The sequence below is a fragment of the Musca autumnalis genome, unplaced genomic scaffold (assembly GCF_047663935.1).
Source record: "Musca autumnalis isolate F117 unplaced genomic scaffold, ASM4766393v1 scaffold_2, whole genome shotgun sequence".
Taxonomy (NCBI): domain Eukaryota; kingdom Metazoa; phylum Arthropoda; class Insecta; order Diptera; family Muscidae; genus Musca; species Musca autumnalis.
In genome coordinates, this window is record NW_027411755.1 from 211,096,847 (window position 1) to 211,168,935 (window position 72,089).

General features: G+C 35.2%; 3 protein-coding genes, 4 long non-coding RNA genes and 4 pseudogenes across 10 annotated transcripts; 5 read left to right on the forward strand and 6 right to left on the reverse strand.

Moving 5' to 3' along the window:
- Positions 1-10,183: 10,183 nt before the first annotated feature.
- LOC141395217 (inosine triphosphate pyrophosphatase) lies at positions 10,184-10,965 on the reverse strand. The gene is made up of 2 exons (XM_073970765.1): positions 10,684-10,965; positions 10,184-10,619 (listed from the first exon to the last, which is right to left on the reverse strand). Exons 1-2 carry the CDS (start codon positions 10,922-10,924, stop codon positions 10,288-10,290), a joined length of 573 nt encoding a protein of 190 aa, XP_073826866.1. The 5' UTR covers positions 10,925-10,965; the 3' UTR covers positions 10,184-10,287.
- Positions 10,966-12,799: 1,834 nt separating this feature from the next.
- Positions 12,800-18,615, forward strand: LOC141395216 (transmembrane protein 104 homolog). 2 transcript variants are annotated; one of them, XM_073970763.1, is made up of 5 exons: positions 12,800-13,509; positions 13,581-13,796; positions 13,910-14,235; positions 16,556-16,824; positions 16,913-18,615. In XM_073970763.1, exons 1-5 carry the CDS (start codon positions 13,426-13,428, stop codon positions 17,692-17,694), a joined length of 1,677 nt encoding a protein of 558 aa, XP_073826864.1. In that variant the 5' UTR covers positions 12,800-13,425; the 3' UTR covers positions 17,695-18,615. The 2 variants fall into 2 exon arrangements, with proteins under 2 accessions (XP_073826864.1, XP_073826865.1); XM_073970764.1 differs by having other exon boundaries at positions 12,840-13,509; positions 13,581-13,775.
- Positions 18,616-21,849: 3,234 nt separating this feature from the next.
- LOC141395223 (protein sly1 homolog) lies at positions 21,850-24,123 on the reverse strand (annotated as a pseudogene).
- A 407-nt stretch (positions 24,124-24,530) lies between these two features.
- Positions 24,531-26,557, forward strand: LOC141395224 (uncharacterized). 2 transcript variants are annotated; one of them, XR_012410572.1, is made up of 4 exons: positions 24,531-24,694; positions 24,961-25,099; positions 25,497-25,536; positions 25,838-26,557. It is a non-coding gene; the product is annotated as an uncharacterized lncRNA (long non-coding RNA). The 2 variants fall into 2 exon arrangements; XR_012410571.1 differs by having other exon boundaries at positions 24,531-25,099.
- A 47-nt stretch (positions 26,558-26,604) lies between these two features.
- Positions 26,605-29,285, reverse strand: LOC141395219 (protein sly1 homolog; annotated as a pseudogene).
- Positions 29,286-29,875: 590 nt separating this feature from the next.
- On the forward strand, positions 29,876-31,855 carry LOC141395227 (uncharacterized). The gene is made up of 4 exons (XR_012410576.1): positions 29,876-29,992; positions 30,259-30,397; positions 30,795-30,834; positions 31,136-31,855. It is a non-coding gene; the product is annotated as an uncharacterized lncRNA (long non-coding RNA).
- Positions 31,856-31,902: 47 nt separating this feature from the next.
- On the reverse strand, positions 31,903-35,424 carry LOC141395218 (protein sly1 homolog; annotated as a pseudogene).
- A 122-nt stretch (positions 35,425-35,546) lies between these two features.
- LOC141395225 (uncharacterized) lies at positions 35,547-37,555 on the forward strand. Of its 2 annotated transcripts, XR_012410574.1 has the most exons (4): positions 35,547-35,692; positions 35,959-36,097; positions 36,495-36,534; positions 36,836-37,555. It is a non-coding gene; the product is annotated as an uncharacterized lncRNA (long non-coding RNA). The 2 variants fall into 2 exon arrangements; XR_012410573.1 differs by lacking the exon at positions 35,547-35,692 and having other exon boundaries at positions 35,920-36,097.
- Positions 37,556-37,602: 47 nt separating this feature from the next.
- Positions 37,603-41,179, reverse strand: LOC141395221 (protein sly1 homolog; annotated as a pseudogene).
- Positions 41,180-41,331: 152 nt separating this feature from the next.
- On the forward strand, positions 41,332-44,434 carry LOC141395226 (uncharacterized). The gene is made up of 3 exons (XR_012410575.1): positions 41,332-41,601; positions 41,999-42,038; positions 42,340-44,434. It is a non-coding gene; the product is annotated as an uncharacterized lncRNA (long non-coding RNA).
- On the reverse strand, positions 44,419-45,823 carry LOC141395222 (mannose-P-dolichol utilization defect 1 protein homolog). Its single transcript, XM_073970766.1, has 2 exons — positions 45,341-45,823; positions 44,419-45,275 (listed from the first exon to the last, which is right to left on the reverse strand). The coding sequence occupies exons 1-2, from the start codon at positions 45,423-45,425 to the stop codon at positions 44,575-44,577; spliced, it is 786 nt and encodes a 261-aa protein (XP_073826867.1). The 5' UTR covers positions 45,426-45,823; the 3' UTR covers positions 44,419-44,574.
- Between the last annotated feature and the right edge of the window lie 26,266 nt (positions 45,824-72,089).

Here is a 72,089-nt window from a genome sequence, read left to right on the forward strand (position 1 = left end):
GCGAATAAATTAAATTTATTTTTTTCATATTCGTGGTGAAAAGGACAATGGTAGAAAGTGTATTTGTTTCGCATATTTTGGCGAACTTTTGTAAAGCTTTATGAAATGGTCTGCTGGGTACGAACCATAGATGGGCATGGTACAATAATTCTTAGGTAGGCCACAGCTAACAGCTGATTACAATTTTTTTTTTTTTGTTATGGCTTAATCTGTAAAAACCGTGTTGACATGCAGAGTTGATATTTATTATTGATCAAAAAATTCAACTCTGTTTTGTTTTCATTTCAACATTTCGTTCTTCTTCTTCTTTGTTTACTCATCCGTTATCATTCATCAAAACAATTTTGACGTTTTAAGCCATAGCGACAGGGTTGTATTTTTTTGGCGATTCTCATACCTGGCCTACCTATGAATTATTGTACCATGTAGATGGGCTTTCTTGCACGCCAGCGTTGCTATGTTTTGTTTCTCTTTTTCGTTGTTACAACATATGGCCTGTTCCCGTACTTTATAAAGTGGTAAAAGTCGTAAAAGTTGTAAAAGTCGTAAACGATTTTCATACAAATTTTGTGTACGGGAACGCAAAATGTGTAAAAGTGGTAAAAATTGTAAAAACTTTTTAGTTCTGGAACAGAGCTATAAATAAACACTTACGGGTAATTTTGCAAATTTGTTTTTAATATAATAGTTTTTTGGACTTGTTAAGATACCGTCTGTGTTTAAAAAATATTAAAAAAGCAAACAAATTTGAACAAAAACCCCGTTCTAATTTTCCCTTAAATTCTATTTAAGAGAAATTTTGCCCATCTATGGTACGAACAAACAACGCAAACAGCTGTTTCATAAATGCAGAAACTATCGTCTGAAATTTAATTCAAATTAGGAAATTTTTAATGCAAATTAACTCTGCCGTCTGTCTAGGGTATAAAATTGAATTGAATTTTACGTCAATACATTTCGTGGTAGAGGGTATACAAGTTTGGCCCGGCCGAACTTAACGCCGTTCTTAAGCCCTCGGCACATACGGTGCGTTGAGCATCGCGCTACAACAACCACATGGAAAATGTGTAAGTGATGCCAAGTTTTTTGAAAAACAACAACATGGCGGACGCATTAAAGTTAAACATAATTTAACTTTTTTGGGACAACGCATGTCCCAACGTGTCACTAAACGGACCTTATGTGCCGAGCGCTTTAAAGTTAAACATAATTTAACTTTTTTTGGGACAACGTGTGTCCCAACCTGTCACTAAACGGACCGTATGTGCCGAGGGCTTTACTTGTTCTTTTTATTGCGCTATTCAAAGCGCCACAACTCACAATATGATCCTACCTTTGTAAATGGACAACATAAAACAGCGCTTTACTAGGCGTTTACACCAGACAATTTGTCTTCAAATACAACTCTGATTTACTAACACATACATACATTTGTCTGTCTCCTAGCTGTCCATCATTTTTTCACAGACAGTCGGGTCAACAAATTTTTGACATTTTTGAAATGTGTTGAAAACAAAAGAACATGAACAAAAACTAAATATGTATGTGAAAGGAAAACAAAAAGAAATCGACGATTTTCATTCATAATGTTACAACTTTCTTTGCGATTGTCTGGACGCCTACGTCACACAGACAAGTTTTGGATTTTTGACAATCAATACATGAACTCAACTGTCCTGTCATATACATATAAACGCAGGGTTAGCTTATGTTGCTACACCACAGTAATATATAGATGCACTCTTCCTTAGATTACAGCCAAGTTCCTGTCCACTTCAAATCCATAAATTCGAGATATTCTGTATATTACCTTGATGATATATTGCGTTGATGCTAATGACATGTTAATTCATAGCCTGGAATAAAACCACCGAAATCTATGATACGAACTGGACATTTACCTCGTTGAAATACATACAGTGACACAGAAAAGTATACATACACCGTACAAAAATGCAGTTTTGGCTAAATCGTTTGGGTTTTTACAGCAACAACTGCACAGTGTGACTCCTTGGTGACAAAATAACCATAATTACACAAATTTATTTTAATCTAACTCGTATATTTAAAACAATTGAAAAAATTCAATTTTCACAACAAAGAAAAGTATACATACACCCCAAGGAAATACGAGTATTATCGTAAAAATTATGGAATTAGTAGCAAAATTTATACATTTTTTAGTTTTGGCGAATGTCTCTGGGTGTCTGAGATATATTTTAGAGAAAAGAAAATAGTTTTTGGGGGTCAAATGCCGTTATTTAGGGTCAAATTTCTTATATATGTACCTCGTTAAAGCTGTCCCTTGCTTAATTTTTTGCGTTTTTAGGTATTGTACTTTATAAAAAAATACATTTATAAAAATATTGAAATATAATATTTGACAATTTGTCTTTCCATCGATATTCGTCGGTATGTGCTAACGATTTCTACAATCGGTAACACAAAGTTGCAGAATAGCACATTCGTTAACTCAACCGAATATTTTTGTTAACTACCGATGTCGGCTCGTTATTAAAAAAATTACAGAATCGAACTACAGGGGCTCAATTCTGTTTCTATGAAAACGTGAAATGAATCAGGCATGTTCTGGCATTCACCTCTGCACCTCACGTGTATCGAACACACCTAAAGCTGTTCTGCAACACACTTTACACCTAGTTGGGGTGTATTCCTCACACTGTAATTTTGATGGCGAGAGCTGAGTGAATCCTTATTTTTTAAAGAAACTAATTAAAATTTTCTACAAAAAACAGCATTGGCATTTAAAAACGTATTTAATTTTCTTAACAAAATATTTAAAAATGTATTTTTTCCTAACACTATGTTTACATTTACGAAATCCACTCGATTTCAACTGTCAATTCCATTGCTCAAACGTCAAATGAAATCCACTCGATTTCAAATGAGTTTTCATTTGACGTATACGCAAAGGAGTTGACAGTTGAAATCGAGTGGATTTCGTAAATGTAAACATAGTCTTAAGTACCAAATTCAACATGTACGCGCTCTTGTAGAAGTTCGTTTCTTTGTTTACGTCTGTTTCGTAAACAATCAAACGAACAAAGCGTACATACCCAGCAAACCAATCGTACCGACATCTTAACGAAATCGGAACAAAATTCGGACGATACGTTCGATGTCTGATCCGAAATCGTAACGATATCTTAACGAAAGTTGTATGAAGTGGTTGACATAATGTCGGAACGAAATGTCGGAATGACATCGTATCGATTTCGGTCCGATTTCTTAACGAAATCTGAAGAAAATCCTTGGGAAATTCGGAAAGGAAATTTCTTTCCGACATTAGTTCCGAAATCGAAACGAAATCAGTACAAAATCTGAACTATTTCCGCTCCGAAAAATCGCTTAGAAATCGGAACGAAATCTGAACGACGTTGCTTCCGAAATTGTTCAGACGTGTCGGACATCCGACATTTGGTTTGCTGGGTACCCACACACGCATGTGTATTCGTTGATGCGCCAACGTAGACTGATATTTTTTCATTGTTAATGATAAAGCTTGAAAGCTGTAATAAAGCTTTCCAAAGTTCTTTCGTGAAATATGAAAGCTCTTTTCACGTGAAATACAGAACATCAATTGCTTTCACAGGTGAAGTGCATGTGTGATGTGAAATGGATACACGGTGAATTCCAGAACATGCCCGAATACTTTTATAAAGGAAATAAATGACAAATAAAAAATAATAAAGAAAATATTTTTCATTTCAAACTTTTAAGGCCATACCTACCCAGTTGTTCGGGTAACTAGGGAATAACTAACAATTTTGCTGGCTACTGGTAAACACCCCTAGTTACCACCCAATCTTCTCGCAATGTTATAGACTGGTGAATTCGATAGTCCTGAGAAACCCAATAAATAAATATTCTTCTTAAATTGTTCATCCTTTCTATGATTTAGATCGTAACACGTCCTTTTTTGGCATCTTAAATTTTTGCACAACAAACATCAAAATGGGGGTTATCATGAATGAAATTTCCCCGTGAGTTTCGTCTTTCCGCCGTTGCAACTTAAGGGAGAAAGTGAAAAAATTCACGGGGAATTGCCGTTCATGATAACCCCCAATACGTTTTTAATTGTGAACAAACAATATGACAGAACATTTTTATATTTTGTTTAAAAAAAAAAGAAATAATGTTGAAAAGAGCTTAGAAGAGAGAAACATTGTCGATTACACTATCCATCGGTAGTCTATAAAATAGTCAATATACAGTGAATTACAGTCAAATGTATCCTCTTCAGTTTCTTTCATTAAAACTGGGATTGCTAAGAATTGGTTAATGATAGCGATTTCATTCCTTTTTATATTTTTACATTAGTGTCTTATCTTAAATATAATAAAATAAAATTAACGAAGTTCAGGTAAATTTAGATAAAAAAATAAAAATGGTTAAACAACATCGATTTCTACCTCACAGTGAAAAGTATGCACTATAAAAGTTTCATGAAACAAAAAAGATTTTTTAGGGTCTCAGCCCTTGGTATGACAGCCTTTGTTATCCTTTACAGCTTTTAGCCTTTTTGGTAAAGATTTAACTAAGTTTTCGGGGCAAGATATCGGAATTTTTTCCCCATTCTTCTTGCATGGCATATTTCAGGGTTCCTATACTTTAGAGTGATTCAAACACCTCCCAGATCCCCGGATTTGAATCCTATAGGCAATTTATGGAGTATTTTTGCAGACAAATATAAGAAGTCATAACATCTAAAGTATAGGAACCCTGAAAAATGCCTTGCAAGGTGAATGGGGGAAAAATTCAGATATCTTGCACCGAAAATTTATTTAAATCTTTGCCAAAAAGGCTAAAAGCTATAAAGGACAACAAAGGATGTCATACCAAGTGCTAAAACCCTAAGAAATCTTTTTTGCTTCGTAAAACTTTTAGAGTGGATAATTTTCACTGTGAGGTAGAAATCGATGTTTAACAATTTTTATTTTTTATCTAAATTTACCCGAATTTCGTTAATTTTATTTTATTATATTTAAGTTAAGACCCTAATGTAAAAATATAAAAAAGAATGAAATCGCTATCATTTATTAACTCTTAGCAATCGCAGTTTTAATAAAAGAAACTGAAGTGGATACTTTTGACTGTGATTCACTGTATATGAAATCCCAAATTGTCCGTAGTTGAGAATATAAAATTTCGCGGCCTCTTCCATGGATGTATTTTCGACTTCAATATCTGACATTTCTTCCGCAAGTTTTGTAGTACTTGTGGTACTAACATTATCTAAATGAAATAAAATATAAATAAGAACTATTTAAATATAATTCGCCATTTCCTTGACCCTCGTTTGCAAAGCGTTTACTGGGACATCGTATAGGTTGGCCATTTGAAATAATTTTTTTTGGCATGTACAATCATTTCAGCTGCTCTTTGCATTTACGATGGTGGTATCAGCTTAGCGCAACAGAAAGGTTACTTTCTCTTACTTTCCCTTTTTTGGGCATCGCGGCTTGTGCATGGTGGACTTTTGTAGCCAGCATCACCATTATCAGTACTGGTGTAAAAATCGCTACCAACAGCCCCATTACTGTCGTTATTGATGTCATAAGGAACAGCACTGCCACTGTTGTTGTTATTGATGTCATGAGGAACAAAAGCACTGCCACTGCTGTTTTTGTCGGTGCCATGAGGAACAGCACTGCCACTGCTGTTGTTGTTGATGTAATGAGGAACAAAAGCACTGCCACTGCTGTTGTTGGTGCCATGAGGAAGAAAAGAACTGCCACTGCTGTTGTTTATGTCATGAGGAACAGCACTGCCACTGCTGTTGTTGTTTATGTCATGAGGAAGAAAAGAACTGCCACTGCTGTTGTTGGTTCCATGAGGAACAGCACTGCTGTTGATGTTAGTGCCATGAGGAAGAAAAGAACTGCAACTGCTGTTGTTTATGTCATGAGGAACAGCACTGCCACTGCTGTTGTTGTTTTTGTCATGAGGAAGAAAAGAACTGCCACTGTTGTTGTTGGTTCCATGAGGCACAGCACTGCCATTGCTGTTGTTGTTGGTTCCACGAGGAACAGCACTGCCACTGCTGTTGTTGTTGATGTCATGAGGAAGAAAAGAACTGCCACTGCTGTTGTTGGTGCCATGAGGAACAGCAGTGCCACTGCTGTTTTTGTTATTGCCAACAATATGTGTTTGTGCGTTAAGGGTTAGAGTGCAACATATTTCCAAGTGTTTTAAAACATCTACCAACTCATGATAAAATCTTATTTCATTAAGGTTAAGGTTACATTGCCCATGAAGTATGATATTGTACAAGGGTGCCAAAATTTGAAATGGTACGTTTTCCAGGAAAATAGAATACACATTTTCTTGAGGGATATCTTGTACAAATTTTTTGAAAAAAGGGCTAACGGCGTATAACATTACGGCGTTTAGTTCTAACATGTAACCACCAGCAATAATTTTACATATTCTGGCGTGATTTGTTTTTGTTGCAATGGCTTTTTGAAAACAGTTGAAATACATTGGATTTGTGAATGTTGCTATACTGAAATTAACAAAATTATATTAATTATTATCTACATATATGTACAGTCAACCAAAAAAGTCTACATACACCCTATAAATCTCGAGGTTTAAGGGTAAGGAAACACTTTTATGAAAATCCAAGTACATAGTTCTATTTCATATCCCTAATAAACAATATTATATACAACAAAAATATATTCCATAATACGAATAACGGTAAATTCTATAAAAATTAAAAAAATGATAGGGAAAAAGTGTACATACACCCAATGAAATATTAATATTACCGTAAAATTTATGGAATAAGCAATACAAATTTTACATTTTATTGCTTTATCGAATGTATCTGGTTGTCGATGATATATTTTAGACAAAATAGGAACATATTTGTACTTTAATTGACATTATTTAAGGTCAGACTTCGCGTATAGCTCGTTAAGGTGGACCCTTGCAGATTTCTTTGAGTTTTTCAGTCTGGTAGTTTACGAAACCCCAGGAAATACAATGGGACTAATTATTTCGAGATCCTAGAGCGCTTTGAAATTGTTCTTATGGATAATATATGCTCCTGAGCATCGCTAAATATGCAAACTCCTGAGTTTTTCATAAATTTTATAGTTTTCACAGCATTCCAATGGTCAAATTACAAGCAAGAACCTTGGAATTACCTTAGAATACATTTTTGGACCTTAACTCAATCAGAAATGTACAACATTATTCTACAAACCCGCTCCTATTGTTTCCAAAGCATCAAAATAAAAGCAACACTAAAGAATGCATGAAATTTGTATGAAATTTACACTGTAAACTAGTATGCCCTCGTATTATGATCGTTAGGGTCACTTGAAGCGCTTTAAATGTCGGATACTTTTACATTGCTGATTCAAGGGATGCTCGAAGATTGCACCAGACCTTATTACAAGGTAATTCGAAGGCTTCTGCATGTAATTTGTCCCTTGGAATGCTGTGAAAACTATACAATTTATGAATAACTCAGGAATTAGCATAATTAGCGATGCTCAGGAGCATATATTATCCATAAAAACAACTTCAAAGCTCTCTAGGAGCTCAAAATAATTACTCCCACTGTATTTTCTGGGGTTTCATAAACTACCAGACTGAAAAACTCAAAGAAATTGGCAAGGGTCCGCGTTAACGAGCTATACGCGAAGTCTGACCTTAAATAACGCCAATTAAAGCACAAATATGTTCCTATTTTGTCTAAAATATATCATAGACGACCAGAGATATTCGATAAAGCAATAAAATGTAAAATTTTTATTGCTTATTCCATAAATTTTACGGTAATCTTAATATTTCATTGGGTGTATGTACACTTTTTCCCTATTAATTATTTAGTTTTTATAGAATTTACCGTTATTCGTATTATGGAATATATTTTTGTTGTATGTAATATTGTTTATTAGGGATATGAAATAGAACTATGTACTTGGATTTTCATAAAAATGCTTCCTTACCCTTAAAACTTGAGAATTATAGGGTGTATGTAGACTTTTTTGGTTGACTGTATAAAATAGGCAAATGCACGTTTGTTTGTTTTTTTTTTGCAGTTTATGTACCCAGAATATTGCCAAAGTACTTCTCTACGGTAGCATGCGTTGTTAACTTCATTAGACTAATGTTGTCATGTCTCACCAATAGCATACACCTCGTTTAGTGGGATGTTTGTACTATGGAAAAATTCCTTCAGATGACTTACTCGGGCCAGCTTCACACGAAAAGAGCTGCGGTCATCTTCAATGAGGAGTTTGGAAAGCTCCATCATATATTCTATGAATTTTCGTGTTGCCCTCAATGTCTCGTCAGGCTCTCCTCCCGAGTCTGCCAAATCTCTCAAGTTGGCATCAAAGGTTTCGTAGAAATAATTTTCTAAAAATGAAGTTTCCTTGATAATGGCGGCTATGTGATCGAATTTCACCAAAACGTTATCACCCAAAGTGGTCTTTAATGCGCGAGAAGCAGAACATAGAATGTGGGCCAGGTCCACGCACCATTTCTCGGTCTATATATATATCTCACCAAACTGTACTACAGACAGCAACTGCAAATGTGGTATGGCAGCATCGCAGACAACATTGACTATTCGCAGACCGATGTGTTCGGCTGCTTCATATATGACAGGAAAGCATTGCTGCAAATCCTCAATTCTGTGGTTAGGCAAATTTCCAGCAACAAAATACCACTCTCCCATCAAACCAGTAAGCATAAAGGTATATAACGTTTCGATCTCTTCATCCTCCACTTTAAGAGCGTCGAAACTAAGCACACAATATTTATAGTCGTCCGGTTTTTCGTCAAACCATTCCACCAACTTTCTTATTGTGGAGTGCTGCAGATCCATTTGTTGATGTGGGAAAAGTGTTTTCTCCACTAATTCAAGTGGTGGGAAGTTTGAACCTAGATGTTGCTGCTTTTTTCTATAGCCATCTCGGGAACTTAAGGCTTCTATCACCAATTTCTTTCTTTCCTCATATCCAAGTAACTCCATGACGTGGCGTTTAGTTGTATGTGTGTGTCTGTATGAAACCTCGAAATTTGGGGATAGATGACGATCCGAAGATGCACTTGAAACTTTTGTGTGAAAATTGGTAAAATTTTTGATATACAGTCAACCAAAAAAGTCTACATACACCCCATAAATCTCGAATTTTAAGGGTAAGGAAGCATTTTTATGAAAATCCAAGTACATACATAGATCTATTTCATATCCCTAATAAACAATATTACATACAACAAAAATATATTCCATAATACGAATAACGGTAAATTCTATAAAAATTAAAAAATTAATAGGGAAAAAGTGTACATACACCCAATGAAATATTAAGATTACCGTAAAATTTATGGAATAGCAATACGAATTTTACATTTTATTGCTTTATCGAATGTCTCTGGTTGTCTATGATATATTTTACCCTTAAAACCCGAGATGTATAGGGTGTATGTAGACTTTTTTGGTTGACTGTATGTAAATGGGTTCCTTTATTGTTTTTTCTTGTTTGTAAGGAAATACATTTACCTTGCATGTTACAAAATGTCGCAATCATGATAGACAATTTTTAAGTCAAGATAGAGAAATTCCCATTTTTTAAATTGAGGTAAATTAAAATGCTATACCGGGTCTTTAAATTTGTGTGCCCCTTTGGGCAAACTTAATATAATAGCACGAAATAACAAAAATTCCGATATCTGGCCCCGAAAACTTAGTTAAATCTTTGCCAAAAAGGCTAAAAGCTGTAAAGGATAACAAAGGATGTCATACCAAATGCTAAACTCCTAAGAAATCCTTTTGGTTTCATGAAACTTTTAGAGTGCATACTTTTCACTGTGAGGTAGAAATCTATGTTGTTTAACCATTTTTATTTTTTATCTAAATTTACCTGAATTTCGTTAATTTTATTTTATTATATTTATAAGTTAAGACACTAATCTAAAAATATAAAAAGGAATGAAATCGAAATCATTAACCAATTCTTAGCAATCGCAGTTTTAATGAAAGAAACTGAAGTGGATACTTTTGACTGTGATTCATTGTTTAATACCCTACTCCACGTAGTGGTGTAGGGTATACAAATGTTAGCTTATTTCTGTTTCTGGAACATCCAGTGTATTTTTGATGGAAGGCGGCCAATTGTATCGACCTTGAAAAATACAGTTTAATTAGTTTTTCAACATGTCCATTTTATTTTCTATTTTTTTTTAATTTACAGCGTCTTACAGCAAACTTTTGTAATTTACTCTTATGTGAAAACAAGCCTATCACTTTCCACTGCCCTCTACAAAATGCCTTTGTAAAGCATCTAAAGCTCGAAAACGATGTGATATTTTATTTTTCTCTTCTTTTGGCATTTCAGCATATGTTAAATTATAGCCCGTCGGTTGGAATATGGGATCCCAACCAAAATCTCTTGGACCTCGTGGTTCAACAATCGTTCCCTCAGTTATACCCTGAAACAGAATTGGTTCACTATCTTGTCCCTCGGAAAAGGCCAAGGTACAAACTGCCTTTGCTGATTTATCTTCCCAACCGGTGAGGAGTTTATGTAAACCTTCCGGCTGCAGTTTTTCCAAAAACCATTTTATATATGGACCTGGGGGATAATGATCAGAAACTTAGAATATTTTATAGACATTAATGTAGAATATGCAAATTACCTGGCAAATTCTTGAGGGCATTAAAACACAAGCATGTATCCTCAACAAGTACCGGACCATCTACTTGTCGTGCAGCTTCTTTACATTTTTTAATGGCAATCTCATCAATTTCTCCTTGCAATTCGGGCAAATCGATTTTCTTTGATATCACCTGTCTGGGGAAACTGGGACCCAATATCGCTACTAATTCTTCTAATTTTTTGGCATTGCCGGTTACGAACGTTATCGGTCGGGACGACATGTTGCTGGGAAAATGTGGTTTCGAAGTGTTGTTTACGTATGCTAAGTGAAAAGAAAATAAAAAGGTTATGCGGCTGTCACACGCACAAAGTTTCATCGTAAGAAAACAACATTTATTGGACCATTTAAACATATTTATAGTTATGAAATGCAATGATTTCAACCATGGTACAATAAAGTAGAGGTAAGCCAGGTATGAAAACCGCTGAAAAATACAACCCTGCAACCATGGCTTAAAACGTCAAATGACATGGTACAATAAGAAAGGTAAATGTATCTGCATTGCTACAAAAACATATGGAGTTTAGAACAACACTGTTTATACCTTTAAAGTGCCAAATAGAGTAAAAAATAAAAATTACTTTAGCTATGCTCCAGAATATTGTTGCTAGAAAAGTGTTCCAAAAATAGTAAAAGTTGTTCCCAAATATATGACAGTGAAGAAATATCATTTTCTACTCAACAAGTGATTATTGGCATACGATTTGCAGTTACATTTCAGCTCATCCCGGTTCACACTAGATGAAAAAATTCATTAAATTGTACGTTTCTAGATCGAGTTCCATAGTCCCGGTCCACACTAGCGTGAATTTCATTAAAAAATTTCATGAAATTTAGGCTTTCTAAAATCGAATTCCCCACTACAGAATTTTATGATTTTATTCTACTATGGAAGTCGATCTAGAGACGCATACTTTCATGCAATTTTTTTAAAGAAATCACTCTAGTGCGGACCGGGATATACCAGAGTAAAATCATGAAATTGCTGTAGTGAGGAATTCGAACTAAGAACGCCTAATTTCATGAAATTTTTAATGAAATTCACTCTAGTGTAGACCGGGACTATGGAACTCGATCTAGAAACGCACAATTTAATGAATTTTTTTCAATTTTAATTTTTACATTCCCGTATTTTTTGAAACAAATTTCAATTAATATCAATATTTGACAAACCGTTCTTTCGCAAGTATTACTATTAAAAAATAATTTAATTTTGCCACGTTTGAACTAGTTTTTAATTTTAAGATATAGCGTTGCAGCAGAAGTTTTTGGTTGAAACAATTCACCGATGCATTTACATTTATTAGCTCTGTTCCAGAACTAAAAAGTTTTTACAATGTTTACCACTTTTACACATTTTGCGTTCCCGTACACAAAATTTATATGAAAATCGTTTACGACTTTTACAATTTTTATGACTTACCACTTTATAAAGTACGGGAACAGGCCAATTATTGCATAATGAAAAGAAATAATTGGTCTGTTCCAGTACTGCAAGAATCTACAAATTTTTAGCATTTTTTTTCGATAACATAAAGGAACAAATGTTATCGTAGTAAAAAGTAGTAACTTCTTGCAGTATGGAAATCGAGCTAGGAACCCTGGATTTCATGAAATTGTTTCAATGAAACCATCTAGTGTGACCAAGGACATACTAATCGTTGAACCGTTTAATTTTCATTCATGTTTTGCAGTTTTTTCTAAAAAAGCCAATTTGTTAGATATGGAACATATTTTATTTTATCGTTGTTTGGAGAGTATTTCTACTTGAGCAACGTAGAAAAATCGTCGTTCTTTCTCAGAATTTTGTATGGGGAATCAAGTAATTTATTCATATTTGAGGGTCGAACAGCGAATAGAGAACGAAGTACCGTGGAAACGGGCTATTACCATTTTTTGCCACTGTTACCATTTGTAAAAATAAAGGAACAGACCACTTATTAACAACATCAAGAGCTCCACTACCCCAATTTCACAAATACTCAATTTCTAAACATGAAAATTTGTACGTGGGACTACTGACAAATGCAATAAATTTTTGCCAAAGAGCGTGCGTCACTATTAAAGATTCCACCTAAATTTGCATATTCTCTTCCACACACTGAGAATTCTCTCTTCCAACTACCTGTATTAGTGCACTCTTTCTTTTCTTTTGGAAGAAAGTAGAAAACGTACACAACAAAAAACATAAACGTCATTTGAAAACTAGAAACGAAAGGAAAGGAGACCAACACAAAGCAACATGCAAAAAATAATATTTGTGTGTAATCTTAAATAAATACACAAAGCAAAACAATAATCACTAAGCACAACAACGCTGTATTAACTAATACTGCAAATGATCGGAGATATTTAGCACAGAGAACAATCAAGTTACAGCGGTCAAAAAGTTGATAAGGAACACCGACAGACAGTTTTCAGAAATGCAAAACCCGCAGAATTACTAACAGTTGCAGTGGTCATGAGAACACAAAAGACTTGTATACGATACGAGCCACTAAGGCAGTGAAACAACCGAACGCAATATTTATTTCTTTTATCTACTTTTGAAGTCGTCCCAGAACAAAAAACATTGAATAATCAAAGACAAAACAAAACATTGGCCTCTTTAAACTGGGAAAGCAACAGTGGCTGTAGTTGCATTCGTTCAGCAGGGGCAGTGAGTAACAAGTGTAACAACCAGCCTGCAGTGAAAAGATTTTTGAATTTTCTTACAATAAAATGCCCGAAAGAGGAAGACCTGGCGGTAATGCTGGTACCCCAACAGTTGGTGTTAACAGCCAAGCAGCTTCATATCCAACATGGGTAAGTTTGGTTTGCAATGCAATATGTGCTCCATTACGATAATCATAATATAATGCACAATTTCTTTTCAGATGGGTTTCATATTCATTTTCAATTTAATTGTGGGCACTGGTGCTCTTACCCTTCCGGGAGTTTTTGCCAAAGCAGGATGGCTATTATCTCTGATAGTTATTATACTATTGGCTGTTATCTCCTACATAACAGTGACATTTATCATTGAGGCAATGGCATCGGCGAATGCGGTTAAAACGTGGCAAAATTTACAGGTTCTTAAACGTAGTTATGATGTAGGCATCCCCCGATTATTTGTATATATTTTCCCTAATCCTTAGTTAATAGGGAGAATCAACAGAATTCCCATGAAACTAATTTGTGGCTTTTGTTTCATGTTTCTTTACAGTTTGATTCACGTGAAGATTTACGACCAAGTTTGGTGGCAGTTGAAAGTGAAACTGACATTGAAACAGATGATCCAGCGGCTGCCCTATTGTCTCATCAACAACAAGTGGATGCATCGGCACGTCTGGAACGTATGCCCATATATGCACAACATTCGACATTGTTGTATTATAAATTAGATGACAAATTTGAGCTGGGTGAAATGGCAACGATATTCTTCAATGATATTGGTCGTGTTCTATTTTATTTGTGCATTTCAATTTATTTATACGGTGATTTGAGTATTTATTCAGCTGCTGTTGCCAAAAGTTTACGTGATCTGTTTTGGTAAGTGGAGTACTTTGTATGTTTTCACGAATTTAAATTTTCAATTTGGTTTCATTTGAATATAACTTTAGCGTTAAGTTACATCTACTTTATTTAGCTCGACGACATAGTTCTCAGCTACCAACACGACAATGTTTTTACTTAAATTTCATTTACGCCGCCCTTGTAATAAACCTATTAAAGACAGGCAACGAATTTCATATATAAAATTTGCGTTTAACTATGCAACTATGCAACAGGTAGACATTTATAACAGTTGTCAACAGAAGCCATAAAACATCCATAATCCATATGAAAAGAAAGGAAAATCCGAACACCTTTCCAACCATTGTAGTCCATTTAATCACTCCTTTAATTCTTGTGAGGAAAACGTCAAGGCTACAAAAGGTAATAAATTAAAGACAAATTTGCTTAAGACTTTCACAAAAGGACAGATGAAAATCTGAATCTCTGAAATTTGTTGAGTTTTCTGAAATTCCAATGTGTCTCTTTCTCAAAGTGTTGACTTCCCACACAAAGTAGTCAACACCAATGCAGTTTGTGTAGATTTCCTGTCATATTCTTGGAATGGTGAAAGGAGTCTTTACAGGCGAGCAGAAGGCAGTCTTTATAGACGAGCTGAAGGCAGTCTTTATAGACGAGCTGAATGCTGTCTTTATAGACGAGCTGAAGGCAGTCTTTATAGACGAGCTGAAGGCAGTCTTTATAGACGAGCTGAAGGCAGTCTTTATAGACGAGCTGAAGGCAGTCTTTATAGACGAGCTGAAGGGAGGTTTATAGACGAGCTGAAGGGCGTCTTTATATACGAGCTGAAGGGAGTCTTTATAGACGAGCTGAGGGGAATCTTTATAGACGACCTGAAGGCAGTCTTTATAGACGAGCTGAAGGCAGTCTTTATAGACGACCTGAAGGGAGGTTTATAGACGAGCTGAAGGGCGTCTTTACATACGAGCTTAAGGGAGTCTTTATAGGCGAGCTGAAGGGAGTCTTTATAGACGAGCTGAAGGCAGTCTTTATAGACGTGCTGAGAGGAGTCTTTATAGCAATGTCGTGCTTTGGTATTGTTAAAGTTACGAAGTTTTTCGGCAATTCACACACACACGACCCGAACGCCAGGAAAGAGCACACAAATGTTTTGATTTGTTTTTGTTTTGCAGCATGCGTGCATACAACGTTACTAACACACTGTCAAAAGTTGCAAATATTGAGAATTTTGTGTGTCCTCTTCTTGGTCGGCTGTGCTTTATAGACGAGCTGAGGGGTGTCTTTATAGCCGAGCTGAGGGGAGTCTTTATAGACGAGCTGAAGGCAGTCTTTATAGACGAGCTGAAGGGAGGTTTATAGACGAGCTGAAGGGAGTATTTATAGACGAGCTGAGGGTAGTCTTTATAGACGAGCTGAAGGGAGTATTTATAGACGAGCTGAATGCAGTCTTTATATACGAGCTGAAGACAGTCTTTATAGACGAGCTGAAGGCAGTCTTTATAGACGAGCTGAAGGCAGTCTTTATAGACGAGCTGATGGGAGGTTTATAGACGAGCTGAAGGGCGTCTTTATATACGAGCTGAAGGGAGTCTTTATAGGCGAGCTGAAGGGAGTCTTTATAGCCGAGCTGAAGGCAGTCTTTATAGACGTTTTGAGGGGAGTCTTTATAGACGAGCTGAGTGGAGTCTTTATTGACGAGCTGAAGGCAGTCTTTATAGACGAGCTGAGGGGAGTCTTTATAGACGAATTGATCTGATGACAGTATTGATAGGACGAGTTCAAGCGAGTCTTTATAAACCAGCTGAAGGGAGTCGTTATGGATGAGCTTAAGGGAGTCTTTATGGACGACCGAAAGGGAGCCTTTATGGACGACCGAAACGGAGTCTTTATAGACGAGCTGAGGGGGTCTTTATAGACGAGCTAAAGGGAGTCTTAACAGACGAGCTGAGGAGGTCTTTATAGACGAGCTAAAGGCAGTCTTTATAGACAATCTAAAGGGAGTCTTTATAGACGAGCTAAAGGGAGTCTTTATAGATAATCTAAATGAAGCCCTGTCGACGATATAAGGGGAGTATTTGTAAACAAGCTGAGGGGAGTCTAAATGGAAATCTATGTAGACAAGCGACAGAGGAAGTCTTTATAGACAAGCGTTGGGGAGTCTTTTAAGATGAGCGATGTGGAGTATTTATAGAAGATCCATGCGGAGTGTTTGTAGACCTATTCAGGATTTTTTGAAGATTATAAAGCTATATGAGATATTTTGTTTAAGTATTGTTAAGTCCATCTTGGTTCCCCCTTTATTTGCTTTAAAATTTTAATATTCTTATCATTGCAGTGATCATCCCAATGCCACAACTCCTTCCAATTATACAACAACAACCATTGATTTTGAGGTTGAATCATCCACATGGAATTTATCAGCGGCCAACAATGAAACTGACGAAGATGCCATTAAGTTGTGTTGGCAAAATCACACACTGACACGCTTAAATGTTTATCGTCTGTTTCTGGTGGGTTTCATTTGTATCTTTGGACCATTTGCTGCATTTAGTGTACAAAAAACAAAATATTTGCAAATCATTACGGTGATATTTCGTTGGTGTGGTAAGTATGTCATCCATCGATAATAATAAATCTTAAAATAACCTCAAACTTATCTTCATCATTTTCTTGTTTTTTGTTATTTTTTCAGCTTTTCTTTTCATGATCTCAATTGCACTGAAACTGCTCATAACGGATGGTGCTAAAGGTCATCCAGTGTCAATGAATATCTATGGTATACCGGCTCTTTTTGGAGCCTGCGTTTATTCATTTATGTGTCATCATTCGTTGCCAAGTCTATTGGCTCCAATACGTGATAAGTTGTCGGTGCGTCGTATATTATGTGCTGATTATTTGGTAATTTGTTTATTTTATTTACTTTTGGCCATGACTGGCATTTTTGCTTTCGATCGTTTGGAAGATTTGTACACATTGAATTTTATCCCCGATCAAACAGATGATCATAGCTTTTCAGCTGATCTCTTATTGGGAATTGATTATTTTTTGGCTTTGTTTCCCGTGTTCACATTATCGGCCAGTTTTCCCATCATCGCCATAACATTGAGAAATAATTTACAAACTTTATGTTTGGATATGGGTCGTTTTGAATCGTATAATTATTTTGTTCGACGCATTCTCTTTCCCATGTTGGCAGTTGTACCGCCATTTGCCATCACCTATTTTACGGAGAGTTTGACAAGTTTGGTGGCATTTACAGGCAGTTATGCCGGTGCTGCTATACAATATATTATACCAATTGCTTTGGTATATTATGCACGCAATACCTGTCGCGAATTGTTAGGTAGTGGTGTGGTGAACGATTTCCAAAGTCCATTCCGCAGTCCATATTGGTTAGTTTTTGTATTACTATGGTCTCTTGGTTGCATTTCTTTGGTAACATTGAATTTCTTTTTGGATGTTTCATCCGTATGAAATGTCCTGCTTAGAAATGACAGCAAACACAAAGCAACAATAACAAATGCTTTATTCACAAAGAGATTTTACTGCAAATGAAATTGGAATATTTTCGTCAAAAATGTAGGTGTATAGCCGAATTTGTTATAAACAAATTTTGTTATATACCAAATGACCAAAAAATCCTTAAAACTTATGACCTTTTATGTTATTATGGGTTCATAGGTAAATGATCTTTGAAAAAAAAAAAATACTTTATTTAATTTCCCTAGTAGAAATTCTTGGCCTCTGTGGTGAAATTTCAAAAAAAATGTTTAAAAGACTCCTGTTTTGCTCTCTATCCCTCAAAGGAAACTCAAATTTATTGAATACCAAAAACAAACAAAATACGTCTTCCGTTTTATGGCAACCAAATCGAAATCTTGCAAGGCTTCGTTTTGGGGTACCAAAAAACGTTTACAAGTCCATGTGCTCAATCTGAAAAGAAAAAACAAACTGAAATTTTAACTCTTATACACATATATATACAATACACAAATATACCCTCCAATGATCTGAACTACATATTAACCAGTAACTTCCTAAAAAGTACATTTTACTAAAAAACGAAAAAAAAATGAAAATTTTACTATTGGTACTTAGTCGTGTAAGCAAAAAAACAAGAAATTGCAATAGTTTTATGTACATTAACTATTAGTTTTAAGTATTATAGATGTTAACATATATACAGAATATAATATACATATGTATATGTTAAGCCGAACTGAATTAGTTATTTGGGTGAATCCATGAGAACCAATGTTATATTTAGAAATATTTTTATTTTATTCAATACTTTTTTATTTTCATTATGGCAACACCCATATTTGTAGAGAAGTATATTTAAAAAAAAAAGAAGTTGAATATATTAAAACTTTAAATATATATTTTAAATATAAACCGTTTAATGTTGTTTTATTGAGTATGTGGTTTATGTGACTATTTCTTTAATATATCTGGATTTTTTAAGAAAATTTTCTTAAAAAAGTGGATTTTGTTATATAATGTCTCTTCAATAAACGTATTTTTTTTTTAAAGAAAGATTCGACGAATGTTGATTTTTTAAAGAATATTTATTCAATAAGCGTTGATTAAAAAAATATTTCTTAATTAAATTTGAATTTCTTCTAATATTTTCCAATAAAAGAGAATTTCTTTTTTTTTTGTTTTCGAATTCGAATATACAAATTTCGAATGATTTGTGATATAAATGCTAGTCTCCAAGCTTAGCCTTCGTCCAACCACTAAAAACACCATTCAATATGCCTGATGATCGGTCTAACCACCCGTGAAACGTAGCATAGTGGTTGAATGTGTGGGACTTCGGTGGATTCCTAATTTTTCATTGTACCTATTAGGTCTAAATAGCTCAACTCGAAAGATAATTAATTCAAATATCACTCTAAAAATGACCTTCGCCTTAATAAGGCAAAAAAAAAAAAAAAAATGATATCAGCATGAGCCAGGCTGGGATTCGAACCTGGGACCCCAACAACCAAGTGACACGGTTGCAGGCGTCTTAGCGTTCTAAGCCACCATCAACTTGTCAAAGATTCCGATGACAAATATTGATGATCAAAAATCTTCTGATACAGAAGAACAAATAAAATAAAGGTGGAAAAAGCTGCCTTAGTATTTGTAATAAAGCATTGAAAAATAGGGTTACCAGCCAAGTCGGACTATATGAAAGGTTTGGAATTAAATGACTAACATTAAAATAAATAAATAATTCGAATATACAAATTTCGAATGATTTGTGATATAAATGCTAGTCTCCAAGCTTAGCCTTCGTCCACCCACTAAAAACACCATTCAATATGCCTGATGATCGGTCTAACCACCCGTGAAACGTAGCATAGTGGTTGAATGTGTGGGACTTCCGTGGATTCCTAATTTTTCAATGTACCTATTAGGTCTAAATAGCTCAACTTGAAAGAGAATTAATTCAAAAAAAAAAGAGAATTTCTTTTGTAGTTTTCAATGAAAGTGGATTATTAAAAAAACATTCTTTTAACAAAAATTTGTGATTTTTTTAAAATATTTTTTTCAAAAATGTTTTGTATTTGGAGTTCCCAGTGGAACTGAAATAAACTTCCCCATCAAAAATGTTGGACATAGGTCCTGGTTTTGGTAAAGCACCAACATAGCGGTACCAACCGATTTCAGGCATTTTAAAGTGTTTATCTACATTTTCGCTTTAAATTTAGTAATGGGGTTCTAAGTGTTCAAAAATTTATTTACTAAAAAGATAAACATAAAAATATTAAAAAAGTCCCGGTCCACACTAGAGCATTTTCATTGAAAAGTCCTCTGCACATACGGCGAGTTGAGCGTCGCGTTACAACAACCACATGCAAACTTCTAGAACAAACTTGGCATCACTTACACATTTTTCATATCGTTGTTGTTTTCAACGCGCAGCGTATCATACAACGGATACTATGTGCCGGGGCCTTTATTACAGTGAAGAATAATATACATACATACTTATTATTTTTAGTTTTTCCGAAAAACGACGATTTTTTTTAAATATTTAAAAAAACGTGAATTTGATAAAAAAAGACCATAAAAATTAATTTTTCGTTTTTTGTTAATAAACGTGTATATTTTAAAAATGTTTTTTTTTAATATGTTTTATTTTAAAAAATTGTTTTTTTTTTGAAAATTGTTTTTTCGAAGAAATCCTGACGTTTTTCAAAACAATTTGTTCAAAAAGTGCTTTATTAAAGATATCATTTTTTAAAATTGGATATTTTTAAAGAAATATTTTTTTTTGTCAAAAAGTGGATTTTTTTAACAATATTTTTTCTTTTTAAAAATATTTTTTGTGAAAAATGAATTTTTTTAAATATTCCTTTCCAAAAAAATATATTTTCTTTATAGTTTCCAAAATAACGTAGATTTTTTAAAAATATATTTTTTCAAACACACATTTTTTTATTTTTTTTCCAAAAAACGTGTTTTAAATTCTTTTTTCAAAAAAAAAAAAAAAAAAAAAAAAACGTGTTTTTTAATATTTGTTTCCAAAAAACGTTTTTTAATATTTTTTTTTTTTTTCTAAAAAAGTGTATTTTTAAATATTTTTGTTTTGCAAAAATTAAATTCTTTGAGAACTTGTTAACGAGAACTTTTTAAAACTGTTAAAAAGATGGATTTGCAAAATTATTATTTTTTTTTTCAAAAATATGGATTTTTAAGATTTGTTCTTCCAAAGAATCCGGGAATTTTTTCAAATATTTTTTTCAAAAACGCGCTTTATTCAAAATATTTTTTCCAAAATTGGAGATTTCTAAAAAAATACTTTTTAAAAAAGTGGATTTTTTATACTTTCAAAAAATATTAAAAAACGTGGATTTTTTAAAATATTTTGCCCAAAAACGTGGGGATTTTTAAAACAACATTTTTTTTTGTAAAAAATGGATTTTTTACAAGTCCATTTCTTAAATACTGTTCTTCCGAAGAGTCGTGACGTTTTTTAAATAATTTTATTCAAAAATGTGCTGTGTGAAAAATATTTTTTTCAAGGTCGCGGATTTTAAAACAATATTTTTTTCTCAAAAAAAGGATTTTTTAAAAGTATTTTTTTCAAAAAACGGACTTTTTAAAAATATTTTTTTTTCTTTTAAAAAATTAAATTTTTGAGAAATATTTTTTTCTAAAGACATGGATTTTTTTAAAATATTCCTTCCAAAAAACATTTTAATTTTAATTTCCTAAAAACGTGAATTTTTAAAAAAATATTTTTTTTCAAAAAACTTTATTTTTTCTTTTTGAAAAAAAAACCTGTTTTTTATTATATATATATATATATATATATATATATATGTATGTATATTTGTTTCCTAAAAACGATTTTTTTTGTTGGACTTTCAATTCGTTGTTAATAAAAGAGGATTTTTTAAAAATGTTAAATATTTGATTTTTAATAATTGTTCCTCCAAAGAAACTGGGAATTTTTAAAATGATTTTTCCAAAAACGTGCTTTATTCCAAAATCGGGGTTTTCTAAAAAATCATTTTTTAAAAGTGGATTTTTATTGCTAAACCTAAATAACGTCTGGACTTACAACGCTCTCTGAGCGTCCGTATAACCCAAATACGTTGACTACAAAATCACATTTAAAACACCAAATCCGCGACCAAAACTTATTTAAATGTTTTTATTTGTAAAATAAATAATTTTCCTTTGCAATTAATTGGATTTCAGGTTTTGTTGGGATTTTGTTTTCAAAATACAAAACACACACATACATGCATACAATAACGTTCTGTCAAAGTTAAACTTTTTCAACATACAAAAAGTATACGCTCGACGTGGATGATAATTGATCAGACTTTTAATTTTTCAGAATATAGAAAACATCCTCTAAACTGATGAAATTAACATATTGATCATATATCAACACAACCGGCCTGCAATGCACTGGCAGCTAAATTATAAAGGCCATTTTGAAAATCGTTTTGTATACGATCGAGATTCTCTTCAGTTGGCATACAGAAGTAGATTGCGGCCACATCGGCTATGGAATCACGATCAGAATGTAATTGTCTGAAATAAAAAGGGATAATGAGAATATTTAAAAATCATTCGTTGTTGTTAATATTGAAGTTCTTACACATGCACACACATTGAAGTTCATTACACACCCAACTCTCTTAGGTCCTTTATTGAAATTATGGGAGAAATAATACCCTGACCCACACGATCATAAATCAAGATTTTCCATACCGGTTCAGCAGCCAACACCTTAGGGTACTGTGCATGAGTATTAGATAAAAGTCCTGCGCAGAACTCGGTGCATCCCACAAAAATGGGTGCGTAACGGTGTTGCCAGATCCATATTACGATCAATTAACAGCAGTACTGGTCGTTGAAAACTAAATACACCACCACCAGCCTGGGTAGCATCCACGTGAAAGAGATTTGAACGATTTCTTTTCTAGATTTCGTGCAACCATTTCAGCGGCAGTATTACGTGGACAACGAACAATTGGTACATTTCCCAATGTTACAAAAACGGCAAAAAGTGAATCTACAATTCCATTTCATCATCACGGGTATTGACACGATTGATGGAATAATGTGATAATTGATCAGACTTTTGATGTTTCAGAATAAAGAAATCATCCTCTAAACTGATGAAATTTAAATATTGGTCATAGACACGATTATGTTCGCAACACAGCCGGGCCGGCCTGCAATGCACTGGCAGCTAAATCTTCAATTTTTTGCCTTGAAATTGGTGCCAAAAAGTTCAAATGATAAATATCATAAAGGCCATTTTGAAAATCTCGATGTATACGATCGAGATTCTCTTCAGTTGGCATACAGAAGTAGATTGCGGGCACATCGGCTATGGAATCACGATCAGAATGTAATTGTCTGAAATAAAAAGGAATAATTAGAATATTTAAAAATCCTTCGTTGTTGTTTATATTGGAGTTACTTACACATGCAGCGTAACACCCAACTCTCTTAGGTCCTTTATTGAAATTATGGGAGAAATAATACCCTGACCCACACGATCATAAATGAAGATTTTCCATACCTTCTCAGCAACCAACACCTTAGGGTACTGTGCATGTGTATTAGATAAAAGTCCTGCGCAGAACTCGGTGCATCCCACAAAAATGGGTGCGTTTTTTGAAACACAGTACCAACACATACATAGCTCATTGATAAAAGCTCAATACAATAGAAGTTTCTTTGAGACCACTTTCCACAATGTTCTACATGAATGTACTATTAGCAGTACGATATGGACATGCATGTATTCGCCTTAAATTAGATGGGATGATGAATATAGAACTCGGCACATCCAACAAAATTGTATGACATTGACAAGTACATGTACATATGTATTTATGTAGCTAATTGACTCGTTTCTCCGTTTCTCAGCATCATAAATGATAAATAGATCTTGTTCATCATATTGTTTATTGTACCGCGTCGCGTTTTGGTGACTTTTAATTAAAAAAATGACAAGAAGTTTTTTACCAATATCATACACAATTATATATTTATTTATTTATTAAAAGCAAGATCCGAAGAAGATCCGAACATTTAACGCATCTGTCCATTCACTTTCACGCATGGTCCATCTACAATTTATCCGATATCTGCCAAAATGATGAAATATTCAATTTTCAATCAAAACAATTGTCAATCTAACATTTTGAAAATTGTATGACAATCATTCGAACAATAGGGATTGCAGCAACGACACATTTTACAAATGAAATGAAAAAAGACACATATTTAGCACAATCACATGTTCTCACTATACGCGACATGTTTTTCCTCTGATTGCCAGTTCGAATTAATAAATATTTCTCTAATTTTATACAATTTTACAAATTAACCAATATTATATTTCTACATTGAAAACCCTATTTTCTATAGTCACAAAGATGTCAATATTACAAGATAGGAAAAGTCAATTGTGAAAAATTAACTGTAGAGGGGGTTAACCTCTGTTGCTACGACATCATAGCAACATTCTGTTAAACGAAAACTGTTACTCATTGGAATATTGACAAGAAAAACATTAAAACTCAAATTTTACGGCGTTGACTTTTGTTTTTTTATTAAATAAAAATAAGAAATAGTGAAGAAATAAATTTCAGACACAAAACACGTCGTTAATGTTTTCTGCCGCGAGGAATGGGAATCAAAAACGATTGGCATTGCTGTTATCAATTCCAGTGTGTTGTGTAGCCATCTGTAACCAAAATGTGGAACTATTAGCATATGTTTTTGGAAAATGCATTTGTTCGGGTCTTTATTGCTATACGTCTTTGATAGTCACAAAGACGTATAGCAATAAAGACCCGAACAAATGCATTTTCCAAAAACATATGCTAATAGTTCCACATTTTGGTTACAGATGGCTACACAACACACTGGAATTGATAACAGCAATGCCAATCGTTTTTGATTCCCATTCCTCGCGGCAGAAAACATTAACGACGTGTTTTGTGTCTGAAATTTATTTCTTCACTATTTCTTATTTTTATTTAATAAAAAAACAAAAGTCAACGCCGTAAAATTTGAGTTTTAATGTTTTTCTTGTCAATATTCCAATGAGTAACAGTTTTCGTTTAACAGAATGTTGCTATGATGTCGTAGCAACAGAGGTTAACCCCCTCTACAGTTAATTTTTCACAATTGACTTTTCCTATCTTGTAATATTGACATCTTTGATAGTCAATGACAAATTGTCATAACACAATATCAAAATAATAGTTACAGAAAAAATAACAAACAAACCAGAAGGAAATATATTTTTCAAGAAAAACAAACTAGAAAATCAATACGATATAATGCCGGAAACGCTAAATACCAATAGCGAGGGAGTAGGAAATCGTGCAAAAACTAGCCACGGGTAAGTATGATGTGAATTTGCAAATATTAACGTTTTTAAATAAATGTTAACATTTGTGCATATATATGTATGTATGTATTTATAGATTTCTGTTTTTGCTTGGGCGAATCGGAATCTTTGCCTTTCGGATTGCAAAAATATTGCTGATTTTGATAATTGCAGCAATTGCAACATGCCTCTGGTGTGGAGGAAAAAAACTTTCAGCAATTCTTTGGCAAATTTTTCGCAAAGCCCAATCAAAAATAGAACAAAGAGCTGTTGAACTTATGGAATTGGAATTAAATGAATTTCCATATTGGTTCAACATTATTGTTCTATGGATTAGGAATATTATGAATTTCATCGAATTATTGGTGAGATTAATATTGTTTTTGTTTTTTCTTTTTTATTTTGACAGGATAATTATAAATGAAGTTTTGAAGAGCTTAATTTTTTGGGTAATAATCAAAATTCTTTGTGTATATGTTATTGTTTAAATAATTAAATGTAGTTTTATAATTGTTATAATATGTTGTTGATATTGTTTTCTTATTATATGTTGTTATCATTGTTTATTTGTTCTTTTTTAGAATATTAGTTAACCCTCCGTTGGGCTCCTGGGTCTGACCAGACGCTTTTGAATATTATAAAAAAGGCCTGGCCAGACCCAGGTATCCAACGGAGGGTTAAATAAAAAATAACAATTATTTAACGTTAATTAACATGTATTCTCTTCTCAATCTATCTATATTTGCGTAGTGCCAGTGACAGAAGATTCAAGCCTGCCCGAATGCCGTCCTGAGGACTGCCACAGGGTGTCTCCTCATGACATCAGTGAACCATCTTCATGAGGAGACTCCATCCACTTCCAATTCATCGCAGCAGAAGAACGCCAGCTGCCAAAGCAAAGACTAGTGGTATTAGCCGTGTTAAGATACGGACGATGCAGCCGCCTCAATTTGTATTGGTCCCAAATGGACGCCACGATACCCAACACATTCCCAGCATGTGGATTGGGACCACACCATACGCTGCATTTGTTTAGCTGTCCAGCTAATCACACTCACCTGTCCCCTGATTCCTTATGGACGCAACCAGTTCAAGTTGCAGAATTCTTGAGTTTGGACTCAGAGGAACCAGAACCTGATAACTGAAATAATACACGAAAGAACATACTATTTGCGTTGCTACAACAACAACCATCTATCTGCAACAACGATGAACACGAAGAGATCATTTTGTTGGCGAATCGTATGAAAATGTAAAGGCGATTGCTCATCTTGTTCATCTATGATCTACATTATATAGCTGTTGGAAAGAGAGAGAGCAAAAACATATTTACCAATCGTTTCAGTCTCTTATTGTACCGTTTCAATATTCCAAGCAAAAAATTTTACATAAAATAATCGCAATTTTATTTTTTGTTTATAAATTATCAGTTATAAATATCAACCATAAATAGAAGAACAGAAACCCAAACATAAAGCGTTTTTATTTAAAGGTCTAAATTAAAAGCAAGAAGAAAGTTTCCTTATTGTTTCGGTATTTTTTATTTATGTCGTATAAATATCACCCATTATCGGTTTGTGTGTTATATTCATACGAACACTGCTGCTCAACAGCATTTAAAATTGAAAATATCCTTAGCACTGATCGGACGATCCTAACTTAAAACAGGACCTTGAATTTCACGACCCAAGGCAGATATATAGTTCTTTTAGGAATTGTTGGGCATTTGTTAGCGTGGATGAACCATAGACAATACGTTTACTAACATTGGCGGTTTGTTTCTGTCGTATAAAATCCAAAAGATTCTGGTGTTCAATATAAATACCACCACCCACCGCAAAAACTACAGCATCCTGGAAGAATGCACGATTTTTGGGCATGAAATCAATCCCTTTAATAGTTTCGGATCTAAATAAAGGTAATCATCGGTTTCGGGATTATTACGGCATTCCATAACTTGTCCGGTGATTTTGATTACAGGAAGATTCTGTGAAAAATAGGAAACTTATTAGGAATTGTTGTAGAACAAGTTCTGTCATGCTTCTTAACTACCAAATTCTTAACTCCCTCCATAACAAACGAAGAACCTTGTGATACCAATTTTGAGAACGTAGAAACTGTTTTGGTACCACCACCTGGTGTACGATTCATAATAGCCTTCCAACGTTGTATATACAACAACGATGACAAATCACATCCGTTTTCTTGCAGCACTTCCTTTAAACGTTCTATTTCAAAGTCGGGAACATTTTGGGAACATATATAATAAATAATGAACAAACGCAGTTTATCTTCAGGTGTACCAAATTCTGGATCTGTTAGCAGATCCATCAATGGCATATCTAAAGTTTGCTTTTACATTATTTTTTCCTCCAATTCGAAGAAGGAATCCAAACGTCGTGATTTAAAACAATTCAAAATTGCTGTGGCAATTTTCGTGTGCATATCAATTAAACGTTTCTTCTCCATTAGTTGAGGCAGCGAATTGACAGCATTGGTAAGACGAGCTGTTGCATCATTGACCATTGAGAAAGCCACCTCAGCTTCAGCATACAAGGCCCATTGATGTTTTAAGACGCTTGATTTCTTCCTCAGAATTGCGATATGATTCTAGTTCTTCTTGTATTGCCTCAGCCACAGTGGGAAATGGACTGCCTTTGTGATTTGCCCAAAAACGAACGTTGCGATCCAAATCGTAGAGTTTTGGCTTTTTGCAGGTACCTGAGCAAAGGTGGAGATAGAGAGATAAGAGGCCATAAACATGGATTTGTAACAGTTTTTAAAGCAAGTAAAGAGGCCGAAAGCTTGGATTTCTTTTAAGATTTTCACAAAAATATTAAATTTTCTATGCGAAATCTTTATAGCAAGCATGGTCACATTTGGCACGGCGGTGCCGATGATTTTCGGCAATTTACACGCACACGACCCGAACGCACAGAAAGAGCGTACAAAAGAGAACAAATGTTTTGATTTGTTATTGTTTTATAGCTTGCGTGAATACAAACTTACACACTATTATAAGTTGCCAATATTTTGAATACATTCACATTTTCTCCGTTCTCTTTTTGGTCATGCCTGCTTTATAGTCTTCTATAAAAAACCTATTCGTCTTCTTTATAAAAAGACCTAGTGGTCGTCTATATAAGACTACTTAATGATATTCCATCAGAAAACCAAATGTTATTTTATTTACTATGATAAAGTTCATAGAAGGCCAATCAGTCTTTTCTACCAAAAAGGCCACCAAGAGCTTCTAATACATATTTATATACTCACCTCCCGTTGGTTGATCATCCTTAACATAGACCAAATTCAAACCCAATTCCAAGACATCGCACCAAAGCTTGATATGAGCATGTATGATGTAACGGTGTTGCCAGATCCTATTACGATCAAGTACTGGTCGTTGAAAACTAAATACACCACCACCAGCCTGGGTAGCATCCATCTGAAAGAGATTTGAACGAGCATCCCATAGATTTTCACGTAATTTCTTTTCTAGCTTTCGTGCAACCATTTCAGCGGCAGTATTACGTGGACAACGAGTAATTGGTACATTTCCCAATGTTACAAAAACGGCAAAAAGTGAATCTACAATTGAATCCATTAAGGCTTCCATTTCATTATCACGGGTATTGGCACGATTGATGGAATAATATGATAATTGATCAGACTTTTGATGTTTCAGAATAAAGAAATCATCCTCTAAACTGATGAAATTAACATATTGGTCATAGACACGATGTATGTTCGCAACACAGCCGGGCCGGCTTGCAATGTACTTGTAGCTAGAAGATTTTTGCTTTGAAATTGGTGGCAAAAAGTTCAAATGATAAATATCATAAAGGCCATTTTGAAAATCTTGTTGTATACGATCGAGATTCTCTTCAGTTGGCATACAGAAGTAGATTGCGGGCACATCGGCTATGGAATCACGATCAGAATGTAATTGTCTGAAATAAAAAGGAATAATGAGAATAATTAAAAATCCTTCGTTGTTATTTATATTGGAGTTACTTACACATGCAGCGTAACACCCAACTCTCTGACCCACACGATCATAAATCAAGATTTTCCATACCGGCTCAGCAGCCAACACCTTAGGGTACTGTGCATGTGTATTAGATAAAAGTCCTGCGCAGAACTCGGTGCATCCCACAAAAATGGGTGCGTTTTTTGCAACACAGTACCAACACATACATAGCTCATTGATAAAAGCTCAATGCAATCGAAGTTTCTTTGAGACCACTTTCCAGAATGTTCCACATGAATGTCCTATTAGCAGTACGATATGGACATGCATGTATTCGCCTTAAATTAGATGGGATGATGAATATAGAACTCGGCGTATCCAACAAAATTGTATGACATTTTACAACACATACATGTATGTATTTATGTAGCTCATTGACTCTTTTCTCCTTATACAATCTTAATCTCAGCATCATGAATGATAAATGGATCTTGCTCAGCATATTGTTTATTGTACCGCGTCGCGTTTTGGTGAATTTTAATTAAAAATTTTGACAAGAAGTTTTTTTTACCAATATCATACTCAATTATATATAAAGATCCGAAAATTTAAGGCTTCTGTCCAATCCACTTCCACGGAGGGTGTGGTTCGATCGATCCACCTACAATTTATCCGATATCTGCCAAAATGATGAAATATTCAATTTTCAATCAAAACAATTGTCAATCTAATCATTTTGAAAATTGTGTGACAATCATTCCAAAGACGTATAGCAATAAAGACCCGAACAAATGCATTTTCCAAAAACATATGCTAATAGTTCCACATTTTGGTTACAGATGGCTACACAACACACTGGAATTGATAACAGCAATGCCAATCGTTTTTGATTCCCATTCCTCGCGGCAGAAAACATTAACGACGTGTTTTGTGTCTGAAATTTATTTCTTCACTATTTCTTATTTTTATTTAATAAAAAAACAAAAGTCAACGCCGTAAAATTTGAGTTTTAATGTTTTTCTTGTCAATATTCCAATGAGTAACAGTTTTCGTTTAACAGAATGTTGCTATGATGTCGTAGCAACAGAGGTTAACCCCCTCTACAGTTAATTTTTCACAATTGACTTTTCCTATCTTGTAATATTGACATCTTTGATAGTCAATGACAAATTGTCATAACACAATATCAAAATAATAGTTACAGAAAAAATAACAAACAAACCAGAAGGAAATATATTTTTCAAGAAAAACAAACTAGAAAATCAATACGATATAATGCCGGAAACGCTAAATACCAATAGCGAGGGAGTAGGAAATCGTGCAAAAACTAGCCACGGGTAAGTATGATGTGAATTTGCAAATATTAACGTTTTTAAATAAATGTTAACATTTGTGCATATATATGTATGTATGTATTTATAGATTTCTGTTTTTGCTTGGGCGAATCGGAATCTTTGCCTTTCGGATTGCAAAAATATTGCTGATTTTGATAATTGCAGCAATTGCAACATGCCTCTGGTGTGGAGGAAAAAAACTTTCAGCAATTCTTTGGCAAATTTTTCGCAAAGCCCAATCAAAAATAGAACAAAGAGCTGTTGAACTTATGGAATTGGAATTAAATGAATTTCCATATTGGTTCAACATTATTGTTCTATGGATTAGGAATATTATGAATTTCATCGAATTATTGGTGAGATTAATATTGTTTTTGTTTTTTCTTTTTTATTTTGACAGGATAATTATAAATGAAGTTTTGAAGAGCTTAATTTTTTGGGTAATAATCAAAATTCTTTGTGTATATGTTATTGTTTAAATAATTAAATGTAGTTTTATAATTGTTATAATATGTTGTTGATATTGTTTTCTTATTATATGTTGTTATCATTGTTTATTTGTTCTTTTTTAGAATATTAGTTAACCCTCCGTTGGGCTCCTGGGTCTGACCAGACGCTTTTGAATATTATAAAAAAGGCCTGGCCAGACCCAGGTATCCAACGGAGGGTTAAATAAAAAATAACAATTATTTAACGTTAATTAACATGTATTCTCTTCTCAATCTATCTATATTTGCGTAGTGCCAGTGACAGAAGATTCAAGCCTGCCCGAATGCCGTCCTGAGGACTGCCACAGGGTGTCTCCTCATGACATCAGTGAACCATCTTCATGAGGAGACTCCATCCACTTCCAATTCATCGCAGCAGAAGAACGCCAGCTGCCAAAGCAAAGACTAGTGGTATTAGCCGTGTTAAGATACGGACGATGCAGCCGCCTCAATTTGTATTGGTCCCAAATGGACGCCACGATACCCAACACATTCCCAGCATGTGGATTGGGACCACACCATACGCTGCATTTGTTTAGCTGTCCAGCTAATCACACTCACCTGTCCCCTGATTCCTTATGGACGCAACCAGTTCAAGTTGCAGAATTCTTGAGTTTGGACTCAGAGGAACCAGAACCTGATAACTGAAATAATACACGAAAGAACATACTATTTGCGTTGCTACAACAACAACCATCTATCTGCAACAACGATGAACACGAAGAGATCATTTTGTTGGCGAATCGTATGAAAATGTAAAGGCGATTGCTCATCTTGTTCATCTATGATCTACATTATATAGCTGTTGGAAAGAGAGAGAGCAAAAACATATTTACCAATCGTTTCAGTCTCTTATTGTACCGTTTCAATATTCCAAGCAAAAAATTTTACATAAAATAATCGCAATTTTATTTTTTGTTTATAAATTATCAGTTATAAATATCAACCATAAATAGAAGAACAGAAACCCAAACATAAAGCGTTTTTATTTAAAGGTCTAAATTAAAAGCAAGAAGAAAGTTTCCTTATTGTTTCGGTATTTTTTATTTATGTCGTATAAATATCACCCATTATCGGTTTGTGTGTTATATTCATACGAACACTGCTGCTCAACAGCATTTAAAATTGAAAATATCCTTAGCACTGATCGGACGATCCTAACTTAAAACAGGACCTTGAATTTCACGACCCAAGGCAGATATATAGTTCTTTTAGGAATTGTTGGGCATTTGTTAGCGTGGATGAACCATAGACAATACGTTTACTAACATTGGCGGTTTGTTTCTGTCGTATAAAATCCAAAAGATTCTGGTGTTCAATATAAATACCACCACCCACCGCAAAAACTACAGCATCCTGGAAGAATGCACGATTTTTGGGCATGAAATCAATCCCTTTAATAGTTTCGGATCTAAATAAAGGTAATCATCGGTTTCGGGATTATTACGGCATTCCATAACTTGTCCGGTGATTTTGATTACAGGAAGATTCTGTGAAAAATAGGAAACTTATTAGGAATTGTTGTAGAACAAGTTCTGTCATGCTTCTTAACTACCAAATTCTTAACTCCCTCCATAACAAACGAAGAACCTTGTGATACCAATTTTGAGAACGTAGAAACTGTTTTGGTACCACCACCTGGTGTACGATTCATAATAGCCTTCCAACGTTGTATATACAACAACGATGACAAATCACATCCGTTTTCTTGCAGCACTTCCTTTAAACGTTCTATTTCAAAGTCGGGAACATTTTGGGAACATATATAATAAATAATGAACAAACGCAGTTTATCTTCAGGTGTACCAAATTCTGGATCTGTTAGCAGATCCATCAATGGCATATCTAAAGTTTGCTTTTACATTATTTTTTCCTCCAATTCGAAGAAGGAATCCAAACGTCGTGATTTAAAACAATTCAAAATTGCTGTGGCAATTTTCGTGTGCATATCAATTAAACGTTTCTTCTCCATTAGTTGAGGCAGCGAATTGACAGCATTGGTAAGACGAGCTGTTGCATCATTGACCATTGAGAAAGCCACCTCAGCTTCAGCATACAAGGCCCATTGATGTTTTAAGACGCTTGATTTCTTCCTCAGAATTGCGATATGATTCTAGTTCTTCTTGTATTGCCTCAGCCACAGTGGGAAATGGACTGCCTTTGTGATTTGCCCAAAAACGAACGTTGCGATCCAAATCGTAGAGTTTTGGCTTTTTGCAGGTACCTGAGCAAAGGTGGAGATAGAGAGATAAGAGGCCATAAACATGGATTTGTAACAGTTTTTAAAGCAAGTAAAGAGGCCGAAAGCTTGGATTTCTTTTAAGATTTTCACAAAAATATTAAATTTTCTATGCGAAATCTTTATAGCAAGCATGGTCACATTTGGCACGGCGGTGCCGATGATTTTCGGCAATTTACACGCACACGACCCGAACGCACAGAAAGAGCGTACAAAAGAGAACAAATGTTTTGATTTGTTATTGTTTTATAGCTTGCGTGAATACAAACTTACACACTATTATAAGTTGCCAATATTTTGAATACATTCACATTTTCTCCGTTCTCTTTTTGGTCATGCCTGCTTTATAGTCTTCTATAAAAAACCTATTCGTCTTCTTTATAAAAAGACCTAGTGGTCGTCTATATAAGACTACTTAATGATATTCCATCAGAAAACCAAATGTTATTTTATTTACTATGATAAAGTTCATAGAAGGCCAATCAGTCTTTTCTACCAAAAAGGCCACCAAGAGCTTCTAATACATATTTATATACTCACCTCCCGTTGGTTGATCATCCTTAACATAGACCAAATTCAAACCCAATTCCAAGACATCGCACCAAAGCTTGATATGAGCATGTATGATGTAACGGTGTTGCCAGATCCTATTACGATCAAGTACTGGTCGTTGAAAACTAAATACACCACCACCAGCCTGGGTAGCATCCATCTGAAAGAGATTTGAACGAGCATCCCATAGATTTTCACGTAATTTCTTTTCTAGCTTTCGTGCAACCATTTCAGCGGCAGTATTACGTGGACAACGAGTAATTGGTACATTTCCCAATGTTACAAAAACGGCAAAAAGTGAATCTACAATTGAATCCATTAAGGCTTCCATTTCATTATCACGGGTATTGGCACGATTGATGGAATAATATGATAATTGATCAGACTTTTGATGTTTCAGAATAAAGAAATCATCCTCTAAACTGATGAAATTAACATATTGGTCATAGACACGATGTATGTTCGCAACACAGCCGGGCCGGCTTGCAATGTACTTGTAGCTAGAAGATTTTTGCTTTGAAATTGGTGGCAAAAAGTTCAAATGATAAATATCATAAAGGCCATTTTGAAAATCTTGTTGTATACGATCGAGATTCTCTTCAGTTGGCATACAGAAGTAGATTGCGGGCACATCGGCTATGGAATCACGATCAGAATGTAATTGTCTGAAATAAAAAGGAATAATGAGAATAATTAAAAATCCTTCGTTGTTATTTATATTGGAGTTACTTACACATGCAGCGTAACACCCAACTCTCTGACCCACACGATCATAAATCAAGATTTTCCATACCGGCTCAGCAGCCAACACCTTAGGGTACTGTGCATGTGTATTAGATAAAAGTCCTGCGCAGAACTCGGTGCATCCCACAAAAATGGGTGCGTTTTTTGCAACACAGTACCAACACATACATAGCTCATTGATAAAAGCTCAATGCAATCGAAGTTTCTTTGAGACCACTTTCCAGAATGTTCCACATGAATGTCCTATTAGCAGTACGATATGGACATGCATGTATTCGCCTTAAATTAGATGGGATGATGAATATAGAACTCGGCGTATCCAACAAAATTGTATGACATTTTACAACACATACATGTATGTATTTATGTAGCTCATTGACTCTTTTCTCCTTATACAATCTTAATCTCAGCATCATGAATGATAAATGGATCTTGCTCAGCATATTGTTTATTGTACCGCGTCGCGTTTTGGTGAATTTTAATTAAAAATTTTGACAAGAAGTTTTTTTTACCAATATCATACTCAATTATATATAAAGATCCGAAAATTTAAGGCTTCTGTCCAATCCACTTCCACGGAGGGTGTGGTTCGATCGATCCACCTACAATTTATCCGATATCTGCCAAAATGATGAAATATTCAATTTTCAATCAAAACAATTGTCAATCTAATCATTTTGAAAATTGTGTGACAATCATTCCAAAGACGTATAGCAATAAAGACCCGAACAAATGCATTTTCCAAAAACATATGCTAATAGTTCCACATTTTGGTTACAGATGGCTACACAACACACTGGAATTGATAACAGCAATGCCAATCGTTTTTGATTCCCATTCCTCGCGGCAGAAAACATTAACGACGTGTTTTGTGTCTGAAATTTATTTCTTCACTATTTCTTATTTTTATTTAATAAAAAAACAAAAGTCAACGCCGTAAAATTTGAGTTTTAATGTTTTTCTTGTCAATATTCCAATGAGTAACAGTTTTCGTTTAACAGAATGTTGCTATGATGTCGTAGCAACAGAGGTTAACCCCCTCTACAGTTAATTTTTCACAATTGACTTTTCCTATCTTGTAATATTGACATCTTTGATCATTCCAAAGACGTATAGCAATAAAGACCCGAACAAATGCATTTTCCAAAAACATATGCTAATAGTTCCACATTTTGGTTACAGATGGCTACACAACACACTGGAATTGATAACAGCAATGCCAATCGTTTTTGATTCCCATTCCTCGCGGCAGAAAACATTAACGACGTGTTTTGTGTCTGAAATTTATTTCTTCACTATTTCTTATTTTTATTTAATAAAAAAACAAAAGTCAACGCCGTAAAATTTGAGTTTTAATGTTTTTCTTGTCAATATTCCAATGAGTAACAGTTTTCGTTTAACAGAATGTTGCTATGATGTCGTAGCAACAGAGGTTAACCCCCTCTACAGTTAATTTTTCACAATTGACTTTTCCTATCTTGTAATATTGACATCTTTGATAGTCAATGACAAATTGTCATAACACAATATCAAAATAATAGTTACAGAAAAAATAACAAACAAACCAGAAGGAAATATATTTTTCAAGAAAAACAAACTAGAAAATCAATACGATATAATGCCGGAAACGCTAAATACCAATAGCGAGGGAGTAGGAAATCGTGCAAAAACTAGCCACGGGTAAGTATGATGTGAATTTGCAAATATTAACGTTTTTAAATAAATGTTAACATTTGTGCATATATATGTATGTATGTATTTATAGATTTCTGTTTTTGCTTGGGCGAATCGGAATCTTTGCCTTTCGGATTGCAAAAATATTGCTGATTTTGATAATTGCAGCAATTGCAACATGCCTCTGGTGTGGAGGAAAAAAACTTTCAGCAATTCTTTGGCAAATTTTTCGCAAAGCCCAATCAAAAATAGAACAAAGAGCTGTTGAACTTATGGAATTGGAATTAAATGAATTTCCATATTGGTTCAACATTATTGTTCTATGGATTAGGAATATTATGAATTTCATCGAATTATTGGTGAGATTAATATTGTTTTTGTTTTTTCTTTTTTATTTTGACAGGATAATTATAAATGAAGTTTTGAAGAGCTTAATTTTTTGGGTAATAATCAAAATTCTTTGTGTATATGTTATTGTTTAAATAATTAAATGTAGTTTTATAATTGTTATAATATGTTGTTGATATTGTTTTCTTATTATATGTTGTTATCATTGTTTATTTGTTCTTTTTTAGAATATTAGTTAACCCTCCGTTGGGCTCCTGGGTCTGACCAGACGCTTTTGAATATTATAAAAAAGGCCTGGCCAGACCCAGGTATCCAACGGAGGGTTAAATAAAAAATAACAATTATTTAACGTTAATTAACATGTATTCTCTTCTCAATCTATCTATATTTGCGTAGTGCCAGTGACAGAAGATTCAAGCCTGCCCGAATGCCGTCCTGAGGACTGCCACAGGGTGTCTCCTCATGACATCAGTGAACCATCTTCATGAGGAGACTCCATCCACTTCCAATTCATCGCAGCAGAAGAACGCCAGCTGCCAAAGCAAAGACTAGTGGTATTAGCCGTGTTAAGATACGGACGATGCAGCCGCCTCAATTTGTATTGGTCCCAAATGGACGCCACGATACCCAACACATTCCCAGCATGTGGATTGGGACCACACCATACGCTGCATTTGTTTAGCTGTCCAGCTAATCACACTCACCTGTCCCCTGATTCCTTATGGACGCAACCAGTTCAAGTTGCAGAATTCTTGAGTTTGGACTCAGAGGAACCAGAACCTGATAACTGAAATAATACACGAAAGAACATACTATTTGCGTTGCTACAACAACAACCATCTATCTGCAACAACGATGAACACGAAGAGATCATTTTGTTGGCGAATCGTATGAAAATGTAAAGGCGATTGCTCATCTTGTTCATCTATGATCTACATTATATAGCTGTTGGAAAGAGAGAGAGCAAAAACATATTTACCAATCGTTTCAGTCTCTTATTGTACCGTTTCAATATTCCAAGCAAAAAATTTTACATAAAATAATCGCAATTTTATTTTTTGTTTATAAATTATCAGTTATAAATATCAACCATAAATAGAAGAACAGAAACCCAAACATAAAGCGTTTTTATTTAAAGGTCTAAATTAAAAGCAAGAAGAAAGTTTCCTTATTGTTTCGGTATTTTTTATTTATGTCGTATAAATATCACCCATTATCGGTTTGTGTGTTATATTCATACGAACACTGCTGCTCAACAGCATTTAAAATTGAAAATATCCTTAGCACTGATCGGACGATCCTAACTTAAAACAGGACCTTGAATTTCACGACCCAAGGCAGATATATAGTTCTTTTAGGAATTGTTGGGCATTTGTTAGCGTGGATGAACCATAGACAATACGTTTACTAACATTGGCGGTTTGTTTCTGTCGTATAAAATCCAAAAGATTCTGGTGTTCAATATAAATACCACCACCCACCGCAAAAACTACAGCATCCTGGAAGAATGCACGATTTTTGGGCATGAAATCAATCCCTTTAATAGTTTCGGATCTAAATAAAGGTAATCATCGGTTTCGGGATTATTACGGCATTCCATAACTTGTCCGGTGATTTTGATTACAGGAAGATTCTGTGAAAAATAGGAAACTTATTAGGAATTGTTGTAGAACAAGTTCTGTCATGCTTCTTAACTACCAAATTCTTAACTCCCTCCATAACAAACGAAGAACCTTGTGATACCAATTTTGAGAACGTAGAAACTGTTTTGGTACCACCACCTGGTGTACGATTCATAATAGCCTTCCAACGTTGTATATACAACAACGATGACAAATCACATCCGTTTTCTTGCAGCACTTCCTTTAAACGTTCTATTTCAAAGTCGGGAACATTTTGGGAACATATATAATAAATAATGAACAAACGCAGTTTATCTTCAGGTGTACCAAATTCTGGATCTGTTAGCAGATCCATCAATGGCATATCTAAAGTTTGCTTTTACATTATTTTTTCCTCCAATTCGAAGAAGGAATCCAAACGTCGTGATTTAAAACAATTCAAAATTGCTGTGGCAATTTTCGTGTGCATATCAATTAAACGTTTCTTCTCCATTAGTTGAGGCAGCGAATTGACAGCATTGGTAAGACGAGCTGTTGCATCATTGACCATTGAGAAAGCCACCTCAGCTTCAGCATACAAGGCCCATTGATGTTTTAAGACGCTTGATTTCTTCCTCAGAATTGCGATATGATTCTAGTTCTTCTTGTATTGCCTCAGCCACAGTGGGAAATGGACTGCCTTTGTGATTTGCCCAAAAACGAACGTTGCGATCCAAATCGTAGAGTTTTGGCTTTTTGCAGGTACCTGAGCAAAGGTGGAGATAGAGAGATAAGAGGCCATAAACATGGATTTGTAACAGTTTTTAAAGCAAGTAAAGAGGCCGAAAGCTTGGATTTCTTTTAAGATTTTCACAAAAATATTAAATTTTCTATGCGAAATCTTTATAGCAAGCATGGTCACATTTGGCACGGCGGTGCCGATGATTTTCGGCAATTTACACGCACACGACCCGAACGCACAGAAAGAGCGTACAAAAGAGAACAAATGTTTTGATTTGTTATTGTTTTATAGCTTGCGTGAATACAAACTTACACACTATTATAAGTTGCCAATATTTTGAATACATTCACATTTTCTCCGTTCTCTTTTTGGTCATGCCTGCTTTATAGTCTTCTATAAAAAACCTATTCGTCTTCTTTATAAAAAGACCTAGTGGTCGTCTATATAAGACTACTTAATGATATTCCATCAGAAAACCAAATGTTATTTTATTTACTATGATAAAGTTCATAGAAGGCCAATCAGTCTTTTCTACCAAAAAGGCCACCAAGAGCTTCTAATACATATTTATATACTCACCTCCCGTTGGTTGATCATCCTTAACATAGACCAAATTCAAACCCAATTCCAAGACATCGCACCAAAGCTTGATATGAGCATGTATGATGTAACGGTGTTGCCAGATCCTATTACGATCAAGTACTGGTCGTTGAAAACTAAATACACCACCACCAGCCTGGGTAGCATCCATCTGAAAGAGATTTGAACGAGCATCCCATAGATTTTCACGTAATTTCTTTTCTAGCTTTCGTGCAACCATTTCAGCGGCAGTATTACGTGGACAACGAGTAATTGGTACATTTCCCAATGTTACAAAAACGGCAAAAAGTGAATCTACAATTGAATCCATTAAGGCTTCCATTTCATTATCACGGGTATTGGCACGATTGATGGAATAATATGATAATTGATCAGACTTTTGATGTTTCAGAATAAAGAAATCATCCTCTAAACTGATGAAATTAACATATTGGTCATAGACACGATGTATGTTCGCAACACAGCCGGGCCGGCTTGCAATGTACTTGTAGCTAGAAGATTTTTGCTTTGAAATTGGTGGCAAAAAGTTCAAATGATAAATATCATAAAGGCCATTTTGAAAATCTTGTTGTATACGATCGAGATTCTCTTCAGTTGGCATACAGAAGTAGATTGCGGGCACATCGGCTATGGAATCACGATCAGAATGTAATTGTCTGAAATAAAAAGGAATAATGAGAATAATTAAAAATCCTTCGTTGTTATTTATATTGGAGTTACTTACACATGCAGCGTAACACCCAACTCTCTGACCCACACGATCATAAATCAAGATTTTCCATACCGGCTCAGCAGCCAACACCTTAGGGTACTGTGCATGTGTATTAGATAAAAGTCCTGCGCAGAACTCGGTGCATCCCACAAAAATGGGTGCGTTTTTTGCAACACAGTACCAACACATACATAGCTCATTGATAAAAGCTCAATGCAATCGAAGTTTCTTTGAGACCACTTTCCAGAATGTTCCACATGAATGTCCTATTAGCAGTACGATATGGACATGCATGTATTCGCCTTAAATTAGATGGGATGATGAATATAGAACTCGGCGTATCCAACAAAATTGTATGACATTTTACAACACATACATGTATGTATTTATGTAGCTCATTGACTCTTTTCTCCTTATACAATCTTAATCTCAGCATCATGAATGATAAATGGATCTTGCTCAGCATATTGTTTATTGTACCGCGTCGCGTTTTGGTGAATTTTAATTAAAAATTTTGACAAGAAGTTTTTTTTACCAATATCATACTCAATTATATATAAAGATCCGAAAATTTAAGGCTTCTGTCCAATCCACTTCCACGGAGGGTGTGGTTCGATCGATCCACCTACAATTTATCCGATATCTGCCAAAATGATGAAATATTCAATTTTCAATCAAAACAATTGTCAATCTAATCATTTTGAAAATTGTGTGACAATCATTCCAAAGACGTATAGCAATAAAGACCCGAACAAATGCATTTTCCAAAAACATATGCTAATAGTTCCACATTTTGGTTACAGATGGCTACACAACACACTGGAATTGATAACAGCAATGCCAATCGTTTTTGATTCCCATTCCTCGCGGCAGAAAACATTAACGACGTGTTTTGTGTCTGAAATTTATTTCTTCACTATTTCTTATTTTTATTTAATAAAAAAACAAAAGTCAACGCCGTAAAATTTGAGTTTTAATGTTTTTCTTGTCAATATTCCAATGAGTAACAGTTTTCGTTTAACAGAATGTTGCTATGATGTCGTAGCAACAGAGGTTAACCCCCTCTACAGTTAATTTTTCACAATTGACTTTTCCTATCTTGTAATATTGACATCTTTGATCATTCGAACAATAGGGATTGCAGCAACGACACATTTTACAAATGAAATGAAAAAAGACACATATTTAGCACAATCACATGTTCTCACTATACGCGACACGTTTTTCCGCTGATTGCCAGTTCAAATTAATAAATATTTCTCTAATTTTATGCAATTTTACAAATTAACCAATATTATATTTCTACATTGAAAACCCTATTTTTTATAGTCAATGACAAATTGTCATAACACAATATCAAAATAATAGTTACAGAAAAAACAACAAACAAACCAGAAGGAAATATATTTTTCAAGAAAAACAAACTAGAAAATAAATACAATACAATGCCGGAAACGCTAAATACCAATAGCGAGGGAGTAGGAAATCGTGCAAAAACTAGCCACGGGTAAGTATGATGTGAATTTGCAAATATTAACGTTTTTAAATAAATGTTAACATTTGTACATATATATGTATGTATGTATTTATAGATTTCTGTTTTTGCTTGGGCGAATCGGAATCTTTGCCTTTCGGATTGCAAAAATATTGCTGATTTTGATAATTGCAGCAATTGCAACATGCCTCTGGTGTGGAGGAAAAAAACTTTCAGCAATTCTTTGGCAAATTTTTCGCAAAGCCCAATTAAAAATAGAACAAAGAGCTGTTGAACTTATGGAATTGGAATTAAATGAATTTCCATATTGGTTCAACGTTGTTGTTCTATGGATTAGGAATATTATGAATTTCATCGAATTATTGGTGAGATTAATATTGTTTTTGTTTTTTCTTTTTTATTTTGACAGGATAATTATAAATGAAGTTTTGAAGAGTTTAATTTTTTGGGTAATAATCAAAATTCTTTGTGTATATGTTATTGTTTAAATAATTAAATGTAGTTTTATAATTGTTATAATATGTTGTTGATATTGTTTTCTTATTATATGTTGTTATCATTGTTTATTTGTTCTTTTTTAGAATGTTAGTTAACCCTCCGTTGGGCTCCTGGGTCTGACCAGACGCTTTTGAATATTATAAAAAAGGCCTGGCCAGACCCAGGTATCCAACGGAGGGTTAAATAAAAAATAACAATTATTTAACGTTAATTAACATGTATTATCTTCTCAATCTATCTATATTTGCGTAGTGCCAGTGATAGAAGATTCAAGCCTGCCCGAATGCCGCCCTGAGGACTGCCACAGGGTGCCTCCTCATGACATCAGTGAACCATCTTCATGAGGAGACTCCATCCACTTCCCATTCATCGCATCAGAAGAACGCCAGCTGCCAAAGCAAAGACTAGTGGTTTTAGCCAGTTAAGATACGGACGATGCAGCCGCCTCAATTTGTATTGGTCCCGAATGGACGCCACGATACCCAACACATTCCCAGCATGTGGATTGGGACCACACCATATGCTGCATTTGCTTAGCTGCACAGCTAATCACACTCACCTGTCCCCTGATTCCTTATGGACGCAACCAATTCAAGTTGCAGAATTCTTGAGTCTGGATGCAAGGAGAATATTTTGTTTAATATTTTTTTCCAAAAACATTTTGTAATATGTATTTCAAGAAAGAAAATTAATTAATTTTTAATTTTTTTCAAGAAAGTAAATTAAGAACTATAGCATAACTTGGACTTTTTTTCGTATATAGATTCCTTTCATATCGTCTACAAAAACTCCCTTCAGCTACTCTATAAAGACTCACTTCAGCTCCTCCATAAAGTTTACCTGCAGTTTGTCTATTAAGGCTCCCTTCATCTCGTATATAAAGACTCCCTTGAATCGCTTATAAATACACCTTCAGCTCGTCCATAGAGACTGTCTGTAAAGACACCCTTCAGCTCGTATATAAAGACTCCCTTCTGTTAGTCTCTAAAGATTCCCTTCCACTCTTCTATAAATAATGCCGCCAGCTCATACTTAAAGACTACGGGAAGTTTCTCTATAAAGACTCCCTTCAATTGCTTATAAATACTCCCTTCATCTCGTCCATAAAGACTTCCGTGAGCTCGTCTATAAAGACTTCCTTCGGCTCGTCTATAAAGAATCCCTTTCGGTCGTCCATAAATACTCCCTTTCGCTCGTCTATAAATACTCCTTCAGCTCGTCTATAAAGGTTCCCTTCAGCTCGTCTATAAAGACAACCTTCAGCTTGGCAATAAAGGGGTCGATTATGGATTGCAACCCAACTCCAGTTGCGTTGCTCACAGCAAATTTAGTAAAAGAATTTTCTATTTCCGCATTAAAATTTATACTTTTTTACAATTAAATTAATAACTGAAGGTTCAAAACACTGATATTGATTGAATTTTACACAAATTTCCGTATTTTTACTCATTTCAATTGCATGATTTTCTCTTCTGGCAACGGAACTACAGTTGAGTTGCTATCCATAATCGACCCCAAAGACTCCCTTCAGCTCGTCTGTAAAGACTCCCTTGATCTATAGCGACAGATTTCTGCACTTTTATAATGTGGACTTAATTCATAAAATAACAAATTTTGAACAACTTGGAACCATTCTAAGAGTTTGAAGAAAAATCTGCACAAACTGCATTACATTAAAATATTGCCGTAGCGGGAATGTGAGACTTGAGTTCATGAACTTAGCTTGGGACACTAACATGTCCTCTATTCTTATCGAGAGTTGATATGTAACATAACGTGAATGATATCGCGAAAAGTCTCGAAAATGTGTCCAATCTATGCATTCATTACATCCTTCCGATTGGAGGTGGCAGCCCCGCTTCTGTGTAGATCCGTTGCACTAAATCAATCGATTTTTTTTTTCAGTTTATTCAATCTACAGTCTAAATTTGAACTCAATGTTTAGATGGTGGGCTAAAAACGGACGATTTTTTTGGTACTCAAAAATACAATTGCCAGACATAAAATGTCAAGTTGTGATGACCAAACTTATCGAAAAATGGCACGACATTATTAAGTGGTAAAAGGCGAGTTGTGAGTCACTAATTATTATAAATTATTATCAGGGTACGTTTATTAATTGTATTAACTATTACGCTCATGATAAAGTTTGTTAGATTTTATATTTCCCCATATGCTTGTTGTATTTTGGACTAGCTAGTTAATGTTTAAAATTTTAGATTCTGTACAATGTAATAGACATTTATTAAACGCACTTGTTGCCCTAAGTGATGTCTTCAGCAGTTCTCTTATTCCTCGTTTTTCCGCATTCCCTAATAAAACAAACTTGAATTTCATTAAAATCCAACTAAAATTAAATTTTATTAATTTATTCTTTTTTATAAAAAAAAACTGTCATTTTGCATAACGTACACACTCACATTACGATTATCTTAAAAAAATGTATAAAATATACATTACAATTTGTTGTTGTTGCCAATATATAATTTAATCGACCTTCTTGCTCTTTGTCTTTTTAGCTGCAGTTTTGGCGGCACCACCTGCCTTCTTGGCAGCTCCAGCTGCACTCTTTCTACCAGTCTTATTCCAATAGTATAACATTTGAGAAACAATAACACCGTTGGCGAATGATGACGCACAGAACGTCATAATCATCATTTTATCGCCGGTCTCCTGGATGGAGGTGAAGATACGAGCCAATGAACCGGCAAACAAGAGGAATGCTGTAGCCGCAGACAGTTGACCGGTGGAACCATTTTTGTAATTTGTTACAGCCTGTGATAGTTTTCCAGTCAACAAAATTGGAATATTTAAACTTTGAATGGTAACCAAAATTTTGAAGGGCAAAAGACCAGAACACAACACATACACCAATGCACCGTAGATGACACAGAATAGCAACGATTTGGTTTTAGCTCCACCATAGAATAGAACCATAGCAGCAATGGCAGCGGTTTGGAATGCCAAGAAGGTATTGTCACCCCATGCACTGAAGGGGAATTTACTTACATAACTATAGGCCATATGTACAGTGATGGCGGTCAAGTCCAAGAGGACAGAGATCAAATTTATACCTTCGCCAGATTTGCTGTTGAAAATCTTCAAGACTTGAGGTACCTTGACTAGTAGAGAACCGGCAATAATGGCCAAACCAAGGCCTTTACTTAGCAATGCCTTGAAACAGGGTACTGTAAAAGAAGAAGGTCAGGAGTTAATATATTTTTCTGCTTGTTCTCTTAGAGATTTAACTCACCATCAAAAAAGTTATGTTCCTCAAAGTAATTGTCAAAACATTCCTCCGACATGAGGAATAAGGCTCCTTTCTTGAATACTTCCATAGTTTGCTTTATAGTTTTTGCGCTTAGATAATTGTTCCAATTTTCTAATTTTGTAAAAAAATGTCGTGGATTTTGTTCTTTTTTCGCCGGTTTTTTGATTGACACGTCTGCTTGCCTCGCTACTGTACTCTTGAACTCTCACTAGGCAACCACCACCAGAAACAACAACATACAATCAGAATCAGCTGTGCCTCTTATCTGTCAATTGACCAAAGAAATTCGAGTTTTCTTTACGTTGGCGTGTAGGAAAACAATTTTAATTGGACTTTACACGTTTAGAATGTTATCTTCAATTGAATTCTTTGATTTATTCTCCCTGTTTATTCAAAATCACCCACATAAACGCACTAGAACAAGAACGCAACAAAACAAATCGATAGATAAAAGAATTTAAACAAATGGCAGAAAAGTGTTGCTAACTGGGTATATAAAGAAAAACGCTAGCTTTATCAAATATTTCCAAAATGTCAGAGAAAGCAAAAAATAATGGTAATTTTTTCGAATTTCGGGAGTAAAGGCCAACGTACATAAGCTGCCTCGCCTGGTTGCCTTGCTTGCTTCTGATAAAAGAATAAAAAAGAAAAGGGCAACCCAGTTCGGAATTTGCTCGGCCTCCTTTATTCTTTTATTTTTATTATGTCAAAAATGAAGCAGGAAAGCAAGGCAACCAGGCAAGGAAGCTTATAGGCCGTTTATATATAACAAGGTTAACCCAGTGGGTCTGGGTTTCAAATGTCATTTCCATTGTATATACTTCAAACAAATCCTCATAAAGAAGGTTAACCCTGCAAAAAACTATAATATAAACGCCGTATTATGTACGCAAGTCTTTATTTACTTACTTACTTAGCTGGCCCATTACAGAACATTTGTTCCATAGACCGAACTAAGAAAAGATCTCCAATTCTCTCTGTTTTTCGCTTCGTTTTTGGAATACCGCGCCTTTTAATTTCTTCATCCACTTGTATGCTCCATCGAAGCTTAGGCCTCCCGATTCTGCGTGCACTGCCATGTGGCATGTATTCATACGCCTTTTTAGCGGGTTCATCATCGTTCATTCTTATGATAGCCAACGCAATCGTTGCATCTCGATAAGTTTAACTATATTCATGTCTTTGTATAGCTTATATAGCTCGTGGTTCATACGACGTCGATATTCACCGTCAACGCAAATCGGCCCGTAGATCTTTCGAAGAATTTTCCTCTCAAACACACCAAGCACTGCCTTATCTGCTTGTGCAAGTACCCATGCTTCGGAGCCATACATTAGCACGGGTAGTATCAGCGTTTTGTATAGTGTTACTTTTGTTTGACGAGATGTGGCTTTGTTTTTAAATTGCTTACTTAAACCATAGTAGCATCTGTTGGCCAATACAATTCTTCTTCTTATTTCACAACTGATGTTGTTTGTTGTGTTTATGGCAGTGCCGAGGTAGACGAAGTCTTTAACTACCTCAAAATTACACTGTGCGACACGAAAAAAATTAACCACATTCTGACACCGCAGCGTGATAGAAGACGAAAAATAAGAAGACACGTGTCTCGGCGTTTTTCCCTGTTACTTAAAATTTCGCGGTTATTGGCCCCCAAAGACCCGAGGCCTTGATGTCAAAAAAGACCATTTTGTCAGGCTCATATCGTCTAAACCGCTAAGAATTTTGGTTTACTCGTGAAGGCAAAGTTGTAGCTCTCATCTTAAAAAATAATAATTGTGAAGCCATAAAATCCATTCAACCTTATCTTCAAGGTCAAAATCGTCAAGGTCAAGTTTCCGTTATAATTGTTTCTCCGAGTTTTCCTACAGATATCAAACCGATCAAAATTGAATTAAACAACCAACTACAAAAATGTACCTTAGATCTCAATAAACAACTTTCTAGAACATACGAACCCTGTAGAAATGGGTCTTAAAGGTCAAAATAGCAAAACAAATGCAATTTTTATTTTCTTTTTCCGGTTTCTGCTCCATAGAAATTAAACCATTCAAAATTAAAGAAAACATTCAACCACAATAATGTAGCGAATATATCAGTATACAACTTTCTGGAACATCAGAGCCCACTACGAACTGTTCTGAAGGTCAAAATAGCAAAAAACTTTAGAAAATATTCGGTTTTATACTTTTTTCTCCGATTATGGTCCATAGATACCGAACCTTTCAAAATTCAAGAATACAAGCAACTACAAAAATGTACCTAAGATCTCAGTTAACAACTTTCTAGAACATATGAACATTCTAGGAACGGCCCTTTAAGCTCAAAATTCCATTAGTTTTACCCATTCTTTCCTGGTCAGGTCCGTAAATAACAAACCATTCAAATTTTCTAGAGTGTTGAACAGTTCGTTATTTCCAGACCTGAGCATTAACCATAATATAATTGTTAGTGAATTTTGAACAGGAAGGACCGTTCCTAGAATGTTCATATGTTATAGGAAGTTGTTAACTGAGATCTTAGGTACATTTTTGTAGTTGCTTGTATTCTTGAATTTTGAACGGTTCGGTATCTATGGACCAGAATCGGAGAAAAAAGTATAAAAATCGAATATTTTCTAAAGTTTTTTGCTATTTTGACCTTTAAGAACAGTTCGTAGTGGGCTCTGATGTTCCACAAAGTTGTATACTGATATATTCGCTACATTATTGTGGTTGAATGTTTTCTTGAATTTTGAATGGTTTAAATTCTATGGAGCAGAAACCGAAAAAAGAAAATAAAAATTGCATTTGTTTTGCTATTTTGACCTTTAAGAACCAATTCTACAGGGTTCGTATGTTCTAGAAAGTTGTTTATTGAGATCTAAGGTACATTTTTGTAGTTGGTTGTTTAATTCAATTTTGATCGGTTTGATATCTGTAGGCCAAAATCTGAGAAAAAATTATAACGGAAACTTGACCTTAACGATTTTGACCTTGAAGATAAGGTTGAATGGATTTTATGGCTTCACAATTATCATTCTTTAAGATGAGAGCTACAACTTTGCCTCCACGAGTAAACCAAAATTCTTAGCGGTTTAGATGATATGAGCCTGACAAAATGGTCTTTTTTGACATCAAGGCCTCAGGTTTTTGGGGGCCCATAACCGCGAAATTCGAAGTAACAGGGAAAACGCCGAGACACGTGTCTTCTTATTTTTCGTCTTCCATTATGCTGCGGTGTCAGAATATGGTTAATTTTCCATGACACAAAAAATTACACACAGTGTTATAGGTACCAACTTCCACAGTTGGTCCGAGCTCTATGGACGCTTTGCGCGTCGACACCATCAATTTGGTCTTTTCGCCGTTTACCGCCAGACCCACTTTCGCAGATTCTCCTTCGACCTTCCTAAAGGTATCAGTTACTTCCTTTACTGATCGTCAAGCAAGTAACATGTGGATATTTGTGTAAATTGTGCCATTTCTTTTGTCATTTGCATCTCATATTACCTTTTCCAGCAAAATGTTGAATAGGTCACACGAAAGGCTGTCTCCTTCTCTGAAACCTCTTTTGGTCCTGAACTGTTCGGAGAGGTTCTTTCCAATTTTAACTGATGAACTAGTGTCAGTTAAAGTCATCTTACAAAGCCGGATGAACTTTTCGGGGATACCAAATTCAGACATTGCATGGAATACCTTTTATCGGAGGGGACTGTCGAAAGCTGCTTTATAATCGACAAAAAAGTGATATGTGTCTTCTCAAGAATTTTCCGCAGGGTAAATATCTGGTCAATGGTGGACTTGCCAGGTCTAAAGCCACATTGGTATGGTCCAATTATTTCGTTGACTATTGGCTATAGTCGTTCACACAATTTCTCTGACACTATCTTGTAGGCAATAGGTAGAAGACTTATGCCCCTATAGTTGGAGCATACGGTCTTATCTCCTTTCTTGTGGACGGGACACAGGATGCTCAGGTTCCAATCGTCGGGTACGCGTTCTTCTAACTAACTAGCTGATGCATACACCTTATCAGCGCGTCGCTTCCGGTTTTAAACAGCTCGGCTGGTAAGCCATCGGCTCCTACTGCTTTATTATTCTTCAGCCGGTTGATTGCTGTTTTGCCTCATCTTGGCTGGGTGGTATACATTCGATACCATCTTCTGGGATTGGATCTGTGGTATCATCGTCTTCGCTACTATTGGATACCAGCAGATTGGAAAAATGCTCCTTCCATATCCCGAGCACGCTATCTGTATCTGTTACCAGATTACCTTGCTGGTCTCTACAGGAGGATGTGCCTGTACCAAAGCCATCTGCTTGATGTGTCACTCTTTGGTAGAATTTTCGGGCTTCATTCTGGCTCCTGTACCATTTCTCTCTTTTTCTTGCGGAAAAGACGTCTATCTTCTCTACTTTTCTCCCGATATCTCTCTCGTGCGCTACGCGTTGCTACTGACTGTAAAGTAGCTCTATATGCTGCATTTTTCTCTTCGGTAGCAGCACGACACTCCTGGCCATACCATGAATTCCTTTGTGGAGGTCTCTGGAATCCAAGTATAGATTTTGCAGCTGTTTGCATGGAGTGGGCAATATTTTGCCATTGTGTTGTTATGTTATCGGGACAAGGAGTGCTCTCATTAATCAATTGGGCTAGTTGAGTGGAATATGCTGTGGCTATTTGTTGTGTTTGCAGCATATCGATGGCCAACTTCCGCGTTGTGTCTGTTCGTGCTTTATTTGCAACGTTTAGACGGGTACGTACTTTGCTGCAACAAGGAACGATCGTACATCCAACACGCTCGATGAATGTCTTCCATCTATCACAACATGATCTATTTGATTACTTGTTCTTTGATCTGGAGCCAGGTGCCCTTATGAATATCGAGATGTTTAAATCTGGTACTGCTAACCACCATGTTTTTTGCAGCTGCAAAGTCTATCAGCCTCATATCATTGTCAGATGTTTCACTGTGGAGACTGAATTTCCCGACTGTTGGGCCAAAGATATTCTCCTTTCCAATTTTGGCATTAAAATCGCCTAGAATGATTTTAATGTTATGGGCAGGGCAACGGTCATATGTTTCTTCTAAGCGCTCGTAGAATATATCTTTGGTCTGTTCGGTCTTTTTTCAGTGGGAGCATGAGCGCAAATAAAGCTGATGTTGAAGAATTTAGCTTTTATTCGAATTGCAGCAAGTCTTTCATTCACTGGAGTGAAGCTGGATACCAGATGTTTTAGTCTCCGACTAACTACAAATCCGCAACCAAACTCATGCTTTACGTCATGGCAGCTATAATACAGTGCGTCACCTTTAGGTGTTGTTGTGACGCCTTTCCCAATCCATCGTATTTCCTGTATGGCAGTAATATCGGCCTTGTACTTTTCAAGTACGTTTGCCAATTCGAAGACTGCACCTTCTCTATAATGAGTGCGAACATTCCAGGTGCAGATTCGCAGATCATGGTCCTGAAACGTTTTCGGGGTTCGTCAACTTTAGAGGGGTTTGATTTTCTTTTCTTTCGTTCTGTTGTTCTTTCTATGGGAGGGTTACTAACCCGACGCCCAAATCCAAGTTTTTAACGTTCTTATGGGTGAATGCGCGGCACATGTTAGCTCACTACCTTTAACGGGTGTTAAAGACAGTTCCCCAGGTGACACCACGGGGAGGTCAGTGTCCACTTGAGATGAAAGGGGGACCAAGATAAATCCTGGGCTTTGCAATATTAAAACCGGTCAGGACAGTTCCTTGGTATCTTCCATTCCTTACGTCACCCAAAACATGGAACTATGTTGACGATTTTTGATGGAGAAGTTTCGTGACCACTGAAAATCTCAAATGTCAAATTACAGCTAGTACGGTTATCAATTGTAGCTAAAATTTTCTAAATACCGAGGGGTACCGTTTTATGGGGGATGTACCAAACCATGGACCTATGTTGACGATTTTTGGTAGAGAAGTTTCGTGTCCGCTGAAAACCTCAAATTGCAGCTAGTTCGGTTAAATATTGTAGTTAAAATTTTCAAAATATCGAAAATCGGGAGGTACCGTTATATAGGGGCTATACCAAAACTTGGACCTATATACATAATTTTTTGTAGATATGTTGTTTGCCCCCCCCCCCCCCCAGGGACCATAAATGCCAAATTATAGCTAATTCGGTCTGCAAATGTGGCGAAGAACGTGAAAATACCTCAAATCGGTAGGTACCGTTACATGGGGGCTATACCAAAACTTGGACCTATATATGTACATAATTTTAGTCAGACTAGCAATATTTCAATATGGCGACGTCAAATTTTCTGTGTTCATGATGTTGCCTCTTCCTACTTTTCGTAAATAAAAACTCGCTAGTGTGACCATCGACTATTATTGCCACAATGGAGAGAAAACACAATATTTTAGATACAAGTTTGAAATTTGGAACATAGTATAATAGTATATTAGTCCTTGGATGAATTGAAAATGAACCATATCAGACCACATTCGGTACAGTCACCATGCAAAAGTTTTTAGCCAAATTTTCCAACAGAATTGAAGCAATAACTAAAAAATCTTTCAAATTAATATTACACATATATTTTTACGCAGAACTACCAGGTAGTGGTATCACACCAGCTGATCGAATATGAAAAGTCAAATCCCTTTATAAAAAAATATTTTTGTTATAATTTCCCCAACAACATAAAGGAAGTTTTGACATAACATATTCAAAATTTTACGATGCCACTACCTGGGTAATTGTGCCATGACAGACCAGGGGCTGGATTCTTGTTTTATGGAAATTTGAAATGAAAAATGTTTCCTTTATAATTTTTTTCATTTGACACTTTTCTCCTTTATACAAGTTTTCATGGTTTAATAAGAAAGGTTAGCCAAAGCTTTATGTCAATTTAAATTTTTTCATTCGAGTATGCCTAAAACTTCAAAACAATATAAACAAACTGTGTATGTATGTGTGGTGTTTGAATAATATGCCAAACAATTTTAAAAACAATCGAATTCAATGATTATTGAAATTGTTTTTAAACCATTTGTATGGAAGAAATTGGTGAGATTTGCATTGAAACAATCGGTTTATCATATTCACAACTCGATTATGTGGAGAAAACTTAACTCTTCATTCATTTTTCGCGTTTTTTATAAAATGCTCAAAAAATGCATTGTAAACAAACCCACTTGTTGCTTTTATTTTGAAGTTTTAGGAATTCAAGAAAAACAAGGGTTCTATAGATTTTTTTCATTTAAATCTACCTCTTTACTTATACCATGCAAGTTTTCATTTCACATTTTCATAGAAACAGAATTGAGCCCCAGCTGATGTCATACATGTGAAAAAGCATATTGTGTGATGTAGCCATATGGTCTGTTCCTTTACTTTTGAAAATAGTAAAACCGGCAAAAGTAGTAAAAGTTGGAAACTGCTCCCATATGAATTGCATTGTGTCTGAAGTGAAGGAACGCTTTTCGAGTAAAAAGTGGTAAAACTTGAAGATTCTTGCACGTAAAGGAACAGAGCTATAATATAGCTCCATGTTTTCGCTTTTGAAACATTTTCTGTAAGCTATTAGCATACTTTTTAAGAATATCATCTGTAATATGGTTTTTGGAAATCCTTTCGTTGGGAGAATCTCCACGCAGAAAGTGGTTAAAATATATATCCACGTTCGAATACACTGATTGCATTCGTGAATATGTCGAATAGAGATATGTATACTGTGTTTTAATGTGGTAGAGGATATAAACAGTTCGTCCCGAACATAACGCCTTTTCTTCTTTAAAGTACATATCCAGATATCACACACCGACTTCAGTCCCATTAAAAAAGTTTTGTATTATTGTAAACAAATAATGTTTTTTTGTCATCAAAACACAAAAGGAGATAGATTCCGTGAAAGCCGACCAAGGCAAATTTATATAAGGTATATGCATGAATTACAACTAACAAATTAACAAAAACAACATTGTTGTTATTGAAAATTAATTGTCAAATAAAATATTGAATAATAGGATCGTTCCAAAATTTTTTCAGGAGAGGGTATTACAAGTTGGTTTTGGCCAAAAAGTTTGTAACGCATCGAAATAATGGTCGTAGACCCATACTTATATGTATATACCAAAATGAATGTCTCGACGAGCTGAGTCGATCTGGCTATGTGTGTCCGTCCGTCCGTCTGTCCATCTAAACCTTGTAATCACGCTACAGATCGCAATTTTGATCGGATCGTCACGAAATTTTGAACGTTGATAAGGGGTCCCGAAGGGGAAGAAACCTATAAAAGACAACTTTTTTTCCAAAGCGAATATCTCAGCTTCTGTATGGGAAATATCAAAAGCAAAACCTGACAATGGAAGTAGAAAATATCACCTTTCTAATGATGTAAAGTAGGTTCTCGTAGGTGATACAAATAATATAGTCGCAAATAAAACCCAAATTTTCATTTTTGCGATTTTAATTATAATGACGAATATCACAGCTTTGGTTGGGGACTTTCCAAAACAAAGCCTGAAGCTTCCATCTTTACAATGATGCAAACTAGGTCGGCGTAGGTGACCAAATAACGGAGATATCGCAATAGTCAGTAATACATTCTATTAATCCATTTTTTGGAAATCATGCTACAGGTCGCAATTTTGATCAGTTCGTCACGAAATGTTGAGGGTTAATGGGGGTCTCAAAGAGGAAGAAGCCTATTGATTTCGGTGATGGTCGGATAATATTTAGGGATCGGAATGAGCAAACAATTTAGTTCAGCAAACAATTTTCTTTGTTCCAAAGAAAATATCTCAGCATCTGTAAGGGGTATATAAAAAGCAGAACCTGGCAAGGAAAGTAGAAAATATCACATTTACAACGATGTAACATAGGCTGTGGGAGATATCGAAGATATCGCAATAGTCGCTAATAGAACCCAACTTTTCATTTTTGCGATTTTAATTACATATAATGACGAATATCACAGCTTTGGTTGGGGACTTTCCAAAAGAAAAGCCTGACTATGAAAGTAGAAGTAGTAGTAGTGGTGTAGGGTATCACATAGTCGGCCCCGTACCGACTATAGCCTTTTCCCACTTGTTTTAATTTTTTTTTAGTTTATAATAAAGTCGAATGAATGTTATTTTAGGCATTAATAGGCAAAAGTTCATTCATTCTCACTACAGGAAATCATTTTTGATAAAAAATGTTAAAAAAAATCATTACCCTAATATATATTTTCCCGATATACCTATTACTCGGTCAATTTTAGGAGAATAACCTTCAAATTAAGTATCTGATACTTTGTAAGTCCCCTAATATGTTCTACCGAATTTGACATAAATCAGATCAGATTTGAATTTATATATTTTCCCGATTTTGAATTTCAATTGAATATCCTTCAAATTTAATATGCCATGTTTTCTTAGGTCGTTAATCAGTTTTATTGATTTTTACAAAAATCGGTTCAGATTTTGATATAGTCCCTATATATCATTCTCCGATTTTGCTACAACTCAGTCAATTTTAATTTAATAGTCTTTAATTTTAATTTCTGATGTTTTCTAAGTCCCAATTTACATTGGGCGAGTTTACTTGCGGCAATTGTCAGTTTGTAGGTGAGAGAGGGTGCTGAGAGGCAAAGGGTTACCATATGCCTCACCTCTCTCTCCTACAAAATGACAATTGCCGCAAGTAAACTCGCCCAATGTAAATTGGGACTAAGGTACCTGTTCAATTTTACCGATTTAAACAAAAATTTGTTCTGATTTGGATGTAGTCACTGTATATAATGGTTCTTTTGTTTTTAATATTCCCTCTTTAACAACCTGTCTGGAGTTGCCACATAGTTGGTTTAAATTTGAAAAAAAAATAATAGAAACTATAGTCATGTTTATGCAGCTTTCTATCTCGATTTATTTGACGTGAAATGTCCGAAAACACATGCCAACTTAATTAATATAGAACCATTATCGTGACAATATAAACTGTTTAAGGCCAATGGCTACTCCTTAATTCCCAACTCAAAAGTTGTAATCAGGTTTAATTTATCATACATATAACTCCTATCAAAATAGTGACATTACCCATCGCACTGTGGTTCCACCCGTGGACAAAAATCGAAAAATTTATGCCGACAAATTTGATTGCGATTGAAATAAATATTCTGTAAACAAATAAAATTTTGAATTTCCAGTATAATTTTTGCCAATTTACAGCGGTCAAGTTAAGTCGAAGAAGTTGAGATTTGTATGTGGTGCTTTAAAAACGCAAAATAGACCCGCAAAGCATTCGTAGCTTATGAGTGCAATTATAAAAAAAATAAGAGGTTAATGTTCAATTTCCAAAATGAAGCTTATAGTTGATGGCATTGACAATATTTTTACAAAAAAAAAAAAAAAAAAAAAAAAAATAATTCGTTTTCTAACATCCTTAAAAATAAATTCTTTGTAAATGCCTTTTTGTCCTATTTTTAGCTCTGTTCCAGAACTAAAAAGTTTTTAAAATTTTTACCATTTTTACACATTTTGCGTTCCCGTACACAACATTTATATGAAAATCGTTTACGACTTTTACAACTTTTACCACTTTTTAAAGTACGGGAACAGGCCATTTATATCATTACTATAAATTTATGTTGAGTTTTACTAATGGTCTGCTACTATTATTTTTTACTACGATAACATTTTTTCCTTTATGTTATCGGAAAAAATAGTAAAAATTATTAGATGTTTGCAGTACTGGAACAGACCATTATGTAGGCCCCGTAAGGGCAAGTTCGTATTTTTTTAAATACAGGGGAAAGTCTCTCGTTTATGATCAAAAAATTCAACTGCCCCCATCTGCCAACCTGTAAGTTATTCCCGCTATACCACGCCTGTAAAATCGTCAAAATACAGAATATCGAGCGGACGTTTATATGGGAGCTATACCTCAACGTGGACCTATACTGAACATGCAAAATTTCAGTCAAATCGGTTGGAAAATTTGGCTAAAATCGTCAAAATAAAAAAAAAAAATCGGGCGGTACCTTTATATGGGGGCTACACCCAAATGTGGACCTACATCCATTAAAATTTGTTTTCTCTCTTTTGGACTCGTTATAAAAATATGTTTAAAATTCGGAGGCGGTAGCTCGATTAGAACTATATTTGGCACTCCTTTGCATACGAGTGGGACCACTGTGCATCGGCAAAATTATTTCAGATTCGAGCTTTTTTATGTGCCTTTTCCACGGTACGTCGTTCGTTCTCTATTCGTTGTTCGACCCATAATTATTCGGTTGTGACCGATTTGGTCGATACTTTACACATCCTAATATATCTACCAAATAAATATCAGGTTCGAATATGGACTATATTTGTCCACTCCTTCGGTTACCTCCCACACACAATTTTGGATAACTTCACTTTAAGGTCTGCTTTGGAATCACTTTGATTCTTGCTGAAGCAACTTCCATTCGCTGCCTCAATTACGGCGGTAAAAGTTTCCCACGTCCCTACTTCTTGAGAAAACATCCCGAAAGGTGTAAAAAGCCTCTATTGCATCATATATAGTGGCTGGAGAGCACGACAACTCTCGAGTTGGTTCACACTTTGCATATCGTAACATTTCTTCGAATATTAGATGAAATTGAAATTCGAAGGTAGTGGTTGTACAAAAATTCAAAAAAAAAAAAAAATGCTAAAATGTTAAGCGCGATATCTCATAAAGAGAGCAACCCGATTGAGGGTCTGTTCGAGGATCACTTGAAAATTTTTACCTTGTGGTCCTGTTTAGAGCGATATTATGTTTTTCGTAGGCAAGTACATGCTTCCTGATATAATGGTCCAAAACCTCTGAATTATATGGTGACAAACTGAAACGACAGCTGGTCGCGACATCTATCGAGGGGAATGACACCCAATATAAGACCCACTTCCAAAATGGACTATGTCGGTCCATTCCTTTAGATACCTTCGCAGCAAAACTTTTGAGCTTATATCCAAATCCATATTTTTGTCGGTTCATACGCCAACATTTTGAAACCCCCTTAAATATGTATACATACATGTTTTTTTGAAAAAAAGTGTTTCAATTCACATAGGCTGAGGGTATATCTCTGTCGACAAAGCCGACTGATCCTTTTTTACTTGTTTATATAAATTTCAATATAGGCTACCTACGAAAATTTGTCTATGTTTAAGGAGCTATAACTTTATACGAGTAGTAACACCATATATCGACAAAATTCTTTCACGATTATCCTACTTGAAGTGTTTTCAATAAAATAAAACTATAAAATTATAAAAAATCGACAACAAATTTTTCGATTTTTGTTCACTGATGCACCATTGTGCGACGCCCAAACCCAAGTTTTTAACGTTCTTAAGGCAGCGGCACATACGGTCCGTTGAACGTCGGTCCATGGCCCTATAAAGGGGCCAAATAAATACGGTCCGTTGTGTAACGCGTTGCGCGTTGAAAACAACTACCACATGAAAAATGTGTAAGTGATGGCAAGTTTGTTCTTGAAGTTTTCATGTGATTGTTGTAACGCAACGCGCCGTATGTGCAGCGGCCTTATGGGTAAATGAGTGGTATATGTTAGCTCGCTACCTTTAACGGGTGCTAAAACCAGCTCCCCCCAGGTGACACCGCGGGGACGTCACTTGAGATGAGAGAGGGACCAAGATAAATCCTGGGCTTTGCCATGTTATCTTATCTTGTTATGGTATCTTTCATCCACTACATCACCAAAATTATTTATATAATAAATATAAGTATATAAATAATTTATTACAATTATTTAACTGACACTAACTGTACAAACAACAACAATTTTCCATTTACTTTTTATTCCCTTGCTTTTGTTGTAGTTTTACCCTCTAATAATTATATCATGGGGTACTGCAATACTTTTCCCTATATTCCATAATAATTCATGAACTAATTATGTATATTTCAAATTCTCTATTGATTATGAGTAACAATGAATAACAATATTTTGGAATTCTCTTACAATGAGATTTTAATTTCATACTTGAACAGCCTGATATACAAATTGATATCAATTGCAAAATATCCACATAAGGTCTCTTACCCAGCTCCCAGGTTGCTTTGAAGAGTACAATAATATTTGTTTATTCACATATTCGATATGTTATAGTTGGTCTGTCTATGGTTATTGTATCCTGTTGTTGTTGGTTACCATTTATAATTCGAAGTATAGACTACATTCATTCGTACAAAATAACAATCAAATTATTTTCATTTTGTGAGCAAATAATTGAATAAAGAAAGTAGAAGACAATTTCGTTCCCCAAAAGGACACTACGTGTCCTTTTCAATATTTTTGAATGAGTTTGTTTATTATGTAGTTGGTTATACTCACTCACCTTCGTGTTGATACAAAGGGCTTGTCCTGCATAGATAAATTTTAAAGGGAAGAGATGCATATGTCATAACATAAATGCCAATATTGTTCCATTTATGTATGCTGAACGAAAAAATATTTTTATTGATAGGATTTGAAAGAAAATATTTTTGTGGTGAATCAGCAGAACAGTATCAGCCGTATGGGTCTCAGGGTAACCCCTGAGAAAGTATTGAAACGAGAGCATGCCGTACCGGAAGAATCTTTGTCGGCTCATGTAGATGGTTCACTGAAGAAAGGAGGCACCCTGTTGCGGCATTCTGACCAGGGTTTTGGAGTCGTAGTTGGAGTCGGTTATTATTTTAGTTATTTTGGAGGGTCATGCTACATGTTCATACTGAAGTGGCTGTCACTTTGCATTCTGGATTCTATCTGCGAATAAAATGAACAATATAGATCCATTTTTCGGTAACGTACCTTGAAGATTTCACACTGGAATCACTGTAATTTGGATTTTGATTAGTAAAGTAAATATTTAATACATTTTGAGTGGTGGAATTTATTTTCGGAGTCGACACCGGTGTTTGTGTCGGAGTCGTGAAAAAATTGGAAATTTGAATCTGACCAAAAATGGCTCGACTCAGAAGCCTGACAGGTTTGAATATTTTTTCATCTCGATGACTCATACTCACAGACCACAATGGCGCCGAATAGCTTACCACAGACCCACCTAACGCGTTATATGTGATCGACAACTGTTTTTTGTCTGCACCCAAAGTGCTACCTGCTAGGGACTTGAGGAACTTACATATTTCTACAGCATGGCTTGTCGTAGATCGCTGTGACATGGGCGGACGATGTGAACATGCTGTTGAATGTGACCTCTAGAACCTTGGGGTAGTTAGTGGTGGGAATTTAGCTAAAAAAATATTTTTAAAAATAACCACGTTCAAGCTCAAGATAGCCTCGAAAATAATCTTAAAAATAACCACGCCTATAGAGCTCAAGATAGACTCGAAAATATTCTTAAAAATAACCACACCTATAGAGCTCAAGATAGCCTCGAAAATATTCTTAAAAATAACCACGCCTATAGAGTTCACGATAGCCTCGAACATATTCTTAAAAATAACCACGCCTATAGAGCTCAAGATAGCCTCGAACATATTCTTAAAAATAACCACGCCTATAGAGTTCACGATAGCCTCGAACATATTCTTAAAAATAACCACGCCTATACAGCTCAAGATAGCCTCGAACATATTCTTAAAAATAACCACGCCTATAGAGCTCAATATAGGCTCGAAAATATTCTTAAAAATAACCACGCCTATAGAGCTCAAGATAGGCTCGAAAATATTCTTAAAAATAACCACGCCTATAGAGCTCAAGATAGGTTCGAAAATATTCTTAAAAATAACCACGCCTATAGAGCTCAAGATAGGCTCGAAAATATTCTTAAAAATAACCACGCCTATAGAGCTCAACATAGGCTCGAAAATATTCTTAAAAATAACCACGCCTATAGAGCATAAGATAGGCTCGAAAATATTCTTAAAAATAACCACGCCTGTAGAGCTCAAGATAGGCTCGAAAATATTCTTATAGAGCTCACGATAGCCTCGAAAATATTCTTAAAAATAACCACGCCTATAGACCTCACGATAGCCTCGAAAATATTCTTAAAAATAACCACGCCTATAGTTCTCAAGATAGGCTCGAAAATATTCTTAAAAATAACCACGCCTATAGAGCTCAAGATAGGCTCGAAAATATTCTTAAAAATAACCACGCCTATAGAGCTCAAGATAGCCTCTAAAATATTCTTTAAAATAACTACGCCTATAGAGCTCAAGATAGCCTCTAAAATATTCTTTAAAATAACTACGCCTATAGAGTTCAAGATAGCCTAGAAAATATTCTTAAAAATAACCACGCCTATAGAGCTCAAGACAGCCTCGAAAATAAAGCGACAAATTATTTCCTAGTTTTAAGTGCATTTCTAAATACATCACTGAAACTTATTTTTTTTTTTAAATTATATTTTATTTTTTATAAAGTATGCCTTATTTAAGTCGTTTATAGATAAGATACATTCTCTAGGTCTCTAAAGACAGAATCCCTTCTCTAAGTCTTCTATAGAAAAAGAACATCTTTTTATGGGTTTTCTATAGGTCTTCTACAAATGGAATATCGTCTATGGGTCTTCTGTTGAAAGAAAACCGTTCGTAGATCTTCTATAAAAAGGGGACCTACTATATAGGTCTTCTATAGAAAGTAGACCTTCCAGACAGGGACGTACGCAGGGGGGGGGGGGGCACAGGGGGCCCGGGCCCCCCCCGAAATGGTTTGGTCGAACAAAATTTGTTAAGCTACTGTAACTAGTTATTATATTTTTTTCTCATAAAAATGTTTGTGCAGATTTCAAATTAAAACTTATATTATCTTAAGTTTCTGAACAGAAAATGTACATCATTAACAAGTTTTGTAAGAAAATATTTAAAAAATTTTTGTTTGTATGCTGTTTTTGAGAGAAACTTCCAATGCAATCTGAATTACTTCTTCATGTCATATCATTCCACTATCAAATTCGAATTCCATAATGAATATACTCCAAGTTTATGTCATATTCGAACTAAATAGAGCTCTCGAGGCTTAAAACTCATTGTGTAACAACAAAAAAACGAGTTCAGTATTGTGGGAATGGAAGTATATGAAGAAATGTCTATTGGATAAAGTGTATGAAGGTCCGGTGCTTCGTGGACTACATCTTGAAAGCCAATTAAAATTTGTTTTACTGACATCGCCAAAATTTTGTTATTCTATTTCAGACAAATTTGCTGCTAAACAGTATGAGAAAATAATGAAGACAAATTAATTTTTGTGCGTCATTTGTAGCTTCAGACTTTAAGGTTACGAGATTATATACACTAGGATACGATACAAATAGGTCTCATCAAATAATGATTTTAGACTCCACATACATATGTATGGACGATATTCGTTTTAGACAAGATGGAAGTACATACCACCGTCCGTCTGTATTTCTGTTTGTCTGGCAGGTTGGAACTCATGATAACTCTCGAACGGATCAACCGATTTGGTCCAAGTTATGGATCTCGTAATGTTTTGTCCAAATTAAATTTAAGTCCTTTCGGTACCTCCGCCATAAAAGTTCAAAAATTTTCACTAAAATGGTCGAAGGGACTAACAGATTCGGTCTAAAATCGAACCTAATTTGGACTATCTCGGTTCACTCGCAAAATTACTTCCAAAAGTACATCAACTTCCAAGAGAATATGTTTGGACAACATCTTCAGGTCCCTCATACAAGTCTAACATAACTGCAGTTTAAAGACTGCTCGGGAATCCTTTGGACATTTTGTAGTCTTGTTTACATCGAAATCCTATTTTTCGTGGACAAGTTTATGCTTTCTGACAAAGCTCTAAATACTACGGTGACCAACTAAAATAGCTTATGGGCGCGGTAACTATCGAGAGGAGTGTCTCTCAAAATAAGATCTATTTCTAAAATTAATTAGCTTATTATTAGCGAATAATTAAGTGGGGTTCAATAAGGATCGATTGTTATTTGTCAAAACTATATAGAACTAAGTCCATCAAATTGTTTGTCATCGAGTCCAAAAACTTCTAATCGTAAAATCAAGAAAAAAATATAACGCTTATTTTTTAACATTATATTAAAAGTAAAAATAATCCTGGAATCAGACTCTATCTCTTCCGGTAAATAACACTGTGCGACATTTTTAAGGTAATCTTGTGCACACAATTTGAAGTGAGGATTTTTTGAAAGTATAGAAGTACAAAAGCCCTAGTTGCGTTTTGTTGAGTCAGATCCAGCTTGGATTTTATGGCCCCACCTAGAAATTGTTAAATGTCGACTTTTTAAAGTAACTCGAGGCTATATCTCTGAAACCAATGCAAATCTTCTTCTGACCTCTGAAGCAAATTTGTAGATAAGGGTCAGAATAAAATATTTGGACAAATATTGAACTGGAAAAACTACATTTATTACCTCAAATTTTATAATATATCTAAAAATTCCATAATTTGTATAGATTTCGCACCATATCTTCAAAACTGTAAACTTTTTCTTAATGTTTTCATTTGGAAACATATCAGCGACAACGTTAGCCGATATTCTTAAAAGTTAGGCTAAGATCATCGAAATAGTAAAAATCTTGCTATAGCAAAGACAACGGTAATTCTTTGTGGTTGTAAAATTCTGCGATAAACTATAATGTGCGCCTGTATGATTAAAAACTTCAATACACTGAAAACGGGGCGTACATTTTACATGGCGACTTACCGAACATGGTCCGATATTCAATTTCAATTCTAAATATCCTACTCTGTAAATATTTAAAATTGTGTACTAAATATTATGAATTATTTCTATTGAATTTATATACTTTGTACCAATATTTTATATAAAATTCGAAAAATCCAATTTTTTTGGCTTAATTTCAAGTCCATCGCAGAAAAATTTACCGAGATATTAGCTTTCGAAGGGAAACATTTATTGTGTTTTGTATGTAGCATAGAAACTAAAAACGTCTTTTCCTTGAAGTGTCACTTTTGAAAGCGGTACCCACTGTAACTCGAAAACGGATGCTTTGGTCTTTATATGTTTTTGTGGGACTATTATACACATAAATAATGTGCTTAACTAGAGAGTCTTTTAAAAACTGCTGACGGAGTCCGAAAAAATATCAATTTTTTTTTTGTTAAAATCGAAGTTATGGTTTTAACTGTACAAAAATTTTAAAATTAATTTTAATTAATTCCGTTTCGATAATAGACAAGATTATTAGGTTCGTAATATAATAATTGTTCCACAAACATCCCAGAAGAGACAAGGGAGACTTCTCTCATATCAATGAGTGCACCCCGATTCGTATTAGCTCAATGATATGGGACCTACTGTTTATCGCCGAGTCCGAACGGCGTGTCTGAAGACACCAATTGTAGAGAAGTTTTACATGGCTGAAATACTCACGTTGGTTGGCCGGGGAATCGAACCTACAACCTTCTGCGTGCAAGGCGGGTGTGCATACCATTGCACCACGGTGGCACCCATTTATGTTCGTAATGATCCCACAAAAATATATGCTGATCGATTTATTATTTTTTAAACTACAGTGGGTACCGCAAACTGCTTTAGTAAAAACAGTGATGTATATATTTTTCAAAAAAAAAAAAAAAATAGAAGGTAAATCAAGGTTTCATAGATTTCTTATAAAAAATGCATGAAAATGGCTTTTCTGATGCTTATAAGTGGTCATAACCCCTTAAAATAGCTTTACGTAACGCTACACAACATTTGATTTTTTCATGATTTTTGGTCATGTTGGGCCCCCCCCGAAATGAAATCCTGCGTACGTCCCTGCTTCCAGAGGTCATCTGTATAAAGAAAACCTTCTTCAGGTCATCTTTAGAAAGACAACTTTCTGTAGTTCTTCTATATAAAGAAATCTTCTACAAGAAGACTTCTATAGTCCTTTATAGAAGGCTTTCTACGGGCCTTTAATTGAAAGAATACCTTCTATAAGTCTTCTACAAAAAAAGAGCTATTCTAATTCTTCTAAACAAAGAAAACCGTTTTTGAGTCTTCTGTGGAAAGAAGACCTTTTATGGGTCTTTTATAAAAGGACGATGTTCTATAGGTCTTTTAGAGAAAGAAAACTTTCTATAGGTTATCTGTATAAAGAAGACCTTCTTCAGATTTTTTACAGAAGAAAATCATTCTATAGGTCTTCTACAGAAAGATGACCTTCTATAAATCATTTATAGACAAAAGACCTGATCTGCGTCTTCTTTAGAAATAAGAACTGCGAATCAAACCTGGGCATCCAGCTTGCAAGGCGTGTGTTCACACCATTTGACCACGATGGCACCCCTTCTATAGGAATAAGACATTTTATGTTATTGGTATTCAATAAAACTTCTGTAGGTCTTCCTGTAGACCTAGACTTTCATAGGTATCTTATATCACTTTGTTTAACCACTATCCGAACAATATTCGTATATAGTATAAATATTAATTCAATCTTAACTCGGCTCGTTTTATACACACATTCACATATCGTCCGAGCTTTGTGTCGTACATACTTACTTACTTAGCTGGCCCTATACAGAACATTTGTTCCATAAGCCCAACAAATGAAAAGATCCTCTCTGTTGGTTGATTTATTTTCCCCAATCTAGGATATCGAGCCTTCTGATTTCACGATTCACTTGTTCGCTCCATTGAAGTATTGGCCTTACAGTTCTCCTTCGACCTTCTTAAACCTACCAATTACTCATTTTACTGATCGGCCCATGATGTCTATATCGTCAGCATACACAAGTAACATGTGGCTATTGGTGTAAATTGTGCCATTTCTTTTAACGGTTGCAGCTCGTATAACCTTTTCCAGCACGATGCTGAATAGATCACATGAAAGGCTGTCTCCTTGTCTGAAATCTCTTTTGGTAATAAAATGTTCGGAGAGGTTCTTTCCTAATTTTATTGAGGGTATCAATTAAAGTAATTTTACAAAGCCGAATGAGCTTTGCGGGTATACCAATTTCAGACATGGCTTGGAATACCTTTGAACGTAGGGGCTGTCGAAGGCTGCTTTGTAATCGACAAAAAGGTGGTAGGTGTCAATCTGCATCTCTTGGGTCTTCTGCAGGATTTGTCGCAGTAAAATTTCTGGTCAATGGTAGATTTTGCAAGTCTAAAGTTGCATTGGTATGACCCAATTTAGTCGTTCGCACAATATTGCTGACACTATCTGGTAGTCAATAGGGAGAAGACGTATGCCCCTGTAGTTAGAGCATACAGTCGTATCTCCTTTCTTGTGAATGGGACTCAGGATGATCAGGTTATAATCGTCGAGTACTCGTTCTTCCTACCAAATGATGCTAACTAGCTGATGCATACACATTATTAGCGTGTCGCCTCCGGTTTTGAACAGCTCGGCTGGTAAGCCATCCTTCAGTCGGTTTATTGCTGCCTTTACATCATCTTGGCTGGGCGTTATACATTCAATACCATAATACGGGATTGGATCTGTGGTATCTTCGCCGCCTTCGCTACTATTGGATACCAACAGTTTGGAAAAATGCTCCTTCCATATCCTGTAGTGGAATTCTGTAACTCATTTTTTGAGTTACCGACAAAAATCGGTAAAATTAAAATGTTTATAATTTTGGTAATTAACTAAAATTTTCGGTAATAGCCCGTTTCCACGGCACGTCGTTCGTTCTCTATTGTTCGACCCATAACTACGAATAAATTACTTATTTCCCCACACAAAATTCTATGAACGAACGACGATTTTTCTACGTTGTTCGATTAGAAATACTCTCTGAACGACGAATAAGTATGTCCTATCCCTAACAAATGAGAGAATTTATCGAAAAAATTAATTATGACATGTCTAAATTCAAAATTGAAAAATTTATTGAAAACACAAAAATTGTTAGAAACAAGTAAGAAAAGTCTATAGTCGGACGGAGCCGACCATAGGATACCCTATACCACTATCCCTGGACAAACGCTCTCCACAAAACTTCTTTTCAATGATTGTGAAAATTAAATTATCAAATACCAGAGATGTAATGTATAATTCTTATGACCAAAACCAAAAAGTTATCTAGCATGACAAAGACATTTTTGTAGCAGGAAAGGAAAATTTAGTTCACACAAACTAAAATGTAATGAAACCCACTTATGTAGTTGTTTTACCGCTACTTTATTGAAATTTTTACCAATTTCACACAAAAGTTTCAGTCTATTAACCCGCTAAGTATTATCTGATCTTCACGTTGGTTTGTACGCTTCTTCTTCATCATAAACTCAAACTTTGTTGAAAATTTTGCGGGTTATTATTTTGACCTACAGAGCCGCTACAAAATTGGTTAAAATTTTGTTTTTGGTCCATTTCATCCCGTGAACATTTCACGATCATCACCAAAAACTAATCATTTCTATTCTGGTCCGAACCCAATCTCCTTAAAAAATTTGTTACAATCGGTCCATAATTGCGGCCTTAAAAGCTTGTTTACAATTTTTAATGGACGGACACACATCACTAAATCGCTTTATCTCGTCGAGATATGAATTTTGGCATACCAAATAAGGGGTCTAGGACGAATATTTCGTGGTGTTACATAAACTTTTGGAGAGACAATATGTAGCATGGTATAAAAACCCATTATATATTAGGCAGTAGGCCCGTTATCTAGCAAACACTTTATTGCAATTTACATCAGAGGAAAGGTCAGTAGTTTTTTTCCATATGTAGGCTTCTTTGCGAAATATATATGTCTTCAAGGAATTAAAATATCGACAAAAATAATTTTTTTATATTTTTCATACAAAAGTAATGGCCCATTTCACCCGCTAAAGAATATCAGATCATCATTCAAAATTGTAGGCATCTTTTTCGACCTATACTCTTACCCGGTGCAAAATTTCGTGACTATTGATTTATAATTGCGACTTCTAGCGAGTTTATTATTACACTACAAACAAATAACGGAATATATTAGGCTGTAACTCTGTTATCTAATCATGCACACCAACATAATTGGCATCAATTGAAATGTAAAGCGTTCCACTTTCAAGTATATCTCACTTCCAGGAATTAAGATATAAGCTGTATATTAAAATTTTTCACAATTTTTACACAAAAGTTTTGGTCCATTTAACCCTCTAAATATTATCCGATCGCCATCTCAAATTGCAAGCTTCTCCTTTACTCTTACCTTATTTAAAATTACGCGTTGATCGGACTATTATTGAGACCTACAGAGCCGCTACAAAATTAGATAAATATTATGTTTTTGGTCCATTTCACCCGCTAAATATTTCACGATTATCACTAATAAGAATAGGGATCTATTCTGATATGAACCCGACCTCCATACAAAATTTCGTGACGATTGGTCCATAATTGCGGTCTGGAGCGTGTTTACAATTTATAATGGACAGACGGACGGACACACATCTCAAAATCGCTTTATCTCGTCGAGATATGAAGAATGGTATACCACATTGGGGGTCTCCGACGAATATTTCGCGGTGTTACATGAATTTTTACCAAAACAAACTTATAATACCCTTTTCCACATTGTGGTATAGGGTATAAAAAGGAAAAAGATGAATGAAAATTAATGAACTAAACATTTTATATAGATGCAGAAGGAGGATGGTTGTGTTTCCTTTTTAATTCCACACACATTTCTTGTCAATTAGTTCAAAACCGAGTAAAAAATAGAAACAAAAAGGAAACAAATAACTGAAAGTCTGTATACACAAACATTGTTTTGACATGTCTCTCTCTCTTTAATTTTGAAAATAGAAACATATAAAAATATATTGAAAATACAAAATTATTCAGAATTTATGGAAAAAATGAATGAAATGTGTGCAGATAAATATAGAAGATACATTTGAAGGAAAGTCTATTGCTTTTCCTATTCATTTAATGTATATTTTATGTGTTTTCGGTTCAAATTTTCGTGAAAACAAGGAAACAAAAATGAAGGAAATTTTGTTTATGTTTCTGTTAATTACGAATGGTGTCGTGGAAACGGGTTAATTCGTGTACGTCGTTCGACAGGCGAACAACGTAATTGAAACGCTCGTGTGAACATGACATAAGTTAACAACGAAAATAAAGCTGTCGCAAAGTCCTACCCGATAGCAACAATGTTGTCAACTTTTGTTTACAACGTTCATTCATAATTTTGCGTTTTAATTTTACCGATTTTTGTCGGTAACTTAAAAAATGAGTTACAGAATTTCACTACTGAGCATAATATCTGTATCAGTTACCAAATTACCTGGTCTCTACAGGAGCCATCAGTTTGATGTTTCACTCTTTGGTACAATATTCGGACTTCATTCTGACTCCTGTACATCACGATTTATTCATACTCCCTTTTTTCCATTTCTCTCTTTTTCCTGCGGAAAAGACGTTTCTCTTCTTTTTTCCGATACCCCTCTCGTGCGCTACGCTTTGCTACTGATTGTAAAGTAGTCCTATATGCCGCATTTTTTCTCTTCGGTAGCAGCACGACACTTCTGGTCATACTATGGATTCCTTGGTGGAGGTCTCTGGTACCCAAGTATGGATTTTGCGGTGGTTTGAATGGAGTGTGCAATATTTTGTCATTGTGCTGATATGTTATCGGGACAAGGAGTGCTTTCATTAAGCAATTGGGCTAGATAAGTGGAATATGCTGTGGCTATCTGTTGTGGTTGCAGCTTACCGATGTCCAACTTCCGTGTTGTGTCTGTTCGTCTTTTATTCGCAACATTTAGACGGGTACGTACCTTTGCTGCAACCAGGTAGTTGTCCGAGTCTATGTTTGCTTCTCGGAACGATCGTACATCCAACACGCTCGTGAATGTCTTCCATCTATCACAACGTGATCAATTTGATTTCTTGTTCTTTGATCTGGAGACAGCCAGGTGCCCTTATGAATATCGAGATGATTAAAACTGGTACTGGTACCTACCATGTTTTTTGCAGCTGCAAAGTCTATCAGCCTCATACCATTGTCAGATGTTTCACTGTGGAGACTGAATTTCCCGACTGTTAGGTCAAAGATATTTTCCTTTCCAATTTTGGCATTAAAATCGCCTAGAATTATTTTAATGTCATGGGCAGGGCAACGGTCATATGTTTCTTCTAAGCGCTCGTAAAATATATCTTTGGTCTGTTCGTCCTTTTCTTCAGTGGGAGCATGAGCGCAAATAAAGCTGATGTTGAAGAATTTAGCTTTTATTCGAATTGCAGCAAGTTTTTAATTCACTGGGGTGAAGGTGGATACCAAATGTTTTAGTCTCCGACTAACTACAAATCCGCAACCAAACTCATACTTTACGTCATGACAGCTATAATACAGTGCGTCACCTTTAGGTGTTGTTGTGACGTCTTTCCTAATCCAACGTACCTTTCAAGTACGTCTGCCAATGCGAAGACTGCACCTTCTCTATAAAGAGTGCGAACATTCCTGGTGCAGATTCGCAGATCATGGTCCTTAAAACGTTTGCGGGGTTCGTCAACTTTAGAGGGGTTTGTTTTTCTTTTCTTTCGTTTTTTCATAGTAGGCTGTTTTTTCTAGAGGATGTTTACTAACCCGACGCCCAAACCCAAGTTTTTAACGTTCTAATGGGTGAACGCGCGGCACATGTTAGCTCACTACCTTTAACGGATGTTAAAGGCAGTTCCCCAGGTGACACCACGGGGAGGTCAATGTCCACCTGAGATGAGAGAGGGACCAAGATAAATCCTGGGCTTTGCCATGTTAAAGCCGGTCAGGACCGTTGCTTGGTATCATCCATCCCCTACGCCACCCGGAACCTCATCTATTTTTGGTAGAAATGTCACGATGTGCAAAGTATGGACTAATTCGGTTACTCCCTTTAAGAGTTAAAGTGCGCAAAATTTGTCCGAACATTTTTGAACTATTGTGGGGGAGGTGCCTGAAAGAGTGGACCGATATGACCCATCTTCGAACTTAAATCAAATCTGGACAAAATATTTCGATACCCAAAATTTGAACAAAATCGATTGATCCGTTCGAGAGTTATCGTGCGCACTAGCCCGCCACACAGACAAATGAACGGATATTGCTAGATCGACTCAAAATTGTCTGAAACAGATATCGTACAAACATACTTGGGGTCTAAAACCATTATTTCGATGAGGCACATTTTTGGTCGTATCAAAGTGTAAATACCCTTTTTATCCTAAAGCTGAGGGTAACAACCACGTTAGTACTGTTTTTTTTTTTTTTTTTTTTTTAAGAATACCTTATTTAAGTCGTTTATAGATAAAATACCTTCTCTAGGTATTTTATGGAAAGAAATAACTTCTGTAGGTGTTCTGAAGACAGAATCCCTTCTCCAAGTCTTCCATAGAAAGAAGGTCTTTTATAGGTCTTCTACAAATGGAATACCGTCTATCAGCTTTAGGTGTTCTTGTGACGTCTTTCCCAATCCATCGTATTTCCTATATGGCAGTTATATCAGCCTTGTATTTTTCAAGTACATCTACCAGCGCATAAACTGCACCTTCTCTATGAAGAGTGCGAACATTCCAGGTGCATATTCGCAGATCATGGTCATTAAAACGTTTGTCGGGGTCGTCAATTTTAGAGGGATTTGTTTCCCCTTTCTTTCTTTTTCCACAGTATTCTGTTTTTTCCTTGGATAGGGTTACTAACCCGACTCCCAAACCCAAGTTTTTAACGTTCTTATGGGTGAGGGCGTGGCATATGTTAGTTCGCTACCTTTAACGGGTGTTAAAAGCAGCTCCCCAGGTGACAACACGAGGACGTCAGTATCCACTTGAGATGAGAGAGGAACCAAGATAACTCCTAGGCTTTGCATTTTAAAGCCGGTCAGAACCCTTCCTTGGTATCTTTCATCCCCTACGTCATCCTGTGTCGTACATGCAATAATTTTGTATACACTCCTAGTTTGAATTATGTAGACAATTTCCTGTTTCTAAAGGCAAAATGTTATTTTAACCAAAATTGATAATTATACTTATTTATATTGTGTGGTTTGTTGTTCAGATAGCAAACGAAATAAAAGAAAACTATTACAACACAGACACACACACATTACTATAAGTAAATCACCAACCATATTTACTTCAGTGGTTGACTCCTGCAAGACCCACCATCCCAATACGTAACAAAAATTGGTTTTATCCGAATGAAATAGTAGTGGACAAGGAACATCATCAGCAACAGCAGCAGGAAACATAAGAAAACTCTTCTCATATAAAACTTAATTGAGTCTCAATTTGGTTTCTATGACAGCCACCAAAGTAAAGGGGCAAATATAAAGGGAGTGATAGATATTTGAATTTCTAAATGTAAAGGATCTAAGTAGAAGAAGAAATAAATAATGACAATTATAACAAAAAATTGTATTTACCTCGAAAATCCCCGAGGAGACAAGGGAAAATTTATCCTAGTGGAATATAATATGTATGATAGCATTTTTACGGACATGACATATGTGTGGGATTTAGCCACAGTTGATGTTTTGTTGCCGGAGTCTGGAACATGCTAAGGAATGCATAACTCTAACTTCCTGCACAGAGTTGCCTATTTAAAAGTTAAATTTTGTAGCGTATAACTAGCTAAACTGGAAGGAGATAGATTTAGTGGCATATGGTGAAAGCAAGAGCACGTCTGGTTCCGGCCGTCTTGTTCGTTGTAAAAGGGGTGGGTTCAAGGCTTTCATGCCGGTCCTTCGGCTACCTATAATTATTTACATGCTGGATTAAGATGCATTCAAAGGAATGAGATGAAGAAACTAGATATTTTGCGTCCAAAATGTACCCTCCCAACCACATCGCAGTCTGTAGACAGACAACAG

Bases quoted from the DNA above. Each gene is read 5' to 3' on its own strand.
- LOC141395217 (XM_073970765.1), bottom strand. From the start codon at position 10,924: ATGTCGTCCCGACCGATAACGTTCGTAACCGGCAATGCCAAAAAATTA. The intron at 10,620-10,683 runs GTAATTTGCATA...ATTATCCCCCAG, and splicing joins TGCCCTCAAGAATTTGCCAG to GTCCATATATAAAATGGTTT.
- LOC141395216 (XM_073970763.1), top strand. From the start codon at position 13,426: ATGCCCGAAAGAGGAAGACCTGGCGGTAATGCTGGTACCCCAACAGTT. The intron at 14,236-16,555 runs GTAAGTGGAGTA...TTATCATTGCAG, and splicing joins AGTTTACGTGATCTGTTTTG to TGATCATCCCAATGCCACAA. The intron at 16,825-16,912 runs GTAAGTATGTCA...TTATTTTTTCAG, and splicing joins GGTGATATTTCGTTGGTGTG to CTTTTCTTTTCATGATCTCA.
- LOC141395222 (XM_073970766.1), bottom strand. From the start codon at position 45,425: ATGGAAGTATTCAAGAAAGGAGCCTTATTCCTCATGTCGGAGGAATGT. The intron at 45,276-45,340 runs GTGAGTTAAATC...CTTCTTTTACAG, and splicing joins GGAACATAACTTTTTTGATG to TACCCTGTTTCAAGGCATTG.